Here is a 71,574-nt window from a genome sequence, read left to right on the forward strand (position 1 = left end):
GTGTGTGTTTCCACTCCCAAATCTCCCGCTATCTTAAAGGCCACACCTGCTAGTTTCCCATTGTCATTAATTAGACTTAGACACTCAGTCATTGCCCCTTCACCTGGTAATAGAGACCTTGACCTCTTCTCTTAGCTGATAATCAGTGTGTGAGGGGATCCGTTTGAGCAAAGCACAGAAATCTCAAATGATCTTGACCCCGAAGTAAGTGAGGTCTCGCTTTAAAGTTTCTCACCCATCTCTCTATCCCTCCCTCTCTCCCTCCAGGGGATGTATGCATGCTAACGGTGTTTAAGGGGGGAGTAAACTGATAGACAACCTCTCTCATCCCCCTCTCCCTCTCTTATCCCTCTCTCTCCCCCCAGGGGACGTATGCTACAGTGTTTAAAGGAAGGAGTAAACTGACAGACAACCTGGTGGCTCTGAAGGAGATCAGACTGGAGCACGAGGAGGGAGCACCTTGCACTGCTATCAGAGAGGTGTCCTTACTGAAGGACCTGAAACACGCCAACATAGTGACCCTGCACGACATCATCCACACCGACAAGTCCCTGACGCTAGTCTTCGAGTACCTGGTGAGAACGACATCCTCTTTCTGACGCCTCATATCACTGACGATAGAATATGATGTGACGGCACATGATAGTTTCAGGGACAGTACAGCCTGGTCCAATCAATCAAATCAAATGGTTTTTTTCTCACATGCTTTGTCAACAACAGGTGTCGACTAACAGGGAAATGCTTTCTTATGGGCCCTTCCCGACAATGCTGAGAGAGAAACAGAAAAAAGAATAGAAATACGAGGAATAAATACACAACGAGTAAATGATAACTTGGTTATACTCACAGGGTACCTGTACCGAGTTGATGTGGAGGGTACGAGGTAATTGGGTTGTGGTGTTTCTGAGTTGCTGCTTCGTTCAGTGACTCATCTCGTCTTCTCTCCTGCAGGACAAGGACCTGAAGCAGTACATGGACGACTGTGGGAACATCCTGAGCATGCAGAACGTCAAGGTTAGTGTCTACAGTACACTACAGGCTTGCCTGCCTGTTTCCACAGAGACCAGGCTCCTTCTGTAGTAGAAAACATCCTCGCTCTGCTCTCTGCTGGTGACTAGCGCAACGTCAACTCGAAGAATTGAAATGTGTCACACCTCAAATGGAAGTTCACTCTGTAAAAATAAAGTCATTCTTATCCAATGGAGATTTTTGGGAAACTATTACACTCTTTTCCCCCACTCACATAGCTTAAGATAGAAAAAAAATAATTTTGCTGGTGTTTACACAGTTGCGAGTATCTGGCTGCCTTGAGAGAGCTGACATCTTTGTTGTTTTGGCTCAGATATTCTTGTTCCAGATCTTGCGAGGGCTGGCGTACTGTCACAAACGGAAGGTTCTTCACAGAGATCTGAAGCCTCAGAACCTGCTCATCAACGACCGAGGAGAGCTCAAACTGGCAGACTTCGGTGAGAGATCTGTTCTCATTCTACCCTGGGTTCTAGGGGTTGAAAACGCTGGTTGTTCCTCAAGTACGCTTTTCACACTATCGTGCTAACATGAGCCGTACTGAGCTGGCTCGGATGTTTTTATTTTCTGGAACCATGGTCTGGTTCCAGCAACTATGGTGGAGGCGGAACCAGGCCAGCGCAGTCCAGGTCAGCTTGGCTCAATTTGGCATGATTGCTGACATTGAGCCTGTCTATTCAGTAAAGTCTGACTAAAATGTCCCTCGTTGTTATTTTGTTCCAGGTCTGGCCCGGGCCAAGTCAGTCCCCACTAAGACGTACTCCAACGAGGTGGTTACGCTCTGGTACCGGCCTCCTGACGTTCTACTGGGCTCCTCAGAGTACTCCACACCTATAGACATGTGGTGAGTGGGCTGAGGTGATCTAGAACCATGAGAGAACCAACATAGGAACCATGAGCGTTGCTTGAGGGTTATAATGAGCCATTGATCTTTTAATCTAATCTGAATGATATATATGCAAAACTGAAAGCCATCTTGACCCCTATATCTGTCACACTTTTGGCGGTCCTTATGTTACGCCCTGAATAATGAGAATAGCCATGCACCTAATTTACAGTGAAGGGCAGGGATAGTTAAGTGAAAGGGGGTGTATAGACTCCCCTAATAAAGACATGCATTGACTTGTTTTACATCTATTTGAACTCTAACCTAATCCATCTGACCCCAGGGGTGTGGGGTGTATATTCTATGAGATGTCTGCCGGGAGGCCTCTGTTCCCTGGTTCGACTGTGGAGGACGAACTGCATCTCATCTTTAGACTGCTGGGTGAGTGCTGCCACCTGTTGGCGGGAACACAAATACCACATGACATGCTACGATTGAATCAGTTTGCTCTCTGCTCTCTCTTGCATATGTAATTGAATGTTGTGCACTGTTGTGTGTTGTTAATCATTTTAGTTTGCTTGTATATGTCACAGCACCACACATACAATTGTCTTTGGAAAAGTAGTTTATCTAAGTCTATTTTTAACCGAGGCAAGTCATCTTTTATGATTAAAGCTCCAATGCAGCCGTTTGTTTTATCTCAATATCAGATAATTTGTGGGTAACAATTAAGTACCGTACTGTGATTGTTTAATTTAGCTAGCACTGTCTTGGACTGGTCTGAGTGAGGAGAGGAACACAGAAAATTTGCTGTTATTGGCAAAGAGGTTTGGAACTCCAAACTCCATCCGACCCAAACAGGCTGAAATTTCTGGCTGTCTTTTCAAACGGCTCTTACACTAAAAGGGCATTATCATCATTCTCACAATTTCACAGTATTATTCCAACCTCAGTGTTGGAATGTACAGTGCCTTGCGAAAGTATTCGGCCCCCTTCAACTTTACGACCTTTTGCCACATTTCAGGCTTCAAACATAAAGATATAAAACTGTATTTTTTTGTGAAGAATCAACAACAAGTGGGACACAATCATGAAGTGGAACGACATTTATTGGATATTTCAAACTTTTTTAACAAATCAAAAACTGAAAAATTGGGTGTGCAAAATTATTCAGCCCCCTTAAGGTAATACTTTGTAGCGCCACCTTTTGCTGCGATTACAGCTGTAAGTCGCTTGGGGTATGTCTCTATCAGTTTTGCACATCGAGAGACTGACATTTTTTCCCATTCCTCCTTGCAAAACAGCTCGAGCTCAGTGAGGTTGGATGGAGAGCATTTGTGAACAGCAGTTTTCAGTTCTTTCCACAGATTCTCGATTGGATTCAGGTCTGGACTTTGACTTGGCCATTCTAACACCTGGATATGTTTATTTTTGAACCATTCCATTGTAGATTTTGCTTTATGCTTTGGATCATTGTCTTGTTGGAAGACAAATCTCCGTCCCAGTCTCAGGTCTTTTGCAGACTCCATCAGGTTTTCTTCCAGAATGGTCCTGTATTTGGCTCCATCCATCTTCCCATCAATTTTAACCATCTTCCCTGTCCCTGCTGAAGAAAAGCAGGCCCAAACCATGATGCTGCCACCACCATGTTTGACAGTGGGGATGGTGTGTTCAGGGTGATGAGCTGTGTTGCTTTTACGCCAAACATAACGTTTTGCATTGTTGCCAAAAAGTTACATTTTGGTTTCATCTGACCAGAGCACCTTCTTCCACATGTTTGGTGTGTCTCCCAGGTGGCTTGTGGCAAACTTTAAACAACACTTTTTATGGATATCTTTAAGAAATGGCTTTCTTCTTGCCACTCTTCCATAAAGGCCAGATTTGTGCAATATACTACTGATTGTTGTCCTATGGACAGAGTCTCCCACCTCAGCTGTAGATCTCTGCAGTTCATCCAGAGTGATCATGGGCCTCTTGGCTGCATCTCTGATCAGTCTTCTCCTTGTATGAGCTGAAAGTTTAGAGGGATGGCCAGGTCTTGGTAGATTTGCAGTGGTCTGATACTCCTTCCATTTCAATATTATTGCTTGCACAGTGCTCCTTGGGATGTTTAAAGCTTGGGAAATCTTTTTGTATCCAAATCCGGCTTTAAATTTCTTCACAACAGTATCTCGGACCTGCCTGGTGTGTTCCTTGTTCTTCATGATGCTCTCTGCGCTTTTAACGGACCTCTGAGACTATCACAGTGCAGGTACATTTATACGGAGACTTGATTACACACAGGTGGATTGTATTTATCATCATTAGTCATTTAGGTCAACATTGGATCATTCAGAGATCCTCACTGAACTTCTGGAGAGAGTTTGCTGCACTGAAAGTAAAGGGGCTGAATAATTTTGCACGCCCAATTTTTCAATTTTTGATTTGTTAAAAAAATTTGAAATATCCAATAAATGTCGTTCCACTTCATGATTGTGTCCCACTTGTTGTTGATTCTTCACAAAAAAATACAGTTTTATATCTTTATGTTTGAAGCCTGAAATGTGGCAAAAGGTCGCAAAGTTCAAGGGGGCCGAATACTTTCGCAAGGCACTGTATATAAAGCACAGGAGAATCATGTTTTTGACTGGGTCTTTAAACTGTCCTGCATGTCTGAAAATCTTCTCCCCCACCCCCCTGAACCAGGCACACCTACAGAGGACAGCTGGCCTGGGATCTCTTCCATGGACGAGTTCAAGTCCTACAAGTTCCCAAAGTACAAGACACAGCCCCTTATCAACCATGCACCCAGGTATGTAGGGCTGCCTGCCTGGGGTTGGAGCTGAGGGGGTTAATATGAATAAATATGGTCCTAACCATCTCAAATTGTCATCAATGTATGACTAAGTGAACATTTGACTTGAATGTAAGTTAGGATTTTACCCCTTATCAGACAACTTTTCCAACGCGATTTCCACAGATTCCCACAAACAAGTAGCTACACCACATGTCTATTGTCAGCTCCCAAAGTAAATGGCTTATGTGTAAAATCCAGGTTTCTTTTTTAGTGAAGTACCTTGGCCGTTCTGCTTTCAAAAAAAGACTTTGTAAGAGAAGCGTTTTCTAAAAGTGTGTGTGTGCTGTGCTTTTGTGCTGTGCTGCTTTCTTGTGCGTTTGTGATTCACTTCCTGTGAAGTAAATCCTGTGGAATAGTCAACTCTGCTTCCTTCCTATAGTTTGCTACACCACCATGAGTCACTCCCACTGATCTAACACCCCTCCCTCAGTTCTCTACCCCCCCCTCACCACTCTCTCTGTGTCTCTCTGCCTCTCTTTCCCTCCCACTGTCTTTCTCTCCCTCTGTTTCTCTGTCTCCTATCCCTCTGTTCTCTCCCTTGTCTCTTCCCCCTCTATATTTCTCTCTCTCTCCCTGTTTCTCTCTGCTTCTCTCTCTCTCTCTCTCTCTCGCCCTGTTTCTCTCTGCCTCTCTCTCTCCCTGTTTCTCTCCCTGTTTCTCTCTGCCTCTCTCTCTCTCTAACTCTCTCTCTCTCTGTGAATCTCTGTTCTCAGGTTGGACACTGACGGCATTGACCTGCTGCTTTCATTTCTAAAAGTGAGTTCCACTATAGTTGATTAGGGACGGATAACAATAACAATCGTCTGAATCGTATCTGAAAAACAGCAACATGCTGTTGTTACATTGGGACAATGTACTTGCACAAAACTGATAGAATTGTAAGGGAAAACTTAGTGAACATGGGGTCTATCCTAACTTCACCCAAAGGCAGATGTGTACAGCACATGATTTAATTCATATTACTTACTATTTAGCTTCCTGTAGGCAGGATTTGATTTGCAGAGTGGTGATGTTTGTCTGTCACAAGTTCTCCAATAGAGGGGCACACACACACACACTGTAATGTTTCTCTGTCGTTGCTTTTCCAGTACGAGTCCAAGAAGCGGATGTCTGCAGACGAGTCAATGAGACAGCCCTACTTCAGGAGCCTGGGGACGCAAGCATACACACTGCCAGAGAGTGAGTGATGAGATGGAAGCAAGGCTGGAGACTTGGCAGGCTCTGCTTACTGTTCTAGTGATATTAGTCTGCAGTCTGCACACTCAAGTAGTCAGCTGCAACTGTGTAACAAAGCCCTGAGTGTTCTAAATATGGAAATCTAATTGTTCTGGCTATATGGTAACGCTGTTCTGCGGGGGTGTGGGCTCCTTATCTTTTTTCCTTTTCTCTCTTTTTGTGTGTGTGTGCGTGACAGGCATATCCCTATTTACGCTAAAGGAGGTCCAATTGCAGAGAGATCCTGGCTATAGGAACTCTAACTATCCCGAGTCAGGTGAGTGGAGTCCACCAGGGATCAATATTAATACTTATTATGTTTCCATTTTTCAAAAAAAAACAAAAAACAATTACAAATATTTCAATACACATTAATACCCTGAAAAGGGTGTTTATTTATTATCACCTAACAGTCTTCATTAACCTAGTGGTTAATGATAAAACCATTCCCTTAAAATGATTAATTTGTGCTTTGCTTTTGTTTTATCTCTCAGGCAACGGCAAGAACAGAAGGCAGAGCCTGCTCTTCTAGGTTCCTGTTCAACAGCTAACTGTATAGTCATACAGACAGAGATAGTTCAGTCCCAGAGATGGACGTCTACTAGGGCCAGGGGGGTAGGATACCCCCTCCTCCCTCTGTGTGGCCCCCCCTCCACCTGCCAGGGTCCCCTATCTACACTACAGTTTGGCCCCTGGGGTTCTGGCTCAGTGAAACTGGCCCAATATAAGAGACATTTATACATTTATATTTATTGGGGAAGAGAGAATTTGCTGCTAAAAATCCAACTACTGTCTAGAAGATTCTAACTGGCTCAGTCACTTTAAAAAAACAAAACATGCAATGTGTATAGATTTTTCATTATTTTGAAGTGGTGTTTTATTCTTTTTGTGGTTTTGTCATCATTCATCTCTATTATTTCCACCTCAAAACTCCTCTGTGTGTGTGTGTGTGTGAGTGTAAGACAGACAGACGGACCCCGACCGACCCTGACCCGACCGACATCTTCGCTGTTGCAGTCTGACGTTTTGGATTTTCTCTCACCTGTTGACGTGCAACGGGGATGTATTCAAACGTCATCCATATTTCTGGACCTTTCATTTCACAAGATACTGTTGAGGCCAGTTCAGCCCTGACCATATCCACCTGCTGTCAACCTGAGATACTGTATCTCCATTTTTATAGAAGATATGGGAACAGTGATTGGCTTTGGTGAAAACAGGTTAGTTGTTAGAACTGGAGCTTCCACTGTACTGCATTATTTAAATTTCTGTAAATATATCAATATGACCTGACAATCTAATACCCTGCACAACGTAACTACAGTGTACCGTGGGCGACCTGGAACGCATGATGACAACTCTTCTCTCTTACTGCACCAAACTTCCTGTGTCTGTCATGAAGGGTGTGTGAGCGGAGCTGAAATCCCACTGCACTGTCCAACCACTGTCATCCATCCATTCATTCCCGAACCCTCCTTCAACCATCTGTAAAATGGTTCCTTATTTTGAATTGCGTTCATCATAATTGTGTTGCACGCATGCTCTGTATGGGAAAAGAAGCACACATACAGTCACTGAACTTCTCGGATGCTTCCGAAATAGCATCCTACTCCTTATATAGTGCACTTCTTTTGACCGGAGCCTATGGGCTTCTAGTCAAAGGTAGTAGAGTATAGGGTGCTATTTCAGATGGACCCTTCCAATTATATTCAGGGTGCTCTTAGTACTCGTCCACGGCCCATATTTATGAAGCCTCTCAGAGTAGGAGTGCTGATCTAGGATCAGTTATACCATTTATGATCGTAATGAATAAGACTCTGGGTACTCGGCTCTGCGCGCTCCAGCGGCTCGGAGAAGAGACTGCGAGTAACATTTCATGGACAGGGAGGACCTGATCCTAGATCAGCACTCCTACTCGGAGACGCTTTATGAATACAGGCCCAGTTTTCCTAGTGAATACAGTACTGAGTTTGCGTACGGTCTACTTAACAGTGTTACCTGTTACCTTTTATGATACTATTCCGTTTAGGTTTATTTGTGGATCATTGTTATTGTTGGTGTGGCATATTGTTGGGATGCCCTCCTTATTTTTGAGCTTGATAAAAAAACAAATCTGAGAAAATACAATTAAACTGAAGATGAAAAACACTTCTCCTTCTGATGTGTTACTTCTGCTCCATCTGTTCCTCTAGTTAGCCTCTATCCCAGACAGACAGACAGACAGACAGACAGACAGACACATACAGTGGGGCAAAAAAGTATTTAGTCAGCCACCAATTGTGCAAGTTCTCCCACTTAAGAAGATGAGAGGCCTGTAATTTTCATCATAGGTACACTTCAACTATGACAGACAAAATTAGAGAGAAAAACCCCCAGAAAATCACATTGTAGGATTTTTTAATGAATTATTTGCAAATTATGGTGGAAAATAAGTATTTGGTCACCTACAAACAAGCAAGATTTCTGGCTCTCACAGACCTGTAACTTCTTCTTTAAGAGGTTTCTCTGTCCTCCACTCGTTACCTGTTTGAACTTGTTATCAGTATAAAAGACACCTGTCCACAACCTCAAACAGTCACACTCCAAACTCCACTATGGCCAAGACCAAAGAGCCGTCAAAGGACACCAGAAACAAAATTGTAGACCTGCACCAGGCTGGGAAGACTGAATCTGCAATAGGTAAGCAGCTTGGTTTGAAGAAATCAACTGTGGGAGCAATTATTAGGAAATGGAAGACATACAAGACCACTAATAATCTCCCTCGATCTGGGGCTCCACGCAAGATCTCACCCCGTGGGGTCAAAATGATCACAAGAACGGTGAGCAAAAATCCCAGAACCACACGGGGGCACCTAGTGAATGACCTGCAGAGAGCTGGGACCAAAGTAACAAAGCCTACCATCAGTAACACACTACGCCGCCAGGGACTCAAATCCTGCAGTGCCAGACGTGTCCCCCTGCTTAAGCCAGTACATGTCCAGGCCCGTCTGAAGTTTGCTAGAGAGCATTTGGATGATCCAGAAGAAGATTGGGAGAATGTCATATGGTCAGATGAAACCAAAATATAACTTTTTGGTAAAAACTCAACTCGTCGTGTTTGGAGGACAAAGAATGCTGAGTTGCATCCAAAGAACACCATACCTACTGTGAAGCATGGGGGTGGAAACATCATGCTTTGGGGCTGTTTTTCTGCAAAGGGACCAGGATGACTGATCCGTGTTAAAGGAAAGAATGAATGGGGCCATGTATCGTGAGATTTTGAGTGAAAACCTCCTTCCATCAGCAAGGGCATTGAACATTAAACGTGGCTGGGTCTTTCAGCATGACAATGATCCCAAACACACCGCCCGGGCAACGAAGGAAAAAGCATTTCAGGGTCCTGGAGTGGCCTAGCCAGTCTCCAGATCTCAACCCCATAGAAAATCTTTGGAGGGAGTTGAAAGTCTGTGTTGCCCAGGAACAGCCCCAAAACATCACTGCTCTAGAGGAGATCTCCATTGAGGAATAGGCCAAAATACCAGCAACAGTGTGTGAAAACCTTGTGAAGACTTACAGAAAACGTTTGACGTTTGACCTGCCAACAAAGGGTATTGAGAAACTTTTGTTATTGACCAAATACTTATTTTACACCATAATTTACAAATAAATTCATTAAAAATCCTACAATGTGATTTTCTGGATTTTTTTCTCATTTTGTCTGTCATAGTTGACGTGTACCTATGATGAAAATTACAGGCCTCATCTTTTTAAGTGGGAGAACTTGCACAATTGGTGGCTGACTAAATACTTTTTTGCCCCACTGTACATACACACCACATACATACATACATACATACATACATACATACATACATACATACATACATACATACATACATACATACATACATACATACATACTGTACATCGTATAATATGAAGACCAGAAGGCAGAGTTGCAGCATTCAATGCTTCAGGTTTATTCAAAACAACAATACTTTTCACCAATATAAAATGATACAGAATATATACTGCATAACAAAAAAACATTACAAAGTGTTACAAATCTTTTGCATTGATTTGGAATCTCCTCTTTATAGAACTTTTTTTTATTTATTTTTTTAAGAAGGAAAAATCGAACATTTTGAAAAGGCACAGCCGGTACTATTTGAAAAGCACACTGCATATAATACAATTCAATTCAATGGAAACAATGTTTCACATTCTGTTATGAAAATCTTTAAAAAAGACGACAAGAAATATAATTTTTTTACAAGATTAAAACAACCAAGCCCTGTGCTTGGAGAGGGAAGTTGGTAGCTGACATGTGGATCCTGTCTTACATGTTAAACATCGCTAAGCTATGCTTAACTAGCCTGGTCCTAGACCTGTTTGTGCTGTCCTGCCGTCTTCTTCATTGTCACACCATTTGTCAAGACGGAACAAACAGACCTAGAGACGGGCTAACCCCAACTACTGTCCACTTGGACAGGGTCCTGCTGTGGAAATGCACTTAATTACAACGCGCCAGAGGTCTCACAGACCTCATGGTGTATGGCTTTAACCGAGTGCTTTCAACAACGCAACTGGAATTTTAACCAACTTAAGTGCAATAAAAAGTGAGGTCAACATGCCATGTAAATGTCGAGTCAATCATGAGTATTTACACCGTCAAATAATTTTGCAGAAACTGAAGGCTAATGATGAAGATGATGATAATACTACTTATAGAGGTGGGTGATGTGGAGTTTTTGAGACCCCAAATCAAAAGCAAGTTTGCCTGTAAATAAACAGATGACTAATGAGGATTTTATAGGCCTTTGAGAAGAGATGCTTGATGAAGATGGTCAAAGTAGAACCAACAGGCTGGTTTGGGTTTTGAGAGTCTGAATCAGGACTTGTGATTGGCAGGGGACAGGAGCAGGGGACAGGGGGACCCATCCAGGTTTGGCAGGGGAACCGGGAGGTGTCCATTCATTAGACTGGGAAACTGCGGAGAGAGAGAGCGGGGGGTTCAGCCAATGCTACTGCAGTGTCAGTATGCTGTACATCCCAAACTTTCTAAAACTAGTGCCTGGCAAACAGAAGTGTGGATGAAGAAAAAAGAGGCGTGTACACTGTATTTAATGCTGCCCTCGAGTGCTTTATCCCTTCCAACAAATTCACAATTTTTTTCACTTCGCAGAAGCCTTTGCCAGGTCTCTCTGCCAATGCTCCTATCACGAGAGGAACTGTAGTGTTGTCACTGGCCCAGTTTCCCACTTTCCTGTTGTTCTATGTGCCTCTTCCTTCCTTCCCTCCCTTCTCACTCCTTTCTGATCGTTTCTACCACAACAGGCTGTATGGAGGGAGAAGTGAGTGCATTGTACATAAAGAGGCCACTCAGGCTTGTGTGCGTGCGTGTGTTGATGGGAGCAGAGGGGGCTAGCTAGCAGCCTAGATGCACAAATGAGGAGCAGGCCTACGTCCCAAACGGCACACTTCCCTACATAATGCACTACTTTTGTTCAAAAGTAGCATACTATACAGAGGATAGGGTTCCATTTTGGATGCAGTCCAGGATCCGCCCCCTCAGAAACCTGTCCACACTGTTCAGTCTGCCTCAGCTCCCTTGGGCTCAAACAGGAAGTATTCACAGGATATCCTCTCCCTCTCTGCATTTGCAGGGTCCTGAAACGGGACACCTCCGGAACCGCTGGACTGAGGTATACTGACTTGAGAGACGAGAAAACTTCTCCTAATGTAACAAACCTTGCCAGGTCAGACTCTGTTATTGCAGTCAAACTTAGTCAATAAAAAAGACCGCTCATGTCGCCTCATCTTGTTGTCTAATTTATACACACACTAAGTAACCCATAATAGAACATCTGAAAAATGACCTGGAATGTAGAGTAACAGGTAAGTGTACTTAAGAACAAATGGATAAAGAGGGATGTGGAAAACGTGTCGTGGTAACATTACCAGGGCAGGTCAAGGATCTTGAGAAAGGGAGACATGGGGAGAAAAGCCAACATTTATTCTACCTGACACACATTTGCATACATTATGCTGTTGGATGGAGAATGTCAACAGATAGAGGAACAAGTCTTCGGGAGTAAACAAACAAGCTTCGGCGAACAAACGAACAGTCCACTCGGCACTTCTCTATTCTTTCCCCAAATGTCTCCCTCCCTCGCTCCTTCTCTTGCTTACCTGGAACAAGTGATCAATGCCCTTGCAGCCGGGCCGGGCTCCAGAGTGGCTACGGGGACACAGACTGCTCTCTCCCTTCCTTTATCTCTCTGCCTCTTTCCCTCTCCCTCCCCTCTTTCCCTTCTCTTGCTTACCTGGAACAGAGATCCGTGTCCTTGGAGCCGTGCAGGGCTCAGAGGGGCTATGGGACTAAGACTGCTCCAGAAGTGGATGCCTGATAACAGAGGGCTGTGAGCCAGCAGCAGGCCAGACGGAGTCTAGGGAGGGAGAAGGAAGAGGGGGAGGGGGGTGCAGAGATAGTAAAGAGTATGTGAGATTTGGATCAGTGATAATAACTGCAATGATGACTGTTTGAAATAAAACCACTTCACTTGAGGTATAATATATTTTGAAAGTATTATTCACTTTTTTACAAGGTAACTCAATGTGAAAACATCCTGAAACTTAAAATGGTAATTTCTCTCAGCTTGGTGTTATTATGAACAGCAAAAACAAATGTATGTGGTTTCTCCTTTTGATACAGGGGTGATGTTGTGGATTAGGGTTTCACTCCTTAGGCATCACAGCCCTTCCTTGGAACGCTTGTGGAGGCTAGAGAGCACCATATGTTCAAATCAATTCACCTCCAGAGAGAGAAATAAGCCTGTTTTGTTGGGGGAGCAGAGCAGAGGGACCCTGCCTGGTCTGCCTGCCTTTTCCTTCACTATTAATGGAATGATTGGAGCATATGGCATCAATTAGGGCCTCTTCCCCTCTTTCTCTGTCTTTCTCATTTTTTTCTCTCTTTCTCGCTCCCTCTCTCTCTAATGAGGACAGGATTTGTATAAATCTCGGGTTTTTCCTCTGATCTCACTTTGCACCCCAATAAACTGTTGGTGTTGTTCAGCTCTGTTGTTGCTGTATAGCAGGGTTCCCCAACTGGCGGTACGCGGGCCGAATTTGGCCCGTGGGCGTTTTTTATTTGCCTCCCCCCCAATTCTTCATTTTTTAATTAAAATAAATAAATAATCATTGTTGGACAAAAACAACTGTAAGAACACCAGGAAATAATCTCCAAGTGACATTATTTTAAGAAATGGGTCACCAAGAATTCCCCACATAATAAAGAGACACGCGATTGTATACAAATGTTAGCAAGGTTTGAAATGATTACGTTTTAGTCAAACATTATATCTGTTTGAGCTTCAATTTGCAGTCTACAAATGATTTGTAATTGTTCTGGCCCACCCTCCATCCGCTCATGAGAAAATCATCCCGCGGCTGAATCTAGTTGATGATCCCTGCAGTATAGGCTGTGTGCTGTGCTGTGCAGTGTGTTTTCTGTTCTGGTGTAATGATGATGCAAATGTGGTCTAGCAGGGATAATGATATCTTTTTAACTAAAAAAAATACATTGTAAAAAAATGTTTCTTGTGATGTGGATTTTCACTGCTGCTTGAGTTGGAAAGCAACTTTTTAACACAGAGTACGCTCAATAAAATTGTACTGAAGAGTGGTCCATGATCTTCCATGGCCCATATCATCTATAAGTGTTTCCAGAGCCAGACTGTAACCAGTGGCAGAGCCTTGCTACTTTAGCTTTGGGGAGACTTGATGACCTCAGGTCTGGATAAGATCCGTGGCTCTTTCTCCTCTGTCTAAAAATCTGTCCTCTCCTCGTCTCCTTTCCTTAATCTACACTGATTGGAAAAGACTGAAAACAATCATATTGGAAAGTCATTATTAGAACAAAAGGTGATCCCTAGAACCTAAGCTGTTGGCTTCTACCTGGTCAGTTTTTTCAGTTATTTTTTGACAATTGAGAAAATATATAGCCCATCCCCCCATGACCAGGCAGGCAACAGTACAGATGAGATGTAAACAGAAAATCCCTGCAACACTATACGCTTTAGATAAAAGCTTCTGCCAAGTAGCCTATAACATGCTATATAGCAGTAGCATTCACCTGTGCAGTGAAGAAGGCCGGGGTGAGGGACCCGGACGGCAGGGCGGGACTGTTAAGGGCTATGGAGCCAATGTCACTTCCTGTCAGGAGCAGGGAGGGGGCAGGAATCTCTAGGGCTTTGGGCTTCTTTGTTTTGGGTGGGAGTCCATGTTCCCTGTATCCATGACTACTACCACTACCCCTACTACCACCACTGGTCCTCTTCTCCGGAGGCTGCAGAGCCCTCTCTCTCTCTCTGTGCCCAGAGGAGAGATTCAAGGGCTGGGCCCCCTGGTCAGAGTCCTCCCCCTCCTCCTCTTCAGCCTCTGGGCTCCAGCCTCCTCGCCCTGGTCCCGGCTGGGGGTTAGGGCTGGGTGGGGAGGAGGACGGGGAGCGCCGGTGGTGATGGTGATGGAGGGGGGAGGGTTTAGATGGACTGTGGATGCTGAAGGATTGTGATGAAGGCTTGATGTGGGAAGGTGAGGGTGGAGTTCTCTCTGTGGTACCAGCCCCGAAGCGGATGACTCCGGACCGGGCTTCATCCTGCTGTCTCTCCTGCCTCTCCCTCAATGCTCTGAGCAGCTCCTCTGGAGGATGATGGAGGGAGCTGACGCTGAAGGAGGAGTAGAGACCAGAGCGGAGGTAGTCGTTACGACACGCAGCCTGCTGAGCCGCAGCAGCCGCCCCCAACGCTGCCCCCACGGCTCTCCTCTGCTGCTGTGCCTCCTCCTCTTCCTCCTCTATGTCTATGTCCTGGACGTCATCCTCATGGAGAGTCACCATGCCGGACGTCAAGCCCATCTCTACCGCCGCAGGGTCCATCTTCAGGATCTCCGGGAACGAGACAAACTTATAGACAAACTTCTGGCCGATCACTTTCTTGATGATGTTCTGGGACAGAGAGGAGGGTGGGATTAGTGTGCAGGTTGAACCTTAAAATGACCCCCTGATTTACCTAGTATTTTCTTCATACATCCTATTCCCTCGTTAATAATCAAAAGCTCTATTACACATTTATAAGCTGATAACAACAATATACATTTGAACTTCTCTTTTCAATGAATAACAGAACCCTGAATGTTCCGTGTCAATGGGGCCATTTTGATTTCACCACATTTCTGTCATAGAAATATTCTAGCAAAGCCACCCAAAAGGATTGCAAAATGGCCCTTACATGTGTTTGAGAGATGCATCACAGTATATGGCTGTGCTGTTGGTAAGGTGAGAAGAGGAAGTGGAACTATCTCCCAGTGGGGATCTTTGGTTGAAAAAGAAGAACAACTAAGTGAGATTGTCCCCAAATGTGAGAGTGTTTAACACTGGTGTGAATGGGCTCACTCAAGTAATGTTTTGAGAAAGTCACATCGACACCAATTTTATTTTTTTATTTTTTTTAAATAAAAAAGTTTATAGATACTTGTGTGTGCTTGAGTACACTGTCTGAAAGAAATATGCTACTTAGAACCCAAAAATAATCTGGATGAAAGAACCTCTCCAAAGAACCTTTTGAGAATCCTTTTTTTTTATAAGAATGTATTGTGATATGATTGTATTCCACCTTACCATAGTAGTATATGAGCGCTCTTGCTTAGTTTCTCATAGTTCATGTCGGCCTTGTTATGTATGTGTGGTACAGTTAGTGTAGTGTCTGGGTGGTGTTGTTATGTGTGTGTAGGCGTAATTGCAGCGAGAGTGTATTGCACCTTGTCATAGTAGTATCTCAGTGCTCTGCTCAGCTTGTCATAGTTCATATTAGTCTTGTTCTTGCGGAGCCCCCACAGCTTGGCCACCTCCTCTGACTTGAGCAGTTTGAACTCCCCATCAGTGGATGTCCAGCAGATCAGGTGCTTGTGGCTCTGGTCCAGGAGAAGTTGCAGCAGGAACTGCCACAACGTGATGGCGCTGTCCATACCTACAGCGAGGGTTTATAAGGGCTATGGTTAGAAGGACACACCCGACATGCTCTATAATGGGACTGTGACAACATCAATATCACAGCAGGGTAGCCTAGTGGTTAGAGCGTTGGACTAGTAACCGAAGGTTGCAAGTTCAAATCCCCAGGCTGACAAGGTACAAATCTGTCATTCTGCCCCTGAACAAGGCAGTTAACCCACTGTGCCTAGGCCGTCATTTTTAAATCACCAACATCAACAATTGTTGGCAAGTTCAAGAACTGCCACAACGTGATGGCACTGGTCATACCTAGAGGGACATGAACTATCTGCCAGTGGGGACCTTTCTCAAACACAACTGACATCATCAACATGGGACCAGGGTTATGGTACTGTTCATGGGCGGCGGTGAGCCGGCTAGCCACTGGAGAGTGACGGCCAGCCACTGTAAGGTGTCTATGTATAACATACAATTTTCTGTTGTTTCTATAATGGATCAATAAACATTTACTGTATTGTACACCTAAAGTATTACCAAATATTTCTTTACAACTAAAACAAGATAGACCATAACCTGTGGTTTCCAATGGGAACAGTAGGCAGAGCCAAGCACGAGCTGGCGAGATCCTATTGGCGCATTATAACATGCGTCTGTATATTTCCGTTAGGGAACACCTCCTCTGTGAAGTCCGATTGTGCAATAACTCAATTCGCCTTTGCACTCCTTCTAAACAACGCGATTCTTTGCAAAGGGTAAAGTCTACAAAACTTAATCCATTCTGTTCATAACAGATTTTAGTTTTGGGAACAGATAACTGTATTGAGATCAAATGTTTCATCGATGAGAAAATTTGCAGAATGTCGGCCAACATCCATCTCGTTCCATCTTCTCCCACTGCCGGGGCACTGGGCTTCCTCTCACTACCATATTTGGTAGTGAGTGCAAAAGCCAAGCGGACGCTTCACATTTATACCTCCGGTGAAATATCTCTCTCATTGTTCTATCTGTGGTATTACATTGTAGTAGCCTGTACTGTGATATGTGTGATGTAAAGAAAAGTCATAGTGTGGAATATAGCAGTACAGATTAGCGTGGAGTGTAAAGTAACAGGCTAGCAGATGAGAGAGGAAAAAAGAAAAAGAAAAGCAGGAACAACAGCTCAAACCAGAAGTATGTGCGGTCCAACCTGGCTGAGGCTACAGGAAGTATGACGGGCCCAGAGAGAGAGAAAGAGAGAGAGAGAGACCAGGGTGGGTTTGTCGTTCAGTAAAGGAATGTGTATCCCTATGAGCTCCTGTCTGCCTGGTAGAACCGAGACTAGCACACAGACTAGTCTGATCAGAAGTAGTGCACTTCATAGGGAATTGGGTGCCATTTTGGATATTACCTGGGAAATTGGTCTCGTCTGTCTCTCTTTCAACATCTGAGACAGGCAAGCTCAATGATTGTTGTTGTGATGAGAAAAGTGAAATGTCAGTGACCCTGATCAATTAATGCCTTATCAACTAAACACACACATACTGTACACCACACACGTACACATACACACCCAGACACATCTACGTACAAACAAACATACATACTTACACATGAACATAGTACACGCACACTTACTCACACACACATACGTACACACACGTATACACACACACGTTCATAGTACATACAGTGCCTTCAGAAAGTATTTATACCCTTTACTTATTCAACATTTTGTGGTGTTATAGCCTGAATTCAAAATGGATTAATTCGATTTTTTTTGTCACCCGGTCTACACACAATGCCCCATAATGTCAAAGTGAAAACATGTTTTTATAAATGTTTGAAAATTTATGAAAATGAAATACTGAATATCTCATTTCCATAAGTATTCACTCCCCTGAGTCAATACTTTATAGAAGCACCTTTGGCAGCGATTACAGCTGTGAGTCTTTCTGGGTACATTTCTAAGAGCTTTCCACATCTGGACTGTGCAACATTTGCCCATTATTATTTCCAAAATTCTTCAAGCTCTGTCAAATTGGTTGTTGATCATTGCTAGGCAACCATTTTCAGGTCTTGCCATAGATTTACAAGCAGATTTAAGTCAAATCTGTATCTCGGCCACTCAGGAACCTTCGCTGTCTTCTTGGTAAGCAACTCCAGTGTCGATTTGGCTTCGTGTTTTAGGTTTTTGTCCTGCTGAAAGGAGAATTGATCTCCCAGTGTCTGGTGGAAAGCAGACTGAACTACGTTATCCTCTAGGATTTTGCCTGTGCTTAGCTCCATTCCGTTTCTTTTTTATCCTGAAAAACTCCCCAGTCCTTAACGATTTCAAGCATACGCATAACATGATGCAGCCACCACTGTGCTTGAACATATGGAGAGTGGTACTCAGTAATGTGTTGTATTGGATTTGCTCCAAACATAACACTTTGTATTCAGGACAAAAAGTGAATTGCTTTGCCACATGTTTTGCAGTATTACTTTACAGGAAACATGTTTGAGAATATTTTTATTAGGTACAAGTTTCCTTCTTTTCACTCTGTCAATTAGGTTAGTATTGTGGAGTAACTACAATGTTGTTGATCGATCCTCAGTTTTCTTCTATCACAGCCATTAAACTCTGTAACTGTTTTAAAGTCAACATTGGCATCATGGTGAAACTCCTTAGCGGTTTCCTTCCTCTCCGACAACTGTGTTAGGAAGGACGTCTGTATCTTTGTATTGACTGGGTGTATCAATACACCATTCAAAGTGTAATAAACAACTTCATTATGCTCAAAGGGATATTCAGTGTCTGCTTTTAAAAAAAATCTTTACCCATCTACCAATAGGTGCCCTTCTTTGCAAGGCATTGGAATACCTTGGTTGAATCTGTTTGAAATTCACTGCTTGACTGAGGGACCTTACAGATAATTGTTATGTGTGTTGTACAGAGATGAGGCAGTTATTCAAAAATCATGTTAAACACTACTATTGCACACAGAGTGAGTCCATACAAATGATTATGTGTCTTGTTAATCACATTTTTACTCCTGAACATATTTAGGTTTGCCATACAAAGGGTTTGAATACTAATTGACACAGGACAGTTCAGATTTTCATTTTGAATTAATTTGTAAAAATGTAGAAGAACAATATTCCACTTTGACATGATAGGGTATTGTGTGTTGGCCAGTTTCATTCAATTTGACTTCAGGCTGTAACACAACAAAATGTGGAAAAGGTCAAGGGTTTTTAATGCCTTTTGAAGACACTGCACACACACACACACACACACACACACACACACACACACACACACACACACACACACACACACACACACACACACACACACACACACACACACACACACACACACACACACAGCCTCACCCCATCCTGGTCTCAAAGCATTTTCGTATTATTCTGTACGTATATCTGAGACACTCCATTTAGTAAATATGTTACGTTTCGTATGGTTACATAAGACAGATGGTTACTTAAGGCAAAAACTAAAGTGTGGTGATTGGTCGGGGTGGATAGGTGGGCATATGACGCGAATGTCTAGTGAGTTCGAATCTCACCACGGACAACTTTTGCATTTGAGCTAATTAGCAGCTTTTTAATTACTTACAAATTTTTAGCTACTTTGCAACTACTTAGCATGTTTCCCCAAACCCTAACAATTTTAGCTAACCCTTCACCTAACCCTAACCTTAACCCTTTTAGCTAACCATTCCCCTAACCTTAACCCTTTAACTTAACGCTTAAACTAAACCCTAACATTAACCCTAACCCATAATCCTAACCCCTAGCCTAGCTAAAGTTACCAGCTAGCTACAATTTGTAAAATATCATACGTTTCGCAAATTCGTAACATATTGTGCATTTTGCAAATTTGCAACATAATACGAATCGTAATTCGTAACATATCATACGAAATGGGTGATGGACATCCACAAATTAATACATACCATACGAAACACAACATATCATACTAAATGGCATTTCTCAGATTTACATACAGAGTAATATGAAATGCTCTGAGACCAGGTTGAAACCGTCCCCCACACACACTGTCAAAGCTGATTCAACATGTTTCTGGCACAATCGATCCCTAGTGTTTTCTATCTGCCATGTGACACACACAAAACTGTCAAAGTCAGGACTTCCTCCTATTCTACTTTCAAGGGCATATGTATGGTAGGGAGGGGGGGATCCCGCACTATGAGGCACATTTCCCCAATCCTCTTCCACTTCCGACTCTGCCTGGGTCATGAGATCAAGTCAAACTGTCCTCCCACTCCACCCCTGGGACATATACTGAGACAACACATTACTGTTTGGTAGTGTTCTATGTTCAAGGTTATTTGAGTTGTACTTTCCACATCACCTCAGCACTCATTACAACACATCTGACATCTTTGTAATAAGAATCATGCTCTTGCTGGTTAGTCAGAGTTCTTGTGTACTAAATTAATCGTCTTTTATTTAACTTTTGACATTAATGACATGTTCTAAAACGCCCCTGTCGCACCTCCCTTTCTTTCTCTATCTCCCTCCTGTCTCTCTCTCTCCCCGTCTCTGATGCGACAATTGCGACAGCCAGCCCCTGTCCCTTCACCCTAGCCCCCCCACACAAAGCTGTGAGTTGTGAATATCCTTTGCCTCTTTTGCAGATGCTCAGAGTGTCGCCTACGACTGAAAAGTCACACTGCTGGTGCGCCGCCGTACAAAGCCATCCAGTGTTTGGGGAACGGAAACTCCTAATGTGATTAGGTGCTGTGTGCAGACATTACTTAGCCATGACTAAATCTGCTCTCTTCCTGTTCACATTCACAGTCCGTCGCTGGAATATCCAACCAGACATCGCGAGCAAGCGCCGTAGTCTTTGCATGGCTTCAGAAGGTGAAGCACAAGTTGCTGTATGTTCAGTTGAATCTAGGTAGCGCTGTTGTACCTCATTTTTTAAATGATCTATTTATATGTCTGTCTGTCTGTCTCGTTCTCTTCCTTTAGAATAGACTATTAAAATATATTTCACAAGGGAGATAGGATTATACGGAGTAGGAATAAGGAGACTCTCCAAGACTGTCTATTTCTTTCTCGGCCTTACTGATTAATTTTCAAGATGTTCACTACCAGACAGATTCAAACCGGAAGCTCATAGAAATGTGGTGTACTCCATACCAGACAAACCAGAAACTTTTCCTCTGGCATATTGAGTTTACAGTTGAATAAATAGGAATACACAGCAATGTGAATAAACAGCAACAATACGTACAAGTTTATGTCCGTCGAACTTTGGTTAGGCTACAAACAAACTATGTCATTATCCTGCTCACACCAAATATAGACTATCATCTACAATAACAGACCTAATACCTAATTCAACCACTCACATTCAAATGTATGTCCCCTTTTCTCTATCAAAGCCATCCATAAAAAAACATAATAACCTAATAATAAACGCAAATCCCTTGTTTTCACATTACCTGCGATACCTTTGTTTGCCTTTCCTTCCCCTCCTTGCAAAACTTTTATGATTAAATTGGTATGATCCCTTGTTTTTCCATGCTGACTGTCGTCTAGCTAGGCTACACAGCTCTGCTGGACTGAAATAAGATCCTGGCTTCTTTTTTTTTTGCAGGAAGTTGGAGCAGGCAGACAGAGAGCCGGCCGACTTCCTCTCCCCTACGATTCCCCAGGCGGTTCACCGTCTGTGTAAATACGCTTTACTCCCCTCCTTTCTCTCGCTCTCTCATTCTCTCTCTCTCTCTCTCTCTCTCTCTCTCTCTCTCTCTCTCTCTCTCTCATTCTCTCTCATTCTCTCTCTCTCTCTCTCTCTCTCTCTCTCTCTCTCTCTCTCTCGCTCTCTCTATCTACTCGCCGATGGCCATGGCAATATTGTAACTCTCCAACTACTCTACATTTGATGTGACGTCATGGCTAATTCTAACGCATATGAGTGTGTGAGAGAGAAAGTTATTGAGGCAAAATGGGATAGTCTGTAGTGAATAGATTGTTTAGTTAGGCTTTATTCTTTACTATTGGCACTGATTTAAAAGTAACACGTTAACACGATGTCGGCTGCTCCAGGTTGTGTGCGTAATGGTGCATAATTGTCAGGGTAGATACATTGATTTTGGAACTAGCTTAGACCAGAGTGGGCGCATAGGGCAAATGTCTAGTCATCCTCTGTGACAAATATCGATTTAATATGTGACAGCAAGCCTATTGAAAACCATAGCCAACATTTGAAGAAATCATGGTTAATGGGGTTTGGAGTCAAACGCCTAACATATTCCCTGTAAGCCTGGTTTTCTTCTTCTCACCAACAGCACCTATGTGCAGATAAATGGAATAGGAATACCGGAAGATAACTGACAAATAAATAGGTGTCAATTAGACACCTACAAAACGAGAAAAATGGCTGCGATGCCTACAATTTCAACAGACCTGTTGATAAAATGACCATGGTGTTTTTTTTGTTATTACATGTAAGCTTCAGCCATTGGCAGTAGGCTACCACGGAGCTATGGAAAATATACAGCACACCAAAACGTTTCTTTGAATCCAGTAAATTCCACCGTACCATGGAGAAAGGTAAACAATGAGGCGTGATTTGCTGTTGCCTTTTGCTCCCTGAACCTGAACCTGGTACCTTGGATAGCGACGCTCGGGAATCATTTTACCTCAGTAACGGAATCGTAAGTGACGCGCCTCGCTATGCTGTTCACATTCGGGACGAATGGCTGGCGATTCCCTGTCTGGGACCCGACCTACACTATCCAATGGTTGGGGTATGAGGCGCTCAAACGCTACACCAAGAACATGCAGTGCAACGGGGGCATGAAGGCGGTGAAAGACATTCGCTTCCTCGCGAGGAGGTGCAAGGCCAGGGGCTGTTGGACGGTGATGACACCATCCATCAAAGATGTCCTCTAATACAATGACTTTATCAAAATTGGTAAATAAACTAAAAACCCTTATCAAATAATTTGTTGCGTATCAATTACAGTAGTTGGGAAAATTACTAAAGAAGGTATAAACATGGAATAGAACAACTACTGTACATATCCCTAGGGGAAACGAAAACATGACCCTGTTCCACGTGTACTAATAAAATGAATGCGATATAGAAAAGTGTAGGGGATAGAGCCAATTAAGCCAGCCAGCGGGGTGTGTTTCTTTTGAATATTGTCTATGACTGATATTATCTGTTGTGCAGTTCATATTGTTATAATACAATTTATACAATCTATTTGTAGCCATCGAAAGGGATGACATGTCTCCAGACTTTGTTCCATACCAGCCTGGAGTTTCACACCTGTATCATTATTGTGCTTGATCAACTGCTGATGTAAATAGTCATTTTGGGTTGATATTAGATACAGTGCATTCGGGAAAGTATACAGACCTCTTGACTTTATATTACAGCTTAATTCTAAAATTGATTTTTTTTAAAAGAAATCCTCAGCAATCTACAAGCAATACCCTATAAGGACAAAGCGAAAACAGTTTCTTTTTAGACATTTTTGCTCATTTATACATATTTAAAACAGAAATACCTTATTTACATACAGTATATAATGAACCTTGCACTTATTTTAACATACTTTAGCATATTCAATACACTGATGGTAAACACCAGATTTGCCACGCCTTTTCCCGCTCCCCCTCCCTGGCGCTCGAGTGCGCCAGGCTGCATATCATTACGCACACCTGTCCCCATCATTACACGCACCAGCGCATCTTTGCACTCACCTGGACCCCATTACTTTGTTGATTGCCCCTCCTATATCTATCTGTTCCTCGGTTTGATCCCCGTGTCAGCATTAGTGTCGCTATGTTTCCCTTGTCCAGACGCTGTCCTTGTTTGTTTCTTGTCGGTTATTCATTAAATATCCACTCCCTGCACTTGCTTCTCGTCTCCCAGCGTCTGTCCTCACAAGATTAAAGCTATCCTGGGTATAGAATGCAGCAAATTCCACTGTCATCAGATAATTAACCTATATGCAACCATCTTTCTGTCTCTCTGATTGTCTATGGAACCACTAAAAGGTTTGGCATATTAACTCGGACTGTCATTCCTGTCCAAAAGCTCAAGTACAGTACTCTCTCCTTTTTCACAGAATATTTTCTGATGATATTGGTGCATTGTTTGCTTACTATGTGGCTATGTGTTGTATTCCCATAGGGAGCTATAGGAGAATCTGGTGCGATCACACTCTGCAGGTTAGTGACCTAATATATAACATAGCTACAGTACATGTATTAATATCTAACTGGCCCAAGTTTTCCACTAAGAAAACACATACCTCAAAAACCTGATTTCAAATCATGCAAATTATGTAGTTTTGTAATTCTTGTATATTCCCTATGCACATATCCATTCTTATATATTCACTTTTATTTTCATTGGTCTGGTCTATACCATGGACAGAACATCAGTGATTTTAAACTTTCCCATTCCACTCTGGTGTTTATGTGTGGGCAACCCACTTAACCCAGAGAGGACCAGGATGTTGTTGGCTCTGAGGATTCATTTCCTTGCTATAAAGGATACAGTGGAATCTCCCTGGAAACCCTGCATAAAGTGATCCAGGCCTTCAATGGTAAACTCCTTAACCCTGACTTTCACCTCAGTCTGACCTCAGGGGTAGCCTACATTTCATTGGTTCCATTGGTTTTATTGGTTCTGTTGGTTCCATTATGTCACACCCTGACCATAGTTTGCTTTGTATGTTCTATGTTTTGTTTGGTCAGGGTGTGATCTGAGTGGGCATTCTATGTTGGATGTCTTGTTTGTCTGTCTCTGTGTTTGGGCCTGATATGGTTCTCAATCAGAGGCAGGTGTTAGTCATTGTCTCTGATTGGGAACCATATTTAGGTAGCCTGTTTGGTGTTGGGTTTCGTGGGTGATTGTTCCTGTCTTTGTGTTTGTTACACCAGATAGGGCTGTTTTCGGTTTTTCACATTTCTTGTTTTGTATATTGTTCATTTATCATCTTCATTAAAGATCTATCACAATAACCATGCTGCGTTTTGGTCCACCTCTCCTTCAACAGAAGAAAGCCGTGACAGAATCACCCACCACAACAGGACCAAGCGGCGTGGTAACGGGCAACAGCAACAGCGGCGCAAAGAGGAATGGACATGGTACGATGTATTGGACGGCAAGGGTTGCTACACATGGGAGGAGATCCTGGCGGGAAAGGATCGCCTTCCATGGGAACAGGTGGAGGCAGCTAGGAGAGCAGAGGCAGCCGGAGAGAGGAGCCGGCGATATGAGGGAACACGGCTGGCAAGGAAGCCCGAGAGGCAGCCCCAAAAATGTATTGGGGGGGGTGGCACACAGGAAGTATGGCGAAGCCAGGTAGGAGCCCTGAGCCAACTTCCTGTGCTTACCGAAGGGTGAGAGAGACCGGGCAGGCACCGTGTTATGCTGTGGAGCACACGGTGTCCCCAGTGCGGGTGCATAGCCCGGTGCGGTACATACCAGCTCCGTGTATCGGCCAGGCTAGAGTGGGCATCGAGCCAAGTGCCATGAAGCCGGCTCTACGCATCTGGTCTCCAGTGCGTCTCCTTGGGCCGGCTTACATGGCACCAGAATTGCGCATGGTGTCCCCGGTTCGCCTGCATAGCCCAGTGCGGGCTATTCCACCTCGCCGCACTGGCAGGGCGACCGGGAGCATTCAACCAGGTAAGATTGGGCAGGCTCGGTGCTCAAGAGCTCCAGTGCGCCTGCACGGTCCGGTCTATCCGGTACCACCTCCACGCACCAGCCCTCCGGTGGCAGCCCCCCGCACCAGGCAGTCTCTCCGTCTCATCCTTACAGGTGCCTCCGCCTGTCCAGCGCTGCCGGAGCCTTCCTCCTCTCCAGCGCTGCCGGAGCGCTGCCAGAGCTTTCCTCCTCTCCAGCGCTGCTGGAGTCTCCAGTCTGCCCAGCGCCGCCTGAGCTACCCGTCTGCCCGTCTGCCCAGCGCCATCAGAGTCGCCAGTCTGCCCAGCGCCGCCTGAGCTACCCGTCTGCCCAGCGCCGCCTGAGCTACCAGTCTGCCCAGCGCCGCCTGAGCTACCCGTCTGCCCAGCGCCATCAGAGTCGCCAGTCTGCCCAGCGCCGCCTGAGCTACCCGTCTGCCCAGCGCCATCAGAGTCGCCAGTCTGCCCAGCGCCGCCTGAGCTACCCGTCTGCCCAGCGCCATCAGAGTCGCCAGTCTGCCCAGCGCCGCCTGAGCTACCCGTCTGCCCAGCGCCATCAGAGTCGTCAGTCTGCCCAGCGCCGCCTGAGCCACCCATCTGCCCAGCGCCGCCAGTGCCGCCAGTCTGCAAGGAGCCGCCAGTGCTGCCAGTCTGCAAGGAGTCGCCAGTGCCGCCAGTCTGCAAGGAGCCGCCAGTGCCGCCAGTCTGCAAGGAGCCGCCAGTGCCGCCAGTCTGCAAGGAGCCACCAGTGCCGCCAGTCAGCCAGGATCTGCCAGAGCCATCAGTCAGCTAGGATCTGCCAGAGCCGCCAGTCAGCCAGGATCTGCCAGAGCCGCCAGTCAGCCAGGTTCTGCCAGAGCCGCCAGTCAGCCAGGATCTGCCAGAGTCGTCAGCCAGTACGGAGCTGCCCCTCTGTCCCGAGCTGCCCCTCTGTCCCGAGCTGCCCCTTTGTCCCGAGCTGCCCCTCTGTCCCGAGCTGCCCCTCTGTCCCGAGCGGCCCCTCTGTCCCGAGCGGCCCCTCTGTCCCGAGCGGCCCCTCTGTCCCGAGCGGCCCCTCTGTCCCGAGCTGCCCCTCTGTCCCGAGCTGCCCCTCTGTCCCGAGCTGCCCCTCAGTCCAGTGGGTTCATTTAGAAGGGTCGCTGTAGTTAGGAGGCCATGGAAGCGGACAATGGGGTGGATTAAGACTATGGTGAAGTGGGGGCCACGTCCAGCTAGAGCCTCCCCAATAGGTTCAGGTTTTGCGGCCGGAGTCCGCACCTTGGGGGGCATTCTGTTTGTTTGGTCAGGGTGTGATCTGAGTGGGCATTCTATGTTGGATGTCTTGTTTGTCTGTTTCTGTGTTTGGGCCTGATATGGTTTTCAATCAGAGGCAGGTGTTAGTCATTGTCTCTGTTTGGGAACAATATTTAGGTAGCCTATTTGGTGTTGGGTTTTGTGGGTGATTGTTCCTGTCTTTGTGTTTGTTACACCAGATAGGGCTGTTTTCGGTTTTTCACATTTCTTGTTTTGTATATTGTTCATTTATCATCTTCATTAAAGATGTATCACAATAAACACGCTGCGTCTTGGTCCGCCTCTCCTTCAACAGAAGAAAGCCGTGACACATTAGTTATTTTGGTTCCATTACTTCCATTGTTTCTATTGGTACTGTTTGTTTCATTAGTTATTTGGGTTCCATTGGTTCTAATGGTTTCATTAATTATTTTGCTTCCATTGGTTCCATTGATTCTATTGGTTCCATTAGTTCTATTAGTTATTTTGGTTCCATTGGTTCAATACATTGGTTCTATTCGTATTTTTGGTTTGATTGGCTCTATTGGTTCCATTGGTTCCGTTGGTTCCTTTAGTTATTTTGGTTCCGCTGGTTCCGTTAGTTATTTTGGTTCCATTGCTTCCATTAAATGGGTCAGAGAAGGATCTTTGTAGATTATGCCATTGAATAAAACAAACTTTGTTGAGTGGGGTCTGTCTCTAACATCTCTGATTGTTTGTCCTCGTAGTGTCCTGCCTGTCCTTCGTCCCTGAGAAGGGGACAGTTGGTGCCAGTGGAGATCTGCCCCCCCTCTCTCATTTGACTCTAGGAGAAGGCAAGATATGGTCACCCAAGTGTAGATGAGCCAACACCACATACGTAAGCCACATCACTGTAAGATGGCGCCGAAGAAGAAGGTAGACTTTCGCATGCCCCCAGCCGATTGTGTGGGTTTTTCTAGTTTATTTGCGTTATTTTTTTAACTTAATTTGTACATAATATTGCCACTACCATCTTTTGTGACCGAAAATAACTTCTAGACATCAGGACTGCAACTACTCACAAAGGACTAGCAAAATCCTTTTTTTCCCTTTCATGACTCTGACGAGCCCGATGCGAAGGATATACTGCTTCCTTGGGAACAGGCCCAGATCCCCGTTATCTGCGTGAAAAGGAGGCAGAGATAGAGGGGCCGAAGGGCTGGCTGCCTTCTGAGAATTTATAGGCGATCGAATAAACCATTCTGCTAGCAAACGTGCAATCCTTGGAGAATAAAATCGGCAAGTTACGCGGAAGATTAAACTACCCACGGGACATTAAAAACTGTAACATCTTATGCTTCACAGAGTCATGGCTGAACAACGACAATATCAACATACAGCTGGCTGGTTATACGATGTACCGACTGGATAGAACAGCGGCGTCTGGTAAGACAAGGGGCGGCGGACTATGTATTTTTGTAAATAACAGCTGGTAAACGATATCTAAGGAATCTTGAGCTATTGCTCGCCTAAGGTAGAGTATCTCATGATAAGCTGTAGACCACACTACCTATCGAGAAAGTTTTCATCTGTATTCTTTCTTTGTAGCTGTGTTACATACCACCACAGTCAGAGGCTGGCACCAAGACAGCAATGAATGAGCTGTATTCCGCCATAAGCAAACAAGAAAACGCTCACCCAGATGCGTCGCTCCTAGTAGCCGGGGACTTTAATGCAGGGAAACTTAAATCCGTTTTGCCAAATTTCTATCAGCATGTTAAATGTGCAACCAGAGGGAAAGAAACTCTAGACCACCTTTACTCCACAAACAGAGACGCATAAAAAGCTCTCCCTCGCCCTCCATTTGGGAAATCTGACCATAATTCTATCCTCCTGATTCCTGCTTTCAAGAAAAAATTAAAGCAGGAAGCACGCATATAGTCACTTTAATAACTCTACCTACATGTACATATTACCTCAATTACCTCGGCACCGGTGCATCCGCACATTGACATTGACTCTGTACCGGTACCCCCTGTATATAGCCCCGCTATTGTTATTTACTGCTGCTCTTTAATTATTTGTTATTCTTATCTCTTGCTTTTTTTTTTTTGCATTTTCTTAAAACTGCATTGTTGGTTAGTGGCTTGTAAGTAAGCATGTGACAAATACAATTTGATTTGCTCCATTTATTAAAGTGGCCAGTGATTTCAAGTCTATGTACAAAGGCAGCAGCCTTTAATGTGCTAGTGATGGCTATTTAACAGTCTGATGGCCCGGAGATAGAAGTTATTTTTTGGTCTCTGTTTGGCTCTGTTCCATTTATTCCACTCCAGTCATTACAATGAGCCCGTCCTCCAATAGCTCCTCCCACCAGCCTCCTCTGTCTTTGATGCTCCCAAACATGGGTCTCCAACTCCAGCTTGGTTGGTTGATAGGATAATACACCAATGTTTGACTTGTCAATAGTACACAAGTGTGTCTTGTGTTGGATCAGTGTACTCTCTTCAAGTCAACTCTACCCATTCCCATGTTACTCTGTACAACATTCCCATGTTTTACAACATGTTACTCTGTATGTTACTCCCATGTTACTCTGTATTGAGCTATGTGGTCCACTCACTGCTCCTTTCTTATGGCTCCACTCCTCTCTATCCCTCTTTATTCTTTGGATCGCCATTAGCTGATGGCTTATGACCACTAGGGGTCCACAAAAAAAGGCATTATAGTCACAACAGACATTAGAAATTACATGACAAACAATGTATATTACAGTTGTCACAATTGGCATTACAGAACAGGGGCAGTGGCACAAGAGGAATCAAAGAAACACAAGACTTGCTGGCCATCGCCAGGCAGGCGGACATCGCTGCTATCACCCTGGAAGTGCTCAAGGGCTTCTCTAAGGCCTTCGACAGCGGTGAGCAGGGAGGGTTAGGGTTAAATCTAGAGTTATGGTTACAGTTAGCCCTGCTGAGATGCTAAATCGGACCAGTGAGTACAGTGAGTGAATACTACGGTTGAATATTTTCCATGTATTTTACAAATCTTCCATCCTGAGAATAGATCACTCTTCTCCTGGGTAACCCAGAATTTCCTGCCAAAACCAGAAATGTCATTCCAAAGCATATAAATAGACCTATGTCTGGATTTGATTAGAGCTTTGATCGGACATTCAAGCCTGATGCTACCTGAGCCTGATGCATTCAATACATTTTATGAGCCCTACATTAAAGACATTTTATGAGCACCAGCCCACAAAAGCACAAACTGTGACTGTGCCTTTATCCAATACATACTGTGTGTTATATACTAGCCTTATAGGCTACTGCACATTACCCACGATAGAAAAACATAAAAGCCCATAGATTTAGTTAGCTCTATGCTTTCTTGGGTAAATACATGAAACTAGCTCCAGTAGGCTTATCCTTTTGAGTGTGAACTGTATTACTGTAATGTATTGTATTATACTGTATTATATGAACTGGAACTATGCACCTTGTACAAACCATGATAAAGCTGAGAGAACATGTGATTCTGGTGCAGCACATGCGGCCTACAAAGCTACAAGTTTAGGCTAGCAAATTACATTTGAATTTGAAATAGGGCCTATTTGTATAATTAATGTTATTAGCCTGCCTCCTTTCTCTCTCTATTGTTGCTCAATTCCTTCCTCGCTTTCAACAGTTAAATGAAATACGTTTTGTTGTCCTTATCTTGATCATTCTAATGACATGCGTGAATAAAATATGACTAGAATGAGATGCAGACGGCTTTCACTTCTCTTCGCGAAGATTGAATGGGTCTGAATAAATAACTGCTATAGCCTACCGCCATCGCACGTTCACTCTTCTTTCAAACTACCTTGAGTTCTGTTGGCTGCTGTCTTTAACGTTCAGAAAACAAGAGCTTGCGTCCCTTTTCGAATAATCTATTGGTATAAGAAATGCTAAAAAAAAGAAGATCCAGCAAGCTATTCTAGTCTAGCTTTTCCTGAATGGGACTCCAAGAGCTAAGGAGTGTTTTTTTTAAAAGAGAGAGGCCAGCAGATCACAGGTGCGTGCATATTGCGCAAGAGACAAGAGACTGTAAGTTAGAAGCTTATTATGTGTAACCCATCATTCATTAGCTAATTATAAGGCTAATACTGCATTGAATGTATTACCTGAAAGAGGTAGGTGTCACGCCCTGGTCTTAGTATTTTGTGTTTTCTTTATTTATTTGGTCAGGCCAGGGTGTGACATGTTTTTTTATGTGGTGTGTTTTGTCTTGGGTTTCTTTTGTACGTATTGGGATTGTGGCTTAGTGGGGTTTTCTAGCATAGTCTATGGCTGTCTGGAGTGGTTCTCAATCAGAGGCAGGTGTTTATCGTTGTCTCTGATTGGGAACCATATTTAGGCAACCATATTCTTTGAGTGTTTCGTGGGTGATTGTTCCTGTCTCTGTGTTTGTTTGTGCACCAGTATAGGCTGTTAGGTTTTCTTGTTTCGTTTATTGTTTTGTTAGTTTGTTCATGTGTAGAGTCTTTATTAAAGTACCATGAATAGAAACCACGCTGCATTTTGGTCCGCCTCTCCTTCAACGGAAGAAAACCCTTACAGAATCACCCACCACAACAGGACCAAGCGGCGTGGTGAAAGGCTGGAACAGCGAAAAGAGGAATGGACGTGGGAGAACGTTTTGGACGGCAAGAATATGGACTATACTACTTGGGAGGAAATAGACAGATGGGCGGTCGACCCAGGGAGAGTGCCGGAGCCCGCCTGGGATTCGCTGGAGCAGTGCGAGGAAGGTTATAGGAGAATGGAGTTGGAGAAACGAACACGGCGGCGTGGAAGGAAGCCCGGGAGTCAGCCCCAAAAATTTATTGGGGGGGGGGCTCACAGGGAGTATGGCTACACCAGGTAGGATACCTGCGCAAACTTCCTGTGTTTACTGGGGGGCTAGAGAGACCGGGCAGGCACCGTGTTATGCTGTGGTGCGCATGGTGTCCCCAGTGCGGGTGCATAGCCCGGTGCGGTACATACCAGCTCCGCGTATCGGCCGGGCTAGAGTAAGCATCGAGCCAAGTGTCATGAAGCCGGCTCTACGCATCTGGTCTCCAGTGCGTCTCCTTGGGCCGGCTTACATGGCACCAGCCTTGCGCTCGGTGTCCCCGGTTCGCCTGCATAGCCCAGTGCGGGCTATTCCACCTCGCCGAACTGGCAGAGCGACCGGGAGCATTCAACCAGGTAAGGTTGGGCAGGCTCGGTGCTCAAGAGCTCCAGTGCGCCTGCACAGTCCGGTCTATCCAGTACCACCTCCACGCATCAGCCCTCCGGTGGCAGCTCCCCGCACCAGGCTTCCTGTGCATGTTCTCAGCCCAGTACCACCAGTGCCAGCACCACGCATCAGGCCTACAGTGCGCCTCGCCTGTCCAGCGCTGCCAGAGCTTTCCTCCTCTCCAGCGCTGCCGGAGTCTCCCGCCTATCTAGCGCTGCCAGAGCCTTCCTCCTCTACAGCGCTGCCGGCGTCTCCCGCCTGTTCAGCGCAGTCAGAGCCTTCCTCCTCTCCAGCGCTGCCGGAGTCTCCCGCATGTTTAGCGCTGCCAGAGCCTTCCGCCTCTACAGCGCTGCCGGAGTCTCCCGCCTGTTCAGCGCTGCCAGTCTACAAGGAGCAGCCAGAGCTGCCAGTCTGCAAGGAGCTGCCAGTCTGCAAGGAGCTGCCAGTCTGCAAGGAGCTGCCAGAGCTGCCAGTCTGCAGGATGCCGCCAGAGCTGCAGGATGCCGCCAGAGCTGCCAGTCTGCAAGGAGCCGCCAGAGCTGCCAGTCTGCAAGGAGCCGCCAGAGCTGCCAGTCTGCAAGAAGCCGCCAGAGCTGCCAGTCTAAATGGAGCAGCCAGAGCCGCCAGTCAGCATGGAGCAGCCAGAGCCGCCAGTCAGCATGGAGCAGCCAGAGCCGCCAGTCAGCATGGAGCAGCCAGAGCCGCCAGTCAGCATGGAGCAGCCAGAGCCGCCAGTCAGCATGGAGCAGCCAGAGCCGCCAGTCAGCATGGAGCAGCCAGAGCCGCCAGTCAGCATGGAGCAGCCAGAGCCGCCAGTCAGCATGGAGCAGCCAGACCTGCCAGTCAGCATGGAGCAGCCAGAACCGCCAGTCTGCCAGGATCCGCCAGTCAGCCAGGATCTTCCAGGATCCGCCAGTCAGCCAGGATCTTCCAGATCCGCTAGTCAGCCAGACTTCCAGATCCGCCAGTCAGCCAGGATCTGCCGGAACCGCCAGCCAGCCAGGATCTGCCAGAGCCAACTACCTGCCTGAGCTTCCTCTCAGTGCTGAGCTTCCTCTCAGTGCTGAGCTTCCTCTCAGTGCTGAGCTTCCCCTCAGTCCCGAGCTACCCCTCAGTCCCGAGCTACCCCTCAGTCCCGAGTTACCCCTCAGTCCCGAGCTGCCCCTCAGTCCAGTGGGGCCCTTGGTGAGGACTACTAGGCCAAGGTCGGCGGCGAGGGTCGCCTATCTAAGGACGCGAGGAAAACGGACTAAGAATTTGTTGGAGTGGGGTCCACGTCCCGCGCCGGAGCCGCCACCGTGGACAGACACCCACCCGGACCCTCCCCTATGGGTTTAGGTGTGCGGCCGGGAGTCCGCACCTTGGGGGGGGGGTTCTGTCACGCCCTGGTCTTAGTATTTTGTGTTTTCTTTCTTTATTTCGTCAGGCCAGGGTGTGACATGGGTTTTTTTATGTGGTGTGTTTTGTCTTGGTTTTTTCGTACGTATTGGGATTGTGGCTTAGTGGGGTTTTCTAGCATAGTCTATGGCTGTCTGGAGTGGTTCTCAATCAGAGGCAGGTGTTTATCGTTGTCTCTGATTGGGAACCATATTTAGGCAGCCATATTCTTTGAGTGTTTCGTGGGTGATTGTTCCTGTCTCTGTGTTTGTTTGTGCACCAGTATAGGCTGTTAGGTTTTCTCGTTTCGTTTATTGTTTTGTTAGTTTGTTCATGTGTAGAGTCTTTATTAAAGTACCATGAATAGAAACCACGCTGCATTTTGGTCCGCCTCTCCTTCGATGGAAGAAAACCCTTACAGTAGGCTAGGACATACATACATATATATACATTTTGAACAGGATTATCTATTTCGGATGCAATTGTAATGGAATTGATGGAGAGAGACTGCTCGCGCATGCTCTGATTTAAAGCAACAATATTCAAGTGATAGGCTGTTTTAAAACTCTGCAGCTGCAATTAAAACAATTATCTTTAATTTAAAAAATATGTTAACCTCCGATAGCCAGATGGAGATGTGTAAATTCGACCCACATTCGGTTCTTATATTACTGTAGCATACGCTATGCTGCAGCAAATGTATCCCTACCTGTCACAAGAACAAAAAGTTACCACGATGAGATGATAGGTCTGCATACATTGAGAACTGCACTCCATACCGAGATGGGCTGTCTGTCCCCCACCATGAGCGTTGATGATTGATCATGCAGAGACATCTTATATAATTTAACAAGGGGCGCAACTTTCACTGGGGACAGGGGGGACATGTCCACCCCACAATCTAACATTGCATTTTCGTTCCCCCCAGTTTTATCATTGGATTGTGATACAAAATGGTGTGCTTTAGGACCATGCGGACACCTCCGAGCAGTCGGGTAGGCTGTTTGGAGTGTTTATCCAACTGGATTTTAAAAAACACTGCATTTAACACATCCATTTCATGTCATGCTGTTGATATAAATCATTTATTATAATTTACTGGTTTCTCACAGTTACCCTGGGAAAAGGGTGTGGTTTTAGGTGGTAAATCTTGGTAAATATCAGTAATCGGGTTTGCACCATTCAACCCTAGTGCATACATTTTTAGACCACGAATCAATCAGAACCAACATTGGTCTACATCCGTATAGCGTATGTTTCGGCAGTGTTGAGGGTGTCACTGTGGTATGAGCTGTGAAATCGTTGAGAGTCTGCTCTTGTGTGTCACCACTCTCTTCCTTATTATCCCTACCTCGTTAGAGGTATTGATTAAAAAATGCATGTTTCCATGTTCATTTTAATGGGAGGATTTATATATCAGTCTAATCGAGGTGTAGACAATAGAACATCACAAATTTTGGAACTTTTAATGTGGCTGCATTAAATTCTGAGCTGGCTGCATGGGATTTGTTGGATATAAAGTTGCGTGTTGTTTCGTTGCATCTAATAGCAGTGTCCGCGATAAGGTAATGCAAGGATTGTGGATTTGACAGCTCTAGTGCAGTTCCACCTCCTACACCGCCAAAACAACCGCTATGTGGATGTCGATTAGCATGGATCTATATAATCTAGCCCTTAGTGTGTGTAAGTAATCACTGCGGGACATAAACCCACAACTTTGGCATTGCTAACGCTCTTACCAACTGACAACCACAACAGCCGATCTAAAACATCATGATAGAGACTGATTTTCTTATGCTATGCTAACTCAGTCCTCCATCATTCCAGATATCCACGCCCTGTGGTGCCATCCAGGACAGATAGAAATAGCCAGGAGGTTCCGCACCCTACTGGACTCAGACCACCACCCCTCAGAGATTGCAGGTGAGTGAATGGTTTAGGGTGCTGTACTACGGTAGACCCTCTGCTCCAACCTCTCCAATCTGTGTGTGTGTACCTGTGTTTGTGTTTGTGCGTCCATGTGTGTGTCTTTTAGGGGAGTTGGGGTAAAGTAATCATTGGACAATAAAGTCATATTTTTCTTCGTCTTTCTCTATGCAGAGAGCCATCGGTTCTGGAGTCCAGGATGCCTACACTATACTCCTCAGGTGACTTAACATGGGGTCAGAGTTCAACCAATGGAAATAGAATGGCTAGAATGGATATATCCCATTTTATTTCAATGGTTCAACCATTCTCACTCAACCTTGTCTGTATTCTCTTCTTGCATCCCAGGTCCACGATATTGTCAACAACACAATAGACTTTGCCCAGAAATGATCAATACAGAGATCAACAGCGCCTCTGCCAACCCTGTGCCCTTCGCTGTGTGAGCTATTCACCAACTATTCCCCAAACCAAATTTGACAATTCTTACCTTCAGTGCTAGTTTTAACCCTCATGTCTGAATCAAATAGTGTTTGCAGAGAGAGGGGAGACCATCTCTGGAGGGAACTTCCTTCCTTTACCCAGTAAAGGCATCAAAGGATTCTGGTGGACCTAGTTCTGAGTTTTCTGCGTTTTAAAACTAAGGGAGACGATAGAGGACATACAGTTGAAGTTGGAAGTTTACATACACTTAGGTTGGAGTCATTAAAACCCGTTTTTCAACCACTCCACAAATGTCTTGTTAACAAACTATAGTTTTGGCAAGTCGGTTAGGACATCTACTTTGTGCATGACACAAGTAATTTTTCCAACAATTGTTTACAGACAGATTATTTAACTTATAATTCACTGTATCACAATTCCAGTGGGTCAGAAGATTACATACAAAGTCTGTGCCTTTAAACAGCTTGGAAAATTCCAGAAAATGTCATGACTTTAGAAGCTTCTGATATGCTAATTGAGATAATTTGAGTCAATTGGAGGTGTAACTGTGGATGTATTTCAAGGCCTACCTTCAAACTCAGTGCCTCTTTGCATGACATCATGGGAAAATCAAAAGAAATCAGCCAACAAATTGTAGACCTCCACAAGTCTGGTTCATCCTTGGGAGCAATTTCCAAATGCCTGAAGGTACCCTGTTCATCTGTACAAACAATAGTATGCAAGTATAAACACCATGGGACCATGCAGCCATCATACCGCTCAGGAAGGAGATGCGTTCTGTCTCCTAGAGATGAACGTACTTTGGTGCGAAAAGTGCAAATCAATCCCAGAACAACAGCAAAGGACCTTGTGAAGATGCTGGAGGAAACAGGTACAAAAGTGCCCATATCCACAGTAAAACGAGTCCTATATCGACATAAAATGAAAGGCCGCTCAGCAAGGAAGCCACTGCTCCAAAACCGCTATAAAAATAGCCAGACTACGGACTAAGATTGTACATTTTGGAGAATTGTCCTCTGGTCTAATGAAACAAAAGTAGAACTGTTTGGCCATAATGACCATTGTTATGTTTGGAGGAAAAAGGGGGAGGCTTGCAAGCCGAAGAACACCATCCCAACCGTGAAGCACGGGGGTGGCAGCATCATGTTGTGGGGGTGCTTTGCTGCAGGAGGGACTGGTGCACTTCACAAAATAGATGGCATCATGAGGAGGGGAAAATATGTGGATATATTGAAGTACTGAAAAAGCGTGTGAGAGCAAAGAGACCTACAAACCTTACTCAGTTTCACCAGCTCTGTCAGGAGGAATGGGCCAAATGTCACCCAACTTATTGTGGGAAGCTTGTGGAAGGCTACCCAAAACTTTTGACCCAAGTTAAACAATTTAAAGGCAATGCTACCAAATACTAATTGAGTGTATGTAAACTTCTGACCCACTGGGAATGTGATGAAATAAATAAAAGCTGAAATAAATAATTCTCTCTACTATTATTCTGACATTTCACATTATTAACATAAAGTGGTGATCCTAACTGACCTAAGACAGGGAATTTTTACAAGGATTAAATGTCAGGAATTGTGAAAAACTGAGTTTAAATGTATTTGGCTAAGGTGTATGTAAACTTCCGACTTCAAATGTAGTATATGCCTTTCTTTTTAACCACACAGCTGCCAAAGTTAAGATTAATACAGTTAGCTCCAAATGTATTAGGACAGTGACACATGTTTTGTTGTTTTGGCTCTGTACTCCAGCACTTTTGATTTGAAATTATACTATCACGTTTTAGGGAAGACCCAGTAACAAATGTTTACTACTAGAACAGGTCAAGGGCAGGCAGTTGTTGGTAATCCAGATCAGAGTCCAAACGGTAGAGAATGGCTGGCAGTCTCAGGGTCAGAGCAGGCAGAGGTCAATTATCCAGTGTGATGGAACAAGGTACAGGACAGGAGGCAGGCTCAGGGAAGACAGAATGCTCAAAACCGGGAAAACAGTAACTAGAAACAGACCTGCGCAAGGGGAAAACTGCTGGTAGGCTCGACGAACAAAACAAACTAGCAACAGACAAACAGAGAACACAGGTATAAATACACAGGGGAAGATGGGCGACACCTGGAGGGGGTGGAGACAAGCACAAAGACAGGTTAAACAAATCAGGGTGTGCCATATACAAGCAGCAAAAATAAGGACATATTTTAATTGGTTCTAGTCTGGGCTGGGGCATGTCTGCACAAGGTTTCAATTAATTGTTGAATAGTTTTCCCGCCACGAGCTGTGAGTATCAAATTGATCACCCATTCAAAACCAAAATGTTATAGTGAGCAGCAAACAACTGGAAGCTAATGAGGCTCATACTGATGTTTACGTAGTTGAAGGGTTGCTCAGCTTAGTCTGAATTGGGAAACATTGATCCAGTTACTTTGAAAATGTCCTAGGCTTACTTCTACTGACAGTGGATATTCTCAGTATGTAACTTTACAGTGACTCTGACAACAGCAGTAGCGGAGTTCATACAAACAGAAACAATTACGGGGTTAAAATACTTTTTTTTGTTCTCTATTTTGGTATATTTCTGTGCGTTGACCATTAATACGAAATTAAATAGGAATTGTATTACATTTTATCCTGTATAATAACTGGTTCAATACCCTTCCGGATGATACTCATCCAGTCAGGAAAAAAACATCTTAATGTGAATGATGTGTTATTCTGTGATGAATGGTCCATAAACTGTCCCTCTACCTCCCCCTACAGTTCTTGCTATGGAGCTGCTAGCTGCCTGCCAGGGCATCAAGTTCTTCCACCCCCTGCTTACCACAACACCATTGGAGAAGGTCTATGACCTTGTACGCAGTGTAACCAAAGTAAGTCAAACAGATCAGGCCAGTGTGTACACACTAACACACATCTCAGTCCCCTGAAATTATTGAGCACATTGGTTAATATTTATCCAATGTCCCTCTTCCTGTGACCCCTCTTCTCATCATTCTCTGCCTCCTACTCCCCCTTTCTGCGTCCCCCTCTTCTCCTACACCCTCTGCCTTCTGTCTCTTCTCCTCCCATCAATTCTCCAACCTCTTCTCCCCCACCCTCTGCCTCCATCTCTTCTACTCCAACCTCTGACTCCCACATCGTCTCCTCACCCTCTCTGTCTCTCCCCTCTTCTCAGGCCCTGGATCAAGGATAGGTTCATGTCACCAGACATTGATGCTGTCCATCATCTTCTTCTAGACCAGAAGGCAAGTGTGTGGTCATTATAGATGTCACTCTGAGCCTATATTTATTCAATAAATATAAAGAAGGTCATTTAGCAGAACGCTTTTAACCAGGTTTGTGTATTTGATGTCCTTTTCCAGGTGTGGAACGTGGCACAGCCATACATTGAGAGTTACAGTATAAACTGAGTGGTTCGAGCCCTGAATGCTAATTGCCTGAAAGCCATGGTATACATTTATTTTTACTGCTCTAATTATGTTGGTAACCAGTTTATAATTGCAATAAGGCACCTCAGGGGTTTGTGATATATGGACAATATACCACGGCTAAGGGCTGTGTCCTAGCACTCCGCGTTGTGCTGTGCGTAAGAACAGCCATTAGGCGTGGTATATTGGCCCTTTACCACACCCCCTCGGGCCTTATTGCTTAAGTATAAGATGGAGTTCCTACTGCCTTCTCATCACCATGGAAATGAGTCGAGTGAAATCATCGTTAATATAATTCATATCAATATCATCTTTGTCTAAATGTATTGTCTCTCTGTATTTCAGATAAATGTTTTCTTCCTTCCGCAACCCCAGCCACTGCAATAATAATAATTGATTCTATATTCGGAGTTGTCGGATAACTCCTGCATTGATTGAAGCTAGACAGTAGATTTGTAATCTTATTCGTCACCGAAACTAAATTGAACAAAAATCAGTATCTGGTGTGACCACCATTTGTCTTATGTAGCGCGACACATCCTCCTTTGCTTAGAGCTAATCCGGCTGTTGATTGTGGCCTGTGGAATGACATCACACTCCTCTTTTCAATGGCTGTGCGAAGTTGCTGGATATTGGCGGGAACTGGAACACGCTGTCGTACACGTCGTTCCAGATCATCCCAAACGTGATCAATGGGTGACATGGTCTGGTGAGGCCATGGAAGAACTGGGACATTTTCAGCTTCCAGGAATTGTGTACAGATCCTTGCGACATGGGGCTGTGCATTATCATGCTGAAACATGAGGTGCCGGCGGATGAATGGCACGACAATGAGCCTCCGGATCTTCTCACACCAGATACGGATACTTTGTGCATTCAAATTGCCATCGCTAAATTGCAATTGTGTTCGTTGTCTGTAGGTTATGCCTGCCCATACCATAACCCTACTGTTACCATGGAGCTCTCTGTTCACAACATTAACATCAGCAAACCGCTCGCCCACACGATTCCATACATGCTTTTAATTTGTGAAGAGCACACTTCTCCAGCGTGCCAGTGGCCATCGAAGGTGAGCATTTGTCCACTGAAGTTGGTTACGACAACAAACTGCAGTCAGGTCAAGACTCTGGTGAGGACGACGAGCACGCAGATGAGCTTCCCTAAGATGGTTTCTAACAGTTTGTGCAGAAATTCTTAGGTTGTGCAAACCCACAGTTTCATCAGTTGTCCGGGTGTGTAACAGCATTCTTCCTCCTCTTCTGAGGAGGTGTAGCAGGGATCGGACCAATACGCAGCGTGGTAAGTGTCCATATCGTTTATTATAAAACATAAACTGAACACTAAGAAATACAAAACATAAATGTGACCATGAACGAAAACCGAAACAGTACCGTGTGGTGACAGACACGGAAACAAACACCCACCAACAGTGAAACCCAGGCTACCTAAATATGGTTCTCAATCAGGGACAACGACAAACAGCTGCCTCTGATTGAGAACCATATCAGGCCAAACACAGAACTAGAAAAAACATAGAAACACAAACATAGACTTCCCACCCCAACTCACGCCCTGACCATACTAAATAAAGACACCCATTAGAAAAAAAGATTGCAGTTTTGAAACTGCATTAAAAGTGCAGTAACTGCAGTCGACTGTGTTTTTTTTTGAACGCAGTAATTGCAGAATAACTGCAGTGTACTGCAGTTGAACTGCAGTTATACTGCAAAATTACTGTTGTAAAAAAAATGTGTTATTTTGGACACAGTATTTGCAGCATTTTGCAGTTATTTTGCATTTCAACTGGAGCGATACTCTGACTGCAATCTTTTTTCATAAGGGACCCTCTCTCTCTCTCACACAGTACAGTATTTACAATCCACAGAGCAGCTTTAAAGGGGAATGGAAGCACATTAGGAAGTGAAGCTAAGCAAAGATATGTACTCAAACATGTGCATTTATTAACATGAAAACATCTCTATATTTAGTATTTTGATCGTAAACAGGGTTTATTGAGCTGTGGTCAGCGCCACTTTGTGTGTCACCTCCAGCAACTAGCAAGCAACTCAACTGTAACTAAAATGGCAACACAGTTTCTAAGTGTAGCCCTGTTATTAGATAGCTAGCTAGCTTCCACCTCATAGTCAATTAATACATTTGTCTGAAAGATTTGTTTTTGCCATGCTTTGTGATCTCCACCTCAGATAGCTAGACTGAAGTTGACATAGCTAATGTTTGCTGAAAAAATAAATACCCTTGTATTGTGCTGACATCGCATGGGGCAGCAGGTACCCTAGTGGTTAGAGTATTGTGCCAGTAATTGACCGATTGCTGGATCGAATCCCAGAGATGACAAGATAAAAAATCTGTTGTTCTGCCCCTGAACAAGGCAGTTAACCCACTGTTCCTTGGTAGGCCGTCAATGTAAATCAGATTTTGCTCATAACTGACTTGCCTAGTTAAATACAAGATAGGTAGCTTGTTAATGCCAAATAATATATTTGGTTTCAGTTGTCTTAACAAAACGTTTGTTTGTTTTTAAGATGACATCTTAATCCCTGAAAATGTTTTCATCCTGTGTAGGAGGTACATGCGAATCCATGTGGTTTCTAAGGCTATTGTTCATTTGAAGACACAATCTGTCATCCTCGAGGAGGAAGTGAGGAAGAGGAAGAGAGGCCCAACTCGGTGGGAAAATCTGTCTCCCTCCGGCAGGTGGCGTTTTGTTGTTTCGCCCACCAGCAAGGAGTTTTGTATGGTCAATGAGAGATTGTCGAATTTGGTCAATAAAAAATGGATTGCTTATTTGCTTTACGGTTTATTTGATCAAGGTTTATTTGATTGAATAGAAGTTCGTAATGCTTAAGTTGTTATGAGTGTACTGAAGTAAGTAGGACATGTAACATCCAGGCAACTTTGAGAAAAACACTTTATCGAAATTCTCTCTCTCCATTGAATATTGGCGGATGACAACAACCATCATCGAATACTCAAAAAATGATTACAATAACAAAAGATTTAAGTGGCTTGGAACAGGTATGTTAGTAGGTGCCAGGCACACCAGTTTGGGTCAAGAACTGTAACGCAGCTGGGCTTTTCATGCTCAACAGTTTCACGTGTGTATCAAGAATACACCACCCAGGACATCCAGCCAACTTGACACAACTGTGGGAAGCATTGGAGTCAAAATGGGCCAGCATCCCCGTGGAACGCTTTCGACACCTTGTAGAGTCCATTCCCCGACAAATTGAGACTGTTCTGAGGGCAAAAGGGGGTACAACTTAATATTAAAGTGTTGTTTTATATACTTTTGTACACAAAATACTGTATATAGTTATAGATAGGCTAGACTGCATTGTCTGCATAATAGTAATTTGTGAAGATTGTAGCTATAGCCTACCAGATTCCTTAATTTCTTTCTACCAACAGGAAATAATGGTTAGTACAGCATGCCAAACTGACCCCTGGGTGTCAGAGTGTTCCTGTGCTGCGGTGGAGAAGAGGTTCACCGGAGCCATCACTAAAGAGCTCGAGGCCTAGCTAAATTGCGTTCACCATAATCAGTATGCAACCGAGTCCCGCCACAGATGGAGCTGACAGAGAGAGCGAGTGAGATGAGGGAAGACCAGGATTCGCTGTATGAAACTGAGAGCTCAGAATTACAATCATCACAGTGCGAGCGAGCCATGAGATACTATCGAAGAGTATGTGCAAGATCCGAAATATAGCATGCTGAAGGAGTTGTTCATGAGCCAGGATGTCGAGCAGGTGTCATCAGTTCATCCCTGAAAATAAATTGTTTTTCCATCACCATGGAGACCATCGAGTGTGTTGTGGACCACAGGAGGAAGTTGGAGTCCCAGACCAGAGTGGGAAATGTTTGCAGGGAATCTGTTGGTGCCATCACCGGTCTTCCTAACTGGCGGCTCCCACTCCACATTTGTAGAAACATGTTGCCTCCTCAGCCTGGTGTCCATGTCGCTGCGACAGTTTGCAAACCAACCTTGCATCTACATTGTGCCAGAGGTTAAACATGTGGGCCCAGCACACAGAGGCGAGTCTGGCTAGAATTGGTGACAGTCCACTGATTGTATGTGGAGATGCACGGCGTGATTCGCCAGGCCACTGTGTCTTCTTTGGCACTTACACCGTCCTGGGCTCTGCTTCCCACCTGATCCTGCCCAGGAGACTTTGCATGTGACTGAATTGAAGAATGGCTACTGGTTGGACAGAGGGACAGAGGGATTAGTGAGATGCCTGCAAACACATGATTTATTTTATTAACCATTGAGATAGAACTCTTTTACAAGAGAGCCCTGTATACGTTTACAAATAAAGCACAGTACATACATAAAACACAACAGCCCAACCAAATGCATTATAGTAAAACACATAATACACAACATTAAACCTATTTAAGAAAAGCAATCGCAATGCTGAAACATAAAAGTTATTTTAAAATCCTTTTGAGGTAAGCTATAGCCTCACCTACATTTTTGTAGCTAGCCTCAGGGTTGTAAGTGTGTATTTGGTGGATGTACGAAGATCACTTAGGCCACTTTTTTTAGTAATAATGCTTTTATTATTTTCCTTAACTGGCCCATGGATGCAGCATTGAAACCCTGGCCACTGACAGGTGTCCACATGTGAGGGTGCACTTGAGGGCATGAGCTTTGGCACATTGCCAAAGGTGCGAGGAAGAAGCTGGTGGCCACCGGGAAGCCAGAGGTACTGTCATATGTTTGACATTAAGATTAGAACTATGTGATTATAACGATTCCAGTCAGTGACTCAGGGGGTCTCATTTATTCCCTGTCTGTCTCAGGTACTGCCATGGAAGAGGGCATTAACACACCACTTGTGGTACTGTGATGCCACTGTTGGTGGGAGTGTCCAGGTGCTGAAAGAAAAGTGGATCACCACAGTTCGCCCTATTACAAGTGAGCACCAGTGGGTCACTGGAGATACACTCGACTGCTGTGAGCACCTTCACACCTGAAGAAGGAACACCTCATCCTCAACCCGAGATTGTTGAAGGATCTCGAAAGTAAATAAACTATAAACTATTTCTGGACATATATTTTCTGGACATATATTACTTTTGTAAATTAATAAGCACATTTTTCAAACCTTGTTTTAGTTATTTGTGCATTCCTATGTGAATAACTGCAACCAATTGATTGTAGTATAATTGTAGTAGCCTACTTATTAATCTCTAGTTACATTCATTTTCTTTTGTAGGTGACGAAGTGTGTTCAGACAGGTGAACTTTAGAGTGTACATGCCCTGTACACTAAATACGTGCCCAGGAGGAACACGTTCGGCCTACAGGGGATGTCGCAAGACTCCAAGTGGCTGCCTTAGACCACAATCATTCGGTGGACAGACATCAGGCTACAACACATGAGGGAGTGCTCCGTTTCAAGCAAGAGTTCTCCAAGGCTGCCAGGGCGTTTGTGGTGAAACCCATGGTGTTTCAGGTCTGAGCTTCTAGACTGCTTCGTTGACCGCAGTGCCAATGGTAAGTGTGCCATATCATGTCAGATGTAGACATAAAAATAGTTGACAATATGGGGTGAAAGAAGTTTATGCACATGGCCTTGTGGTCAACAGTAGATGGCTAAGTCAGTTTGTGATGGTAGTTTCTCTGCTGGCTGAGAGGAAATGACCTAAAATCATTTGTGTAACTTATATCTAGGACCATCCCAGCGGACTCTCCTGAGTGCCCAAAGAGAGAGAGTGGCAGTCACCTTGGGAAAGCGGACTGGTGTTCCAAAAATGGAGAAGGAGCAGGCCATTCAACAGCGAATTCAAAGATACACCCATCCATAGAGGGAATCTGAGTGGAATGGCTTTTCCACAGATTCTTTTGACCTGTTAAACAGATGTGCTTCCTTGTCTCGGACCTGCTGTTTCGACTCTCTCTCCTAGACCTGCTGTCTCGACTCTCTCTTCCGGACCTGCTGTCTCTACTCTCTCTCTCGGACCTGCTGTCTCGACTCTCTCCCGGACCTGCTGTCTCGACTCTCTCTCCCGGACCTGCTGTCTCGACTCTCTCTCCCGGACCTGCTGTCTCGACTCTCTCTCCCGGACCTGCTGTCTCGACTCTCTCTCCCGGACCTGCTGTTTCGACTCTCTCTCCCGGACATGCTGTCTCAACTCTCTCTCCCAGACCTGCTGTCTCGACCCTCTCTCCCGGACATGCTGTCTCGACTCTCTCTCTCGGACCTGCTGTCTCGACTCTCTCTCTCGGACCTGCTGTCTCGACTCTCTCTCTCGGACCTGCTGTCTCGACTCTCTCTCTCGGACCTGCTGTCTCGACTCTCTCTCCCGGACCTGCTGTCTCGACTCTCTCTCCCGGACCTGCTGTCTCGACTCTCTCTCCCGGACCTGCTGTTTCGACTCTCTCTCTCGGACCTGCTGTCTCGACTCTCTCTCCCGGACATGCTGTCTCGACTCTCTCTCTCGGACCTGCTGTCTCGACTCTCTCTCTCGGACCTGCTGTCTCGACTCTCTCTCTCGGACCTGCTGTCTCGACTCTCTCTCGGACCTGCTGTCTCGACTCTCTCTCCCGGACCTGCTGTCTCTACTCTCTCTCGAACCTGCTGTCTCGACTCTCTCTCCCGGACCTGCTGTCTCGACTCTCTCTCCCGGACCTGCTGTCTCGACTCTCTCTCCCGGACCTGCTGTCTCGACTCTCTCTCCCGGACCTGCTGTCTCGACTCTCTCTCCCGGACCTGCTGTCTCGACTCTCTCTCCCGGACCTGCTGTTTCGACTCTCTCCCCGGACCTGCTGTTTCGACTCTCTCTCCCGGACCTGCTGTCTCGACTCTCTCTCCCGGACCTGCTGTCTCGACTCTCTCTCCCGGACCTGCTGTTTCGACTCTCTCTCCCGGACCTGCTGTTTCGACTCTCTCCCCGGACCTGCTGTCTCAACTCTCTCTCCCGGACCTGCTGTCTCGACTCTCTCTCCCGGACCTGCTGTCTCGACACTCTCTCCCGGACCTGCTGTCTCGACTCTCTCTCCCGGACCTGCTGTTTCGACTCTCTCTCCCGGACATGCTGTCTCGACTCTCTCTCCCGGACCTGCTGTCTCGACTCTCTCTCCCGGACATGCTGTCTCGACTCTCTCTCCCGGACATGCTGTCTCGACTCTCTCTCGGACATGCTGTCTCGACTCTCTCTCTCGGACCTGCTGTCTCGACTCTCTCTCCCGGACCTGCTGTCTCGACTCTCTCTCCCGGACCTGCTGTTTCGACCCTCTCTCCCGGACATGCTGTCTCGATCTCTGAATACTCGGCTATGAAAAGCCAGCTGACATTTGCTCCTGAGGTGTTGAACTGTTGCACCCTCTATAACCATTGTGGTTGTTATTATTTTGATGTAAAAAGGGCTTTGTAAAATACATTTGATTTATTGATTGCTTGCTGTGTTGCATGCTGTGTATTAACTGTCTGAGTGATGTGGCATTTTTATAGTATCTGTAACATATTTTGGTGTGTATTTAATCTGCAACTTCATTTCTTAAAGGGGCAATCAGCAGTAGAAACAATAACAAAGTGTTCTCCATGCCCCTGATTCGGTAAAAAGCTCAGGGATGGGGCTGGAGAAATTGAACCACTCTCAAATTCATAGACAGAGCATTCAGTGGAAGGACGGCCACCCATGATATAAAAGTTATAGTTTTAACCATGTTTTGGGGCTATATTGTGTTTGTTTAAAAAAAAAAAAAAATTTTTTTTACAAACTTGGAGTAAAACAAGCTTATATTTTGGATTCTGATGGGGTACGACAGTTGAACTAAGCTCATGAGACATTTATAAGTCATATTCTTCAAGAGTCAATGGGTACATTTCATTAATTTATAACTACAAAAATGTATGTCGCAATTGCTCTTTGCTCCTTTTAGGTAAGCTACTGTTGTAGTGTCTATTGAGCTTGTGCACGAGGCAAAGACTTGCAACCACAGCCTTTCCTGTGAATCCTCTTCTTGTTACATGGAACTTGTAAAAACAATGTAATAACCCTGTAACTTACTATGCATTGTAATCCTCTTTCTGTGATCTGTTTCCACTACCATGTACCCAGTTCGCTTTGGTTAAAAGCATCTACTAATGTTATTAGTCTTTGAGTCTACCAACAACAGTGTAGTTACCATTCCTTGACAATAGATGGCAGCCAATGCTAGTTTAGTTTAAGTCACTACTCTAATAACAGGGCCAGTGGGTAAAGTGCACGTTTTAAAGTAGTTGTATCTTCCAAGCAAGTTTCTCTGGTTACACTTGAACTTGTTGTTATAGTGGACAATCTAACTAATACATTTTTTTTTTTTACATAAGGCGCTGGCATTAGATCTATGTCTTGAAAAAAGTACAGCAGGCTAGATTTACTCAATTATTAGGCTTTATTTAAACTCAAACCCTATGTAGATGCCACTTGCTTCTGGGTATGTGCGCCTTATGGAAGAAACCACACACAGGGATTTGCTGTACACCTCATCCAATTATCCCGTGTGCACATAGGGTGAACTGGCGGTAAGCAGCCAGTCTTTATGCTCTTCAAACAAAATCATAAGTTAGTCTGATACCGAAACTAAATCACAATGTATTTATGTTCAGCACTCTCGTACTTTGCAGACAATGCAGTCTATCTTATCTCTAACTATATACAGTATTTAGCTGGTAGCCTATTTACACAGTGTACAAAACATTAAGAACACCTTCCTAATATTGAGTTGCACCCCTTTTTTGCCCTCAGAACAGCCTCAGTTCATTGGAACGAAAGCGTTCCACAGGGATGCTGGCCCATGTTGACTCCGCTGCCTCCCACAGTTGTGTCAAGTTGGCTGGATGTCCTTTGGGTGGTGGAACATTCTTGATACACACGGAAAACTGTTGAGCATGAAAAGCCCAGCAGCATTGCAGTTCTTGATACACTCAAACCATTTCGCCTGGCACATACCTATTCACCCTCTGAATGTCACACATACACAGTCCATGTCTCGATCCTTATTTAACCTGTCTCCCCCTTCATCTACACTGATTGAAGTGGATTTAACAAGTGACATCAATAACGGATCATAGCTTTCACCTGGATTTAACTGGTCTATGTCAGGGAAAGAGCAGTCGTTCCTAATGTTTTGTACACTCAGTGTATATTTAAGCAATAAGGCCCGAGGAGGTGTGGTATATGGCCAATATAGCATGGCTAATAAGGGCTGTTCTTTTGCACGACGCAACGCAGGGTGCCTGGATAGAGCCATTACTTGTGGTATATTGACCATATACCACAAACCCTCAAGGTGCCTTATTGCTATTATAATCTGGTTGCAAACGTAATTGGACCAGTAAATAGTATTTCTTTATTTATTCCCATGATATACGGTCTGACAGACCATGGCTTTCAGCCAATCAGCATTCAGGGCTCGAACCATCGGTTTATAATACACATTGTAACTTGGACTCCACGCTGTCGGGGCTATCCGTCTCATCCCTCATAGGCTTTACAGTGTTCACAGGAAGGGGTCGCAGCTCGGTCGCTGGCAGTCATTAACTTGGTTTTCTGGGGGAGGAGGTCCGGCACTCTCATTAGAGTAACTGTCACTATTCTCGAGGGGAATAGTCCGGAAGACGAGGAGTAAAGGCCACTGTCAATGGCCGGCCCGGGCAGTGAGGTCTCTGTCGGGACTAGGGGGCTGCTAGTGCTAGCTGCTGCATAAGTAGGCCTACTAGATTCCACCTGCAATGGTGTTTCGTCAGTCGAGGACAAGATAGTAGCTTTGCTGATGTGGTTCTTCGGTAATCAGATAAAGCTTTTTTTGTGGTGTTTATGTGCACCACTTGGTCTTGCCTTAATCCATTTTGAACAACACACCCACTCTCCACCTGATTCACTTAACTTGTTTGAACTCGATGGCCAAAATTGGTGAGAAGGCCAAGGCGGGCTGCCGCCGACAGCTCTGAGACAGGCTAATTAGATGCAACTACTCTACATGACCAGAAGTATGTGGAACCCTGCTCGTTGAACATCTCATTCCAAAATCATGGGCATTAATATGGAGTTGGTCCCCCTTTACTGCTATAACAGCCTCCACTCTTCTGGGAAGGCTTTCCACTCGATGTTGGAACATTGCTGAGGGGACTTGCTTCCATTCAGCCACAAGATCATTAGTGAGGTCGGGCAATGATGTTGGACGATTAGGCCTGGCTCAAGTTGGCGTTCCAATTCATCCCAAAAGTGTTCGATGAAGTTGAGGTCAGGGCTCTGTGCAAGCCAATGCAGTTCTTCCACACTGATCTCGACAAACAATTGTGTATGGACCTCTCTTTGTGCATGGGGGCATTGTCATGTTGAAACAGGAAAGGGGTAAACTGTTGCCACAAAGTTCGAAGCACAGAATCGTCTAGAATGTCATTCTATGCTGTAGTTTTAAGATTTCCCGTCACTTGAACTACATGAAAAACAGCCCCAGACCATTATTCCTCCTCCACCAAACTTACAGTTGGCACTATGCATTCGGGTCGATAGCGTTACCTGGCATCCGCTAAACCCAGATTTGTCCGTCGGACTGCCAGATGTTGAAGGGAACGTGTTTCCATTGCTCCAGTGTCCAATGGCGGCAAGCTTTACACCACTCCAGCTAACGCTTGGCATTGCGCATGGTGATCTTAGGCTGTGTGGCTGCTTGGCCATGGAAACCCATTTCAAGAAGCTCCCGAAGAATTGTTCTTGTGCTGATGTTGCTTCCAGAGGCAGTTTGGAACTCAGTGTGTTGCAACTGAGGATAGATGATTTTTACGGACTACGCGCATCAGCACTTGGCGGTCCCTTTCTGTGAGCTTCCACTTCGCGGATTAGCCGTTGTTGCTCCTAGATGTTTCCACTTCACAGTAACAGCACTTACAGTCGACCGGGGCAGCTCTAGCAGGGCAGAAATGTGATGAACTGACTTGTTGGAAAGGCCATTATACTGCCAATGTTTGTCTATGGAGATTACATGGCTGTGTGCTCGATTTTATACACCTGTCAGCAAATTTGAAGGGGTGTCCACATACTTTTATATATATAATGTAAACTCAGCAAAAAAAAAGAAATGTCCTCTCATTGTCAACTGCATTTATTTTCAGCAAACATAACGTGTAAATATTTGTATGAACATAACAAGATTCAACAACTGAGACATAAACTGAACAAGTTCCACAGACTTGTGACTAACAGAAATTGAATTATGTGTCCCTGAACAAAGGGGGGTGGGGTCAAAATCAAAAGTAACAGTCAGTATCTGGTGTGGCCACCAGCTGCATTAAGTACTGCAGTGCATCTTCTCCTCATGGATTGCACCAGATTTTCCAGTTCTTGCTGTGAGATGTTCCCCCACTCTTCCACCAAGGCACCTGCAAGTTCCCGGACATTTTGGGGGGGGGGATGGCCCTAGCCTTCACCCTCCGACTCCAACGGGTCCCAGACATGCTCAATGGGATTGAAATCCAGGCTCTTCGCTGGCCATGGCAGAACACTGACATTCCTGTCTTGCAGGAAATTACGCACAGAACGAGCAGTGTAGCTGGTGGCATTGTCATGCTGGAGGGTTTTGTCAGGATGAGCCTGCAGGAAGGGTCCAACATGAGGGAGGAGGATGTCTTCCCTGTAACGCACAGCGCTGAGATTGCCTGCAATGACAAGCTCAGTCATGAAGGACCCTCCACCTCCAAATCGATCCCACTCCAGAGTACAGGCCTCATTCCTTCGACGATAAACGCGAATCCAAACATCACACCTGCTGAGACAAAACCGTTACAGTGAAGACAACTTTTTGCCAGTCCTGTCTGGTCCAGCAACGGTGAGTTTGTGCCCATAGGCGATGTTGTTGCCGGTGATGACTGGTGAGGACCTGCCTTACAACAGGCCTACAAGCCCTCAGTCCAGCCTCTCTCAGCCTATTGCGGACAGTCTGAGCACTGACGGAGGGATTGTGCGTTCCTGGTGTAACTCGGGCAGTTGTTGTTGCCATCCTGTACCTGTCCCACAGGTGTGATGTTCGGATGTACCGATCCTGTGCAGGTGTTGTTACACGTGGTATGCCACTGCGAGGATGATCAGCTGTCCGTTCAATTTATTGCCCTGGCCACGTCTGCAGTCCTCATGCCTCCTTGCAGCATGCCTAAGGCACATTCACACAGATGAGCAGGAACACTGGGCATCTTTCTTTTGGTGTTTTTCAAAGTCAGTACAAAGGCCTCTTTAGTGTCGTAAGTTTTCATAACTGTGACCTTAATTGCCTACTGTCTGTAAGCTGTTAGTGTCTTAATGACCGTTCCACAGGTGCATGTTCATTAATTGTTTATGGTTCCTTGAACAAGCATGGGAAACAGTGTTTAAACCCTTTACAATGAAGATCCGTGAAGATCCGTGAGTTTATATTGTCTGTCTGACTCACCTACTACCCATGTAGATTGGACAACACAAACACTTTGGTTGCTACATGTGGAAATTAAAAAGGGTGGTTGCTTTCAAAGGTATTTATAACAAAAAACAAACATTTTAACATAGGTATGAGATGACAGATCATGGGCCTCCAGATCTCGTGGGCCCCCCGCCTTGTGGAGGTTTCTGCTATGCTATTAGGGGAACTCGAGACATTGCTGTTGTTATCGAGCAAGTGGATAACAAAAAATGTCCATCCTATGCCCGACGCAATTCAAGAGTCACAAAAATTTCACAGCCGAGACGTGAGATTGGAAGGAAAGAGGATGGGGATCATGTTTTTTTTACCGGTCAATTTGATTATATTATCATAAGATCAATATATTAGTCAATCAATTGATTAGTTGTAAAATTGCAAATAGTTCAGTGCTAGTGTGTGCATTTAATTGGACTCCTTCAGTGCAAAAGCAAGCATCATCCTCCACCAGGAGACAAGCGTCCGGCATCCCTGATGTGCCAGAGAAAGCAGAGGCCTCAGTGACGAGGTTTGGATGTAAGTTTCCTGTTTTTATTGATAAACCATTTTTTTGTATTGGTGTTTGTTGACATATGTAACCAGGGTAGTGGTTAAAAAAGGTGGATGAACCTGAGGTAAATTTGAGTAAACCCCTTAATGCAAAAAAAGTAATAATGAACATATCTACCATAATAAATTCATAGCCCTATTCTCAAAATAAGACTGAAACTGGGTTTACCTTCCACTACATGACCATAGGAATTGACAAGACAGCACAAACAGATCTGGGACCAGACTAATATTTGTGTTATCATAAGCTCTTCCATTTTGTTTTCTCTGCGGTCTCCTCTCCTCCATGCAGCCAGAGTTGTGTTACTCAAAGTAAACCCCAGGGACAAGCTGAACGTACTGACTGACCTGGATGAGCAGAACCTGTCCTACATCCCGAACTTCCAGGAGGCGGCCACGGATGAGATCCACAAAACCGTCCAGCTGACACAGGAGAAAATGTAAGGAAGGGCAGTTGGGCATACAATTCGTATTGGACAAATCCAAGCAGTCCCTTATTTCTTCCGTTTCATGCCTAATGAACACGACCAAGGCCTTATCCTTTGCATATGTGACTGCTAACTAGCCTGATCCAAGATGTTCAGTGCATGGGAAAGTATTCAAACCCTTTGACTTTTTCCACAATTTGTTACATTAAAGCCTTATTCTAAAACGGATTACATTTATTTTTTTAAACTATCATTAATATACACATAATGAGAAAGCGAAAACAGGTTTTTATAAATGTCTGCAAATGTATTAAAAAGAAACAGAATTACCTTATTTACATAAGTATTCAGACCATTTGCTATGAGACTCGAAATTGAGATCCGGTGCATCCTGTTTTCATTGATCATCCTTGAGATGTTTCTACAACTTGATTGGAGTCCACCTGTGGTAAATTAAATTGATTGAACATGATTTGGAAAGGCACACACCCGTCTATATAAGGTCCCACAGTTGACAGTGTATGTCAGAGCAAAAACCAAACTATGAGGTCGAAGGAATTGGCCGTAGAGATCCGAGTCAGGATAAAGATCTGGAGCATTGAAGGTGCCCAAGAACATAGTGGCCTCCATCATTCTTAAATGGAAGAAGTTAGGAACCACCAAGACTCTTCCTAGAGCTGGCACTCAGCTCCAGGATTCCTCTATGGATGGGAGAACCTTCCAGAAGGACAACCATCCCTGCAGCACTCCACCAATCAGGCCTTTATGGTAGAGTGGACAGACGGAAGCCACCAAATACAGGTGTGCATAGCTTGTAGCGTCATACCCAAGAAGACTCGGGGCTGTAATCATTGCCAAGGGTGCTTCAACAAAATACTGAGTAAAGGGACTGAATACTTATGTAAATGTGATTTATTTTGAATACATAATACAACTAACTACATTTGGAGTAGGCATATGAAAGCAGACTGGCACTCAGCGTAACTGCTAACACTGTGTCCATCTACTTGTGTAACATACAGGAAGAGTGAGACCTGCATACTGGTGCAGCAGATAGACATTGTGAAAAACACCATTCAGAGGGAGGAGGAAAAGACCTCTGAATTGGAGCATAAGTTCAGGATCTTCTCCTTTGGAGAGTACAGGGCTGACATAAGGATGGGCACGGCTATTTGAATATCTGAACGGACATTAGTATTTGAATACCTGGGAGAGTATTCAGTGGTATAGTGGTGCCTGAAGTATAGTTTTATTTGAACGTAACGTTTCCCAAACAGCCCACCAGGCTAGGGAAAGCCACCCTGTGTGAAAAATTATGAGAAACAGTGACATACACTCTGAATGATCATGACAGACCGCTCTTAATTTCAGTTCAGATCGAATTGCCATAAGGTTGGCGTCTGAAGACATTTACTGATTATAAATGAGCTTTTATGTTAGGTCTATATTTCAAGCTAGCTTAAGCCAAAGAAGGATTTACAAAAATGCACTACTCATAAATGTGTCATTGTGTTATTTCAGTTAGATCTATAATTAAATGTCCTGTATACTTTGATTATAAAATAGCTCAATTGTTTAATATTCTTGCCTCACCACAAAATATCATAAAGATGTTCCTGAAAAGTGCAATATGCACAATTTTATTATCCTTGTACCATGAGGGGCACAACAGCTTGGTTCATCATCATCATATAAAAAAATACATAACTGTTTTCACAACAAGATGTTTTTCATTAAAAAAATGAGGACTAATCCAGTGAACAAGATTAGCGACAGGATGAAAAAAAATATAAACTAAAGAAAGTAGAAGAAGCCTGCTGAAGCATTCAGCTTTCAAGCATCTTTCATTTCCCCATCCTCTTCCTCCTCTTCTACTCCTCTTATGAACAAGACATTGTTGCATCTGTGTGGAGGGGAAACACATGGAAACTGTTAGCTCAGTGCAGGCTGGTTCTATGACAGAGAGAAGGGCTAATTCTACAATCAGAGGAGATGTGGATGTAGCCTGGTCCCAGGTCTGTTTGTGTCATCTTGAAACTCCTATGGTCATTGTCACACCAAACTATGATGACCCTAATAGGAGTTAACAAGACAGCACAAACAGATCTGGGACCAGGCTAATGTGTGTGTAATCATAAGCTATGTGAAGTGCAAGTAAACCAATGAGCATTCCACTGAACTTACCTGACAAGCACCTCTCCTAGGTGTCCAGCCAACGCTCCATCTACATACTCTTCAGTGTTGGCCAACTATAATCAGAGACAATAGATTTTATAGCTAGACTTTATAGATATTGACTATTATTATAGATATGTTACAGATGGCAATACAAAACCAGACATGTACATTTGTATGGCTCTGGATGTAATTGGGTAATCATTCCAGAACTTGCTGTACAATGGTGCATTTTACCATTTGAGGATAATAATGTACACACATTTTAGACATCGTCTGGTCCACTTACCTGCATGTTCATGTAGCTGTCCACGGACACCAGGTATCCCTTGTATTCCATACCCCACTTCAGCTTCACCATCACGGGCTTACCAGTAAGACCATTCAGAAACGGTTTGGGATTCAGCGGTAAACTCTGAAATGATATCATTCACATGTGTTGAGACTAGCTAGCATTAGTGTACATTTGATCACATTAGCTCCATCTCACAGCTTGCTACTTATATTCATAGCTAGTCAAACTAGCCTTTCACATACAGTGCAAAGCAAAAGCGGCTAACAAGTTAGCTAGCTAATTTAGCTGCTAACTAGCTAGCTATATGAATAATCCCAACATAAGGGCACAATGCGAATTTATGATAGCTACTCAAATTCAATTTATGATAGCCTGGCCCTTCACTACATATTATCAATACTCATCCAACACCTCATAGTATAGCCTATATTTACCATTTAGATGTTGTATGAGCTCCAACGAAAACCACACGTTGTTGGTTGCAGGAAGTAATGGTTAACTGAAAAAAATGGCGGTTGGCAACCAAAAAGTGCACTACTGCCACCAACTGGACTGGAGTTTACCTTCTTCTTCTTCTTCTTCTTCTTCTTCATCTGATCCAACTCTAGGCCAACGATCTTAGAGGACGGGACACTACCACTCAATACACCCTGTAACTTTTCTCGTACCCCCAAGTACTTTTCTGCAGCTGCCACCACAACATCTATTTTCTGTGACCATTTCTATGAACACTAAGAAGCCAACCTAACTGAAACATATATCACTCATTGGCCAATCCCTCTTTTCTGGCAAAGATCTACTATTCAAATCAAATCATATTGTATTGGTCACATACAAATGTATAAATATTTGGATGAGCAATGTCGTAGCAGCATAGAATAAAATACAGTAGAATAGAATATAATACAGTATATATATATATATATAATATATAATATATAATATATAATATATAATATATATATAATATATAATATAATATATATATATGAGATGATTGGTGCAAAATATGTAAACATTATTAAAGTGACTAGTGGCCAGTGATTTCAAGTCTATGTATTTAGGGCAGCAGCCTCTAAGGTGCCAGTGATGGCTATTTAACAGTCTGATGGCCTTGAGATAGAAGCTGTTTTTCAGTCTCTTGGTCCCAGCTTTGATGCACCTGTACTGACCTCACCTTCTGGAAGATAGCGGGGTGAACAGGCAGTGGCTCGGGTGGTGGTTGTCCTCAATGATCTTTTTGGCCTTCCTGTGACATTGGGTGTTGTAGGTGTCCTGGAGAGTAGATAGTTTGCCACCGGTGATGCGTTGTGCATACCACACCACTGTCTGGAGAGCCCTGCGATTGCGGGCAATGCAGTTGCCGTACCAGGCAGTGATACAGCCCGACAGGATGCTCTAAATTGTGCATCTCTAAAAGTGTGTGAGGGTTTTAGGTGTCTTCAGTCACTTTCTTCAGAAGATAGTCATTTAGTTCAGTTACCTTTGCTTTCTTAGCTACAGGAACAATGGTGGACATGTTGAATGCGGGGACAGCAGACTAGGATAGGGAGAGACTGAATATGTCCATAAACACTACAGCCAGCTGGTTTGCGCATGCTCTGAAGACGCAGCTAGGGATGCCGTCTATTCCGGTAGCCTTGCGAGGGTTAACATGCTTAAATGTCTTACTCACGTCAGCAACAGAGAAGGAGAGCCCACAGTCCTTGGTAGCTGGCCGTGTTGGGGGCACTGTGTTATCCTCAAAGCGGGCGAAGAAGGTGTTTAGCTTATCCGGAAGCAAGACGTCGGTGTCAGCGACGTGGCTGGTTTTCCCTTTGTAGTCTTTGATTGCTTGTAGACCCTGCCACATAGGTCTTGTGTCTGAGCCATTGAATTGCGACTCCACTTTGTCTCTGTACTGATGTTTTGCCTGTTTGATTGCCTAACGGAGGGAATAACTACACTGTTTGTATTCGGCCATACTCCCAGTCACCTTTCCATGGTTAAATGCTGTGGTTCAGTGTTGCGCAAATGCTGCCATCTATCCCGGTTTGGGTAGGTTTTAATAGTCACAGTGGGTACATAGCAGTCACATCTCCTATACATTTCCTGATAAACTCAGTCACCGTATCCATGTATTCGTCGATATTATTGTCATAGACCACCCGGAAAACTTATCCCAGTCCGCGTGCTCAAAACAATCTTGAAGCATGGATTCCGATTGGTCAGACCAGCATTAAATAGTTCGTAGCACAGGTACTTCCTGTTTGAGTTTCCACCTATGGGAAGGGAGGAGCAAAATGGAGTCGTGATCAGATTTGCCAAAGGGAGGGCGGGGGATGGTCTTGTAGGCATTTAGAAAAGCTGTGTAACAGTGGTCCAATGTTTTCTCAGAGCGAGTGCTACAGTCAATGTGTTGGTAGAACTTTGGAAGCGTTTTCCTCAGATTAGCTTTGTTAAAATCCCTGTCTTCAATAAATGCGGCCTCCGAATATGTGGTTTCCAGTTTGCATAGAGTTTCCAATGTCGTTCTTTGAGGGTCGTCGTGGTATCGGCTTGAGGGGGAATATTCACGGGTGTGACTATAACCCGAAGATAATTCTCTTGGTAGGTAATACGGATGACATTTGATCGTGAGGTATTCTAGTTCGGGTGAACCAAAGGACTTGAGTTTCTGTATGTTATCACAATCACACCATGAGTAGTTCATCATGAAACATACACCCCCACTCTTCTTCTTCCCGGAGAGATCTTTATTCCCGCGATGAACTGAGAACCCAACTGGCTGTATGAACCAGAGAGACCCATGTTTCTGTGAAACAGAGTATGTTACAATCCCTGATGTCTCTGTGGAAGGAAATCCTCGCCCTGAGCTCGTCAACTTTATTATCCAGAGACTGAACACTAGCAAGTTATATACTCGGAAGTGGTGGGTGGTGTGCGTGCCTCCTGAGTCGGACTAGGAGTCCACACCAAGTACCTCTTCTCTGCCGGTGGTGTTTTGGATCAGCCTCTGGAATCAGTTCAATTGCCCTGGGAACAAAGCATCCATTTCGGAAATGTCGTGTTCCTGGTCGTAATAGTGGTAATGCTGGTGAGTTACCGGCGCTTTCCGGTTGTATGTAATAACACATAAAAAAACAATATATACTGGAAAGTTGCTTATGGGCTAGAATCTTTCGGAGCCATCTTCATTCACATGGATCTTCTCACCCTTAATCCAGCATCCTCTAGCCTCCTCTACTTTCTTCACTGCCTCAGCATACGACATCCAGCATACGAAATCCATTATACTTTGTTATCCAAAAGGGAAAAGGGAGAAAAATATATATGTATATAAATATATATATATATATACAAGTTTGGACACTTGTCTGTACCCACCTCTCCTAAGGTTCCGTTCACGTGGTCCCCAGCTGCTGACCGGGCGTGGTCCCCAGCTACTGACTGGGGATCTCAAACACCGTTTCACCACAGCTCCCATCTTAGTTCATCCTGACCCGTCCCGCCAGTTTGTGGTGGAGGCCGATGTTTCGGATGTCGGAGTGTAGACTGTTCTATCCCAGCATTCTGCCCTGGGCCTCAAGTTACATCCCTGCACCTTCTTCTCCTATCACCTCAATGCCATGGAGAGGAATTACGATGTGGGGAATTGTGAGCTTCTCGTGGTGAAGAATGGTGTAGGAGAGTAGAGGCACTGGCTGGAGGGGGCAGAACATCCGTTCATTGTGTGGAATGATCATAAGTACCTGGAATATCTCCGCACCGCCAAGCGTCTCAATTCCAGGCAAGCTAGGTTAGGCCCTGGTTTTTGAACCAGGCCCTGGTTCAACTTTCCCTCTCATACCGACCAGGATCTAAGAATGTCAAACCAGATATGCTGTCATGCCGCCATAGCCCCCCGGCTACAACCCAGGAACCTGAGACCATCCTTCCCACCTTGTGCCGTGCGATGGCACTCAGCTGAGGAATAGGTTCCTGAGGTGCAGCGTTCCGAGCCGAACCCCGGGGGGCCAGATAACTTGATGTTTGTTCCTGACGTGGTCTGCTCCTTGGTCCTGGAGTGGGCCCACTCCTCCAGGCTTGCCTGCGACCCAGGCTCCCGTCGGATCCCGTCCATCCTGACAGTAGTGGTTTTCAAGCAACCCACTTCATTCCTCTCCCCAAGCTACCCTCTGCCAAAGAGACGGCCCAGCTCATGGTGCAGCACATCTTCCATCAACTCCGGGTGGACATGGTCTCCGACCAGAGTCCTCAGTTCTCATCCTGGTTCTGGAATGCATCCTGCATGCTCATTGGGTCATCGGCCAGCCTATCCTCCAGGTTCCACCCTCAGTTCAACGACCAGTCAGAGTGAGCCAATCAAGACCTGGCGACAACTCTTCTCTGCCTTGTCTCTGCCAACCCCACCACCTGGAGCCAGCAACTCATGTGAGTTGAATACACCCACAACACCCTGCCCTGCTCACCACTGGGCTCTCGTTTTTTGAGTGTTCCCTGAGTTAACAGCCCCCACTCTTCCCGGGGCAAGAGGAAGAGGTTGGAATACCCTCGGCACAGATGTTTGTCCGCCACTGTCGCCGTACCTGGAAGAGAGCCCGGTCGGCTCTTCTCAAGACCACCTTCAAGTATCGATGACAAGCGGACCACCGGACCCCGGCTCCCGGTATCGTCTCGGGCAGAGGGTATGGCTATCCACTTGAGACCTGCCCTTCCTTGGGTGGAGTCCCGCAAACTTCCCCCCCGCTTCATCGGCCCTTTCCCCATCTCCAAGATTATTACCCCCTCTGCTGTTCACCTTCTGTTGCCCCGTACGTACCCTCCATATACATCACACTTTTCATGTGTCTAGGATTAAACCTATGTCTCACAGCCCTTTGTCTCCTGTTTCTAGGCCCACCTCTCTTCCTCCGTCTCATTGACAGCCAACCTGCGTACACGTTGAGGCGCCTCCTGAAGGTTCAACCGAGGGGCAGGGGATTCCAGTACCTGGTTGACTGGGAGGGTTATGGCCCGGAGGAGCGGTGCTGGGTCCCCGTCAGGGACATCCTGGACCCAAGCTTCATCGCTGAGTTCCAACGCCGTCACCCTGGTCAACCAGGTATGAGGGGGGGGGGGTACTGTCACACCCTGAACTGTTTCACCTGTATTTGTGCTTGTCTCCACCCCCTCCAGGTGTCGCCCATCTTCCCCACTTATACCTGTGTTCTCTGTTTGTCTGTTGCCAGTTCATTTTGTTTCGTCAAGCCTATCAATGTTGTTTCCCGTGCTCCTGTCTGTCTCTAGTTCCTGTTTTCTAGCTTTCCCGGGTTTTTGACCATTCTGTCTGTCTTGATCCTGAGCCTGCCTGTCATTTTTTACCTTGTTAAACCACCCTGGATTATTGACCTCTGCCTGCCCTGACCCTGAGTCTGCCAGCTGTTCTGTACCTTCGGACTCTGCTCTGGACTACTCAACTCTGCCTGCCCTTGATCTGTCGTTTGCCTGCCCCCCTGTTTTTGTAATAAACCTATGTTACTTCGAAACTGTCTGCATCTGGGTCTTCTCCTGAGCTGTGACAGTGATAGAGCCTAGTCTACTGATGATGACTTTAAAAAAAACATTGACAATGTTGCAGAATTCCTTAGCAATGGATTCAGTTAGGGTGCCCAAAATCAGAGCTAGAAAAAGTTGGCCGCAGTCCTGCGAGACTCATCAATTCCTACCAGACCTGGATTCAAATACTTTTAAAAATCATTCAATTATTAAAGAGTATGCTTTAGCCTGCCTGGAGTGACAGGTGGACAGGGTTTGTACTTGAACTGTTCTGAACTGTTCTAATGGTTCCCGTTGCAACAGGCAAGATTAATAAATCACAGATATCGTATTTGAAGGTCTAATTCCCACCCAGACACAGGATATCGCACAGCAGCATTGATCCCTATTTTTAGGACATGTTTCTACCATGGTCAGTAATCCTATTGTATATTCATCATCTACCAATGGAAAGGACAACCTGAGAAACGATCTGTATCATTAAAGAGAAATGTAATAAGGAACCATTAGAACAACATAATGAAAACCATTCCTGATCTGCACCTGTTATTGATGGAGAGTGACCAATCTGTTAGGATAACACTACTCTACTGGCACAGTCTGGTAGCATCTGAATATGACACTGCCTGAGGCAACCTGGTACACACAGAACATTGAGCAAGATTTACAAGCCTAGAACCCCTACACTTAGCAAGTACAATGTTAAAAGTAGTCTGTCTAGTTGATTCCATAACAGTACTGAAGGTGTTGACTAACCAGATATTGTGGTTGTGTCAATGATTAAGATATACAGCATTGACCTTATTTTGACCTGCTTGACAGAAGGCCAGCATATAATTAGCAGTCAAAACATGTAATAAAATATGTTGTTTGTCTGAGTGCTACACATGGCCAAGGACAGACAGACAGACAGACAGACAGACAGACAGACAGACAGACAGACAGACAGACAGACAGACAGACAGACAGACAGACAGACAGACAGACAGACAGACAGACAGACAGACAGACAGACAGACAGACAGACAGACATACATACATACATACATACATACATGGATGGATGGGCATTACCAGATTATCCTCCTGTTTGGTCCTCAGTGCTCCATGCTCCTTGCAGGGTCCAGGAGAGGGGGGACAGCATCCATAAAACAAACAGATGTCCTCACCTAGCTACAGCAGGCTACAGTTAGTTCAGAACAGCTTGAGTTATCCATCTGTCACTTCAACAGACTTCAACAAAACACTTCAATACCACCCACCACCCCAAAGAAACAAACTCATAGGTTATTATTGTGTAATTATAATTTTACCATGTAATACCTAAGTAAACACCCGTTTTTTGGTTGCTGGTATTCTACTGTTTTCCCATTACCTGACAGCTGCAAATAATATTAAATCACTACATAAATAATATCAGGTTCTTTCAGTAACGTGAATTTGTGATGCTTTTAACACCATGGTCATAAGGTTGGCGGTATCCATCACATCTTCATGCTGTGCATGGCCTTGACCCGTAGAAACAGGGACAACATCCACCCAGTGTTCTGCTGGGGACATATCTGCTACTGAAAGCACAAGGAAAACAAAGCCCATGCACTTTGCTTTTTCTACACGCTGGCTATGTCTGAAAATGTTTGCTGTTAAACTTTGGAGGAGGAGGTCTGAGGTTGGAATGGAATTATCAAGGATGGAGGAAGCAAGGATTTGATGGCTAGTGATGTTTTCAGTCACAGCCTGTCTGCAATCTTGTCTCTCATCATGTGACCCTTTCACCTTGTAATTGGTTCTTAATACAGTGACACTTTGTCATCCACCCTGCCATCAAGTTCCCTTATTAACAATCAATACTGCCCTTTAACCTGCAGTACTCCTTCTATGATGTTAGTAATGATTTCTCTCCTCATTGAGAAACACTACAGACACTGTCTATGGAGGAAGAACGTGGCTGAAACCTGGACATGGACTGTGGGTCTTGAGGTGCGGAGGCAGGAATCTAATGAACTGTGCCATAATAGGCCGGGCCACATAAGCCATGTTACATTAGAAACATGCTTCAACCTTACCTATTCTAACAGAGGAGAATATAGAAGGGGTCATTTCAAGTGCCCTATAAGCATTCCACATGTAGCATTATACAAGGCTTTACATTTCACCCTAGCTGTCTAGCATGCCTGGTTGATTGTCTGACTTTTACAGGGACGTAGACTGATTCCCTCCAAGGGTCTCTCCAGTTCAGTAAGCATGGGTCATTAGGTGACAGGAAGTACTGGGGGTAGGGAGGAGAGAGAGGCAGGGAGTATCCTTTTAAAGTCTGGAAATAAAGCACGGCAGTAGTAGAGGAACAGGCTGCCTGTGTCTGTCTGCCCGCCGTCCTTCCGTCTGTCTCTGTCTATTCACCAGCGTTTCGTCACTAAGCTGCCTTCACCTTTTTCCTCGGTTTTCCTTTGTCGTATTAACACATACACAAGTTCATCATAGTAGAAGGACAACAGAATACAAACAATTGGGATGAACAAGAATAGAGGCCTTTCTCTTTGTTCTGTATTTCTTTCATCCTGCTGCCAATGAGGGAGAGCAGAAAAGACAGACGAAGATTAGACATCCTTCCTGAAACAGTTTTCCATGCTTTGGGATTTTTTTGTGTGGATTGAAAACACGTTGCTGATGCTTAGTCAAAGGCTAAAGGTGCATCAACCCAGCCCTGACCCATCTAATCATGAGAGGACTCTGAACATAACCCATGAAAATGCAAACATGCAGACATGAACCCCGTTCAGCAGAATCCCGTCAGTCAGAGTGACGAGAGAGAGTCGCATCATTCGAAGAATGTCCTGAACCTGATCCGCTAGGATTGGGATGTCTGGGGGAAAAACAGAATGCTTCTCTCTTCTACCTCCAACACAAAACACACGCACGCACGCATGCACGCACGCACACACACTGAAACATGAACACAAACCTTACAACATAGGACACACAACTTGAATGCTTTCGTAAACAAAACAAATTGTGCATGGAGACGAGCCTTGTTTTGACACAGTTTTACACACACACTCGAGTCAGGCCAAAGTAAGAAAAACAGAAAGAGAATGATTCAGTGAGCCAGTGACAGGTCGGGCTCAAAGAAATAATGATTCACTCACACACATACACACACACACACACTCCTCCCTCCAACATTATATGAACTCACACAGGGGTGTCAAACTCATTCCATGGAGGCCCTAGTGTCTGCAGGTTTTTTTCTCTCCTTTCAATTAAGCCCTAGACATCCAGACGTGGGGAGTTCCTTACTAATTGGTGACCTTAATTCATCAATCAAGTACAAGGGAGGAGTGAAAACACACAGACACTCGGGCCTCCATGGAATGAGTTTGACCCCTGTGTACTAAGTACACACGACAAAGAGTCAGGCCAAAGTGAGAAAACGTAGAGAGTGCGGATGATTCAGTGAGACAGTGGCGAGTCGTGTTCAGAGTGAGAAGCAATTACTCCTGACCTCATGTATTTACAGCCATGACCTGAACTCTGACACCCTCACCTATTTATCTTAGCCCATCAGTCCCTCGTCCTTTCACACTCTCTCTGACTCACTCTCATCATCAATCATCTACGGTGCCTTCAGAAAGTATTCCCACCCCTTGACTTTTCCCACATTTTGTTGTGTTACAGCCTGAATTTAAAATGGATTAAATTGAGATTTTGTCACGGGCATAAACACAGTACCCCATAATGTCAAAGTGGAATTACGTTTTTTGTAATTTTTACACATTTAATTAAATTAAAAGCTGAAATGTCTTGAGTCAATAAGTATTCCTTTGTTAGGGTAAGCCTAAATAAGTTCAGGAGAAAAAAATGTGACTTGTTTCAGGAATCTAGGCATATGTAGTGGGTCACTACTTCACAGGAGCCATTTGAACATAAACTTTTTTATTTTATTTATCAAAATGTGTTTTTTTGGCAGAAATGCCTTCTGGAACATGTGAACTTTCATGTGCTTTAATAACACACTTGTATGCCATGTGTAAATACGAACAAAATTGTTAAATTAGAGCCTAGTTGTTTAAGCCACAGACAAAGTCAGCAACCTTCCCACTAGCCATGATCCACTATGCAAGAAACCATTTTCTTTGAACCTGGTGCATTCAGGGTAGTAATTCAGTCTGTTGTTTAGTATTCCAGAGTGCAGAATAACTGATGCTAATTGTTTACAAACATGTCTTAACAAAAGACACCAAGAAACGTGGAATATGGTATTCCAGAGTGTCAGAATTTAAACGTTGGCAAAAAAAAGCGAAATGAAATTGTTGCTGGTTAGATAAACATCGGCCAGAGCATCAAGTGTGCGCTCTGAACGCTCCAAGAGCGAACGGAGATGGTGGGGCTAAAGCTTAAGAGGGTGTGAATGGTGCTAAATGGGTGTAGACAAAGAAGAGCTCTTCACCAGGTACCAAAACATTTAAAGGCCATTTTCTCAAAAGTGAGTTTACAAGTTTATCAACTTTCAAAGCAGAATTACTTTCCCACGGTTCCTCAAAAATTCCCATTGTTCCTTTCCCAATGTTCCTCAGTGTATTATATGCCATTTTGTAGCTCTGGGTCTCTACTTTTATCCAATGTAAAAGACACAATTTCTAAATTTGCTACATAAGAATTGAGCCGTGCTTAACAAGTCACATAATAACTTGCATGGACTCACTCTGTGTGCAATAATAGGTTAATGATTTTTTTCTGACTACCTCATCTCTGTATCCCACACATACAATTATCTGTAAGGTACCTCAGCCGAGCAGTGAATTTCAAACACAGATTCAACCACAAAGATCAGGGAGGTTTTCCAAACTGCTCATCGATGTCACAATGAGGCCAATGGTGACTTTAAAACAGTTACAAAGTTTAATGGCTGTAATTGGAGAAGTGAGGATTGGTCACCGACATTGTAGTTACTCCACAATACTCACCTAAATGACAGAGTGGCAAAGAAATTATCTTTCTGTCCTGAATAGAAAGAGTTATGTTTGTGGCAAATTCAACACAACACATCACTGAGTACCACTCTTCATATTTTTAAGCATGGTGGTGGCTGCATCATGTTATGGCTATGTTTGTCATCGGCAAGGAGGGAGTTTTTTGGGGATAAAAAGAAACGGAATAAAGCTAAGCCCAGGAAAAACCCTAGAGACAAACCTGGTTCAGTCTGTTGCTTACCAAGACATTGAATGTTTCTGAATGGCCTAGTTACAGTTTTGACTTAAATCGGCTTGAAAATCTATGGCAAGACTTGAAATTGGTATAGATGTCTAGAAATGTATAAAAATGATCAACAATCAACTTAACAGAGCTTGAAGAATTTAAAAAAGAATCAAGTGAAAATATTGTGCAATCCAGGTGTGAGAGACTTACCCGGAAAGACTCAAAGCTGCAATCGCTGCCAAAGGTGATTCTAACATGTATTGACTCAGGGGTGGTGAATACGTGTGTAAATGTGATATTTCATTTTCAAAAAAATCAAAAAACATATTTTCACGTTGTCATTTTTGGGTATTGTGTGTGGATGAGTGAGAAAAACATATACTTAATCCATTTTGAATTCAGGCTGTAACACAACAAAATGTGGAATAAGTCAAGGGGTATGAATATGTTCTGAAGGCACTGTTGTGATATATCAAAGTAGTAACCTATTCATGACAATGCAGTTGAACTTAAGCAAACACACCTGCACACATCCAAACACGCACATACAGTGTATCACCCCTTGTTGAAAGCTCTCTTTTTCTCTCTTTCTTCCCCTTTGACTCTGGTGATATTATCATGACTTAGACAACTGGCTCACAAATGGCTGATTATTGTGGTCAAGGGTCAGATAACCCCAGGTCCAGGGTAGTCTGGCTGACAACTGGCAGGTGATGTTTATGTGTCTCAGTGTGTGTGTGTGTGTGTTGTGTGTGTGTGTGTGTGTGTGTGTGTGTGTGTGTGTGTGTGTGTGTGTGTGTGTGTGTGTGTGTGTGTGTGTGTGTGTGTGTGTGTGTGTGTGTGTGTGTGTGTGTGTGTGTGTGTGTGTATACTGAACAAAAATATAAATGCAACATGCAACAATTTCTAAGATTTTACTGAGTTACAGTTCATGACTGGGAATACAGATATGCATCTGTTGGTAACAGATAGGTAGGGGCATAGATTAGAAAATCAGTGTAGTATCTGGTGTGACCACCATTTTCCTCATGCAGTGCGACACATATCCTTCTCATAGTTAATCAGGCTGTTGATTGTGGCCTGTGCAATGTTGTCCCACTCCTCTTCGATGGCTGTGCAAAGTTGCTGGATATTGGCGGAAACTGGAACACGCTGTCATACAGGTCGAGCCAGATCATCCCAAACATGCTCGTTGGGTGACATTGGTCTGGTGAGTATGCAGGCCATGGAAGAACTGGGACATTTTCAGCTTGCAGGAATTGTGTACAGATCCTTGCAACATGGAGCTGTGCATTATCATGCTGAAACATGAGGTGATTGTGGCAGATGAATGGCACAACAAATTCTCTAAAACAGCGTTGGAGGCAGATTATGGAAGAGAAATGAACGTTCAATTCACTGGCAACAGGTGGACATTCCTGTAGTCAGCATGCCAATTGCACGCTCCCTCAACATGAAACATCTGTGACACTGTGTTGTGTGACATTTTAGAGGGGCCTTTTAATGCACCCAGCACAAGGTGCACCTATGTAATGGTCATGCTGTTTAATCAGCTTCTTGATATGCCACATCTGTCAGGTGGATGGATCATCTTGGCAAAGGAGAAATGCTCAATAACAGGGATGTAAACAAAGTTGTGCACAAAACTTTAGATAAATAAGCTTTTTTTGTGCGTAAGGAACATTTCTCATAACTTTTTTTCAGCTCATGAAACATGGGCCCAACAATTAACATATTGCGTTCATATTTTTGTTCAGTGTAGGTGTGATTTCTAAATAAGTGACAGTTGATAATAAGCAGTGGTATGCAGCAGGAATGCACCAGAATGACACACTGGCCTTCAAACAAAAGTCCAGCTGACTTACTGGCTGGATGGTTTACGGAGGTTAGCATACAGAAAACGTGTATTTTATTTTTTTTCTTGTAGGAATATATCAAAGAATTGTAGGAGTATTTTGTAAAGGGAAAGAATTATTGTATTGTCATACACTTATTAATATACACATTTAATAAAACAAACATCTTATCAAAAATTTATTACTTTAATTTCAGAATTTTCAGAATGAGATAATATTCTGCTCTAATTTCTACTTCTGATACAATCTACTCAGTCATGTGTAGAGTGTTGGAAATGACCAAGATACATGTGTAACGGATGTGAAACGGCTAGCTTAGTTAGCGGTGCGCGCTAAATAGCGTTTCAATCGGTGACTTCACTTGCTCTGAGAAGTAGTAGTTCCCCTTGCTCTGCAAGGGCCGCGGCTTTTGTGGAGCGATGGGTAACGATGCTTTGTGGGTGACTGTTGTTGATGTGTGCAGAGGGTCCCTGGTTCGCGCCAGCAGCAGTGGAGAGCCAGCAGTGGAGAGCCAGCCAGCAGTGGAGAGCCAGCAGTGGAGAGCCAGCAGTGGAAAGCCAGCAGTGGAGAGCCAGCAGTGGAGAGCCAGAGGCGCTGTGCAGGCAGGGCCTGTAACCCTCGCATGGGGAACCTAGCCTTGGGTTCGAGGACTACTCAACCAGTCTGTGTGTGGATCCAACTCCACAGAGTCCTACTGCTCCTAACAACAGACTTCTAGTTCTCCCCACAAGGAGTCTTCCTGCCCAGCAGTACCCAAATGCAGCAAGTGCAACGCAGCCCTCCCCCACCAGGCCCACCTAACCACTGCCATGACCGCCTCGTCCTTTGAATACCCAGATACATGGTGGCAGTCTGCAGAGAGGGTGGAGACCGAGACCCTCCAACTAGACCTGGAGACAGAGTTCTACTTCACCCACCTGATCCTGGTGTTCCGTTCCCCTCGCCTCTCTGCCATGCTGCTGGAACGTTCCCAGGGCCACGGACAGACCTGGAAGACCCTCAGGCACCATCGAGGACCACTTTGGAAATAAGTGTTTTAATTCATACTTTGATGTGTTATGCTTTGGGATCAAAATACACCTATTTTCTTTTAACCCAGGTACTTCGCCAGGGACTGTGAGGGCACCTTCGGCCTGGCCGAGGATGGGGGAGAGTGTGGCAGCCTGTACCTCCAAGTACTCAGGAGTGTTCCCTGTGAACACTGTTTTCTGTCTCCCTCTTTTACTCCTGTGGCAGATCCACAGGGGGTGTGTGCGTGTAGCTGTGTGTATCTGTCTGTAACAGTAATCCAGTAATACATATGTAATACACTGCTCCCTCCCTCCCTTGTGGCAGGTCCACGGGAGGTGTGTGTGCAGACACAAAACAGCTGGCGACCACTGTGAGCGCTGTGCTCCCCTCTACAACGAACAGCCTTGGCAAGCTGCCAACGGTATCATAGGAGCACCGCATGTATGCAAGAGTGAGTCTTACAGGGTCGGGAAGGTTAACAGGCAAAACCACGTACATTATACAATATACACAGCCACAGCCAGACATCTTCACTAGTAAATGTATGATTCAATAGGTACAGTACATTTTATTTTTGTTATTCAGGATGCCATTGATTTATCGATGCAAATATTAGTGAAACCTATTATCTGTACCTTTGAGAAAACACTGAACACACTGGATTAGAACGCTGTCAAACATCTTGTTATATTTCCTGTGCGGATCAACATATTTTCACGTCGGTCATTGTCGCAGTGTGAATAAGGTCTATAGGAAAACAGAAATGTGTTTACTCTTTCTTTTTAGAGTGTAAGTGTGCAGACATGCAGACAGCTGTCACTTTGACCAGGGTGTGTGGCTGGCATCAGGATAGTGTAGTGGGTGTGTGTGTGACTCCTGCCGACACAATACAGAGGGCAGGCAGTGCCAGATCTGTAAGAGAGGGTTCTACAGACACCCCAACAGACCCAGCTCTGCCCAGACTGCTGCACATGCAAGAGAACATACAGTGCATTTGGAAGGTATTCAGACCCCTTGACTTTTTCCGCATTTTGTTACGTTACAGCCTTATTCTGAAATTGATTAAATTGTTTTCCCCCCTCATCAATCTACACACAGTACCCGATAATGTGGGTTACTGTGTGTAGATAGATTTTTTAAAATTGCAAATGTATTAAAAATTGAACACTGAAATATCACAGTTACATATGTATTCAGACCCTTTACCCAGTACTTTGTTGAAGCATCTTTGGCAGCGATTATAGCCTCAAGTCTTCTTGGGTATGACAGTAGTTTGGCACACCTGTATTTGGGGAGTTTCTACCATTCTCTGCATATCCTCTCAACTTCTGTCAGGTTGGATGGGGAGTGTCGCTGCACAGGGATAATGATTTACTGAATACTTAAGGTATTTCTGTTTTTTATTTTTAATAAATATGCAAACATTTCTAAAAGCCTGTTTTCACCTTGTCATTTTGGGGTATTGTGTGTAGATTGAGAAAAAACATTTATTTAATCTATTTTTGAATAAGGCTGTAATGTAACAAAATGTGGAAAAAAGGGAAGGGGTCTGAATACTTTCCGAAAGCACTGTACTTCTGCCTGCATCTCTCTGTCCCTGTTATAGCTTCTTTGTTACTATGTTGTAACCCAGCTCTGTCCATGTAAGAGTACACACTTATCCCTCTCTGTCCCTGTTATATTTTCTTTGTTACTATGTTGTAACCCAGCTCTGTCCATGTAAGAGTACACACTTATCCCTCTCTGTCCCTGTTATATTTTCTTTGTTACTATGTTGTAACCCAGCTCTGTCCATGTAAGAGTACACACTTATCCCTCTCTCTGTCCCTGTTATATTTTCTTTGTTACTATGTTGTAACCCAGCTCTGTCCATGTAAGAGTACACACTTATCCCTCTCTCTGTCCCTGTTATATTTTCTTTGTTACTATGTTGTAACCCAGCTCTGTCCATGTAAGAGTACACACTTATCCCTCTGTCTGTCCCTGTTATGATTTGTTACTTGTTTTTTAACCCTAACCCTCAGCCTCTGACTCTTGCACAAGTAAGAGAGAAAGGGAATTATTTGTTTGATTTGTTATTACTTTGGCCTGACATGGGCAACTATCTCCATGGTGATGACAATGGTGTCCATTGTGGTGGTATCCACGTCTCCCTCCCTCTTGTGTCTGACTTGTTACTATGTTGTTACTATTGCCTGGTATGGGTTGCCATGGTCAACATAACAGCAGTGATTGTCAATCGTGGTCTTGAGTAGGTTTTATTTGTGTGAACGTTTTTTTTCTCCAGCTCAGCAATGAAACACCTGATTTAGCTCATCAAGGTGTTGAATATCAGTTGAATCAGGTGTGATGAAGTCACTAAGCCGTAACAAAAACATTCAGTAGTAGAAGGTTAGTTATGCCCATTGTCAGCTCTGACATTATGTTAAGATATATATGATCTTATCGAACCCATGGGTAGTTACACACACACACGCACGCAAGCAAGCAGACACACATACACACACAGACATTAACATATTCTCTCTTTCTTCCCAGAAAAATGTGAGTGTAAGGAGATGACTATTGGCAAACCCAAACTCTTCTGTGCCAAGGAGTATGACTATGGTAGGTGGGATTAAGAAAGATGCACGTGGGAAAAGTGGGAAAAGTTCCTGGGAAAAGCCTTCACAACTACATAACCTTAGCATTAGCCATGAATGATGTCATACATTGTCTCCTGTGGCTCCACCTGGCATTGTATTCCTCTTTCTCTGAGAATTCACTGTAAAAAGAGATTAAAATAATCTCAGACAATGCATATGTAAAGATAACACTGTAGATTAAAATTGAAATCTAATACATTGCATGTTTGAGGTTAGCCAAC

The 71,574-nt window shown here is 44.5% G+C and overlaps 3 protein-coding genes, 2 long non-coding RNA genes and 1 pseudogene across 6 annotated transcripts in view; 4 read left to right on the plus strand and 2 right to left on the minus strand.

The window, feature by feature from the left end:
- The window catches only part of LOC112252711 (cyclin-dependent kinase 17-like), a 51,115-nt gene extending 43,064 nt beyond the window's left edge, over positions 1–8,051 (plus strand). For both annotated transcript variants that reach the window (XM_042323377.1, XM_042323378.1), the window contains exons 7-16: positions 366–575; positions 952–1,014; positions 1,343–1,466; positions 1,750–1,870; positions 2,196–2,293; positions 4,538–4,643; positions 5,402–5,444; positions 5,777–5,867; positions 6,103–6,180; positions 6,398–8,051. In XM_042323377.1, the coding sequence (XP_042179311.1) occupies positions 366–575; positions 952–1,014; positions 1,343–1,466; positions 1,750–1,870; positions 2,196–2,293; positions 4,538–4,643; positions 5,402–5,444; positions 5,777–5,867; positions 6,103–6,180; positions 6,398–6,435 (972 nt within the window). In that variant the 3' untranslated portion in view covers positions 6,436–8,051. The remainder of the gene's footprint in view (positions 1–365; positions 576–951; positions 1,015–1,342; positions 1,467–1,749; positions 1,871–2,195; positions 2,294–4,537; positions 4,644–5,401; positions 5,445–5,776; positions 5,868–6,102; positions 6,181–6,397) is intronic.
- Positions 8,052–9,833: 1,782 nt separating this feature from the next.
- LOC112252712 (ETS domain-containing protein Elk-3) lies at positions 9,834–21,575 on the minus strand. The gene is made up of 5 exons (XM_024424207.2): positions 21,351–21,575; positions 15,702–15,910; positions 14,020–14,889; positions 12,209–12,331; positions 9,834–10,872 (listed from the first exon to the last, which is right to left on the minus strand). Exons 2-5 carry the CDS (start codon positions 15,906–15,908, stop codon positions 10,774–10,776), a joined length of 1,299 nt encoding a protein of 432 aa, XP_024279975.2. The 5' UTR covers positions 15,909–15,910; positions 21,351–21,575; the 3' UTR covers positions 9,834–10,773.
- A 120-nt stretch (positions 21,576–21,695) lies between these two features.
- Positions 21,696–39,039, plus strand: LOC112252713. Its single transcript, XR_002953881.2, has 6 exons — positions 21,696–22,825; positions 35,260–35,355; positions 35,533–35,579; positions 35,707–35,800; positions 38,554–38,663; positions 38,969–39,039. It is a non-coding gene; the product is annotated as an uncharacterized LOC112252713 (long non-coding RNA).
- Positions 39,040–42,406: 3,367 nt separating this feature from the next.
- LOC112253393 lies at positions 42,407–45,456 on the plus strand. Its single transcript, XR_002954001.2, has 4 exons — positions 42,407–43,949; positions 44,047–44,268; positions 44,463–44,742; positions 44,920–45,456. It is a non-coding gene; the product is annotated as an uncharacterized LOC112253393 (long non-coding RNA).
- Positions 45,457–53,552: 8,096 nt separating this feature from the next.
- LOC112252714 (small nuclear ribonucleoprotein F) lies at positions 53,553–55,711 on the minus strand. Its single transcript, XM_024424209.2, has 4 exons — positions 55,563–55,711; positions 55,123–55,248; positions 54,843–54,907; positions 53,553–54,561 (listed from the first exon to the last, which is right to left on the minus strand). The coding sequence occupies exons 1-4, from the start codon at positions 55,563–55,565 to the stop codon at positions 54,492–54,494; spliced, it is 264 nt and encodes an 87-aa protein (XP_024279977.1). The 5' UTR covers positions 55,566–55,711; the 3' UTR covers positions 53,553–54,491.
- A 12,536-nt stretch (positions 55,712–68,247) lies between these two features.
- The window catches only part of LOC112253500, a 3,935-nt pseudogene continuing 608 nt past the window's right edge, over positions 68,248–71,574 (plus strand).

The sequence above is a fragment of the Oncorhynchus tshawytscha genome, linkage group LG06 (assembly GCF_018296145.1).
Source record: "Oncorhynchus tshawytscha isolate Ot180627B linkage group LG06, Otsh_v2.0, whole genome shotgun sequence".
Classification (NCBI taxonomy): domain Eukaryota; kingdom Metazoa; phylum Chordata; class Actinopteri; order Salmoniformes; family Salmonidae; genus Oncorhynchus; species Oncorhynchus tshawytscha.

Bases quoted from the DNA above. Each gene is read 5' to 3' on its own strand.
- LOC112252712 (XM_024424207.2), bottom strand. From the start codon at position 15,908: ATGGACAGCGCCATCACGTTGTGGCAGTTCCTGCTGCAACTTCTCCTG. The intron at 14,890-15,701 runs GTGCAATACACT...TCTCTGTCCCAG, and splicing joins TGAGATACTACTATGACAAG to AACATCATCAAGAAAGTGAT. The intron at 12,332-14,019 runs GTGAATGCTACT...CTCCCTCCCTAG, and splicing joins CGGCCTTCTTCACTGCACAG to ACTCCGTCTGGCCTGCTGCT.
- LOC112252714 (XM_024424209.2), bottom strand. The intron at 54,908-55,122 runs GTAAGTGGACCA...CTCTGATTATAG, and splicing joins ACAGCTACATGAACATGCAG to TTGGCCAACACTGAAGAGTA. The intron at 54,562-54,842 runs GTAAGTTCAGTG...CCCTCCACACAG, and splicing joins CTAGGAGAGGTGCTTGTCAG to ATGCAACAATGTCTTGTTCA.